The sequence below is a fragment of the Gymnodraco acuticeps genome, unplaced genomic scaffold, assembly GCF_902827175.1.
Source record: "Gymnodraco acuticeps unplaced genomic scaffold, fGymAcu1.1, whole genome shotgun sequence".
Taxonomy (NCBI): domain Eukaryota; kingdom Metazoa; phylum Chordata; class Actinopteri; order Perciformes; family Bathydraconidae; genus Gymnodraco; species Gymnodraco acuticeps.
In genome coordinates this window covers 3,678,708-3,750,796 of record NW_022990590.1, presented here as the reverse complement: position 1 = coordinate 3,750,796, position 72,089 = coordinate 3,678,708, and the positions used below count along the sequence as shown (strand labels likewise).

Genomic DNA, 72,089 nt, shown 5'->3' with positions numbered 1-72,089 from the left:
GTAAACCCTTGGTGGTTTCACGTGAGTCTAATTCAAAATATAACATTCAACCAAATCCCTTAAAAAAAAATCAGTAATTTTCCAACACACATTTTTATCTGAATCTTTCTCCTTCTTTTGTGTGTGTGTGCTAATAAGCCAGGAGCCCTGCACTTCATAAACAGGTCTTAGGGCTCCAGAGTGTGTGTGGGAGGAGGTGTTAACACACCCTCCCTAATGCAGGGGAAGGGTGTCAAGCTGTATCTGGCTCTGTATTGGACGGACACAGAGGAGGGAAGAAAGAAAGTGTGAGAGAGGAAGCGGTGTGCTGCGTCCCGTGGCCGACAAAGCGACGGATCAGGGACAGGAAGTGAGATACGGAGAGAAACCGAGGCTCACAGCTGAAAAACAAATTAATAAGAGTTTTTTTTATATAAGCTTTGCAATGAGTTGCAGAGGCTTTTCTGTGTTTGTGTGTGTCTATGCATGTGTTGTCATTGTTTAGAAAATGTCTTATTCTCACTGCCAGGGACCACAGTCTGTTTGTGGGAGATTTTACATTTGTAATCTAAAAGCATCACAATGTTTGTATGTTTTTAAGATTACGCGTCTTTGTATCTGCACACATGAGCTGCATTTAGATGCCTTGCAGTGTACTTATGCGTGTATACAGTAGGCTATAGTGTGTGTGTGTGTGTGTGTGTGTGTGTGTGTGTGTGTGTGTGTGTGTGTGTGTGTTGCATTGGCGCGGAGGAATGCTGGCTTGCCTGCAGGACTTGGCGACCTTCTCGGCGGTCACATTAAATGAGAAGAGAAACCCCCCCTGCTTCCTGCCTGTAATAAATGGATCCCCAGCAACCATTAAGGCATATTTTAACACCAAATAACTCCCGAAACCACACTAGAACAGACACAGCCGACCCCCACCCTCTCACCATCTCTCACTCACTCTATGTCTTCTACCCTGCTTCTTTCATTTCTCCATCTACCCTTTTTGCTTTTATAAAAAGCTAAATGTTAAACGATCTTTTTGGTGCCGTACTTCACAGTCATACTTTGTAGCCTGTTAGAGTGTTTAATGAGAGTTATAACTCTTCACAGTGAATCAGTAGCATTGAGTCTCTAAAACTGGCTTTTTCTTTCCCTTCTTTAAGTGTTTTTGCTCTGTGGACCATTAAGCCTGTGTTTCATTGGGGATACTATACAGATTGAACTTTTAGCAGCCTCACACAGATCTCACGCAGTACTGAATTCTGGTAAAAAAAAAACTGGTAGTAATCTCTGTAGTGCTCTTTGGACAACCTACTTCAGTTAAAAAACTAAATAATATAGTAGCGGACATGACAGGGAGTAATAAGGAAGAAATTCAGCAAATTCAATGTGTATTAATGCCAAAAATGAGATATAATACATTTATCCATCACAAGTGTATATTCTGCCATTGTTCTCTTGGGGTTTAGTACTAAATATTCCGTGGCCCCGCATTTTCGGGACCCCCTTGAAAACGAGATGGTGCATCTCAAGGGGTTTATCCCAATGAATACAAATTTCTATATTGGTCTGTGGCCCATAAGTTCAGGAATCACTACTGGAATAGGACTGAGTAAAAATAGCTATGAGTGCAGGTCAGACTCTGCCGCTATAAGAACACACTGTTCAAGCCGCAGGAGAAAGTGTCATTGTCCTTAAAAGACTCGAAACTAAAAGTTGCCTAAATGCTATTCCCACATATTGCATATAGTAGGCTACGGTCAAAGACCAAAAAAAAGGGAGGAAAAGGGGCATTCAAAATAATTGGAAGATCATTCACATTAAGGTCTGGGAATACAACCCTAGTCCTAAACCTAGTCCATTCAAGTTTAATGGTTAGGTTTATGATACAAACATACATTAATCAAATAATCCTAAACTATCTACTACTCTGTCGGACACCGTAATCTTCTCTGGTCCCCTCCCCAATCTGATCAATGATGACATGTATAGCCGCATGTCATCATTTCAGTGCTGGTTGTCTTGGTGGTGCCCAGCAAACAATGTGGGCTTCGTAAATAATTGGACAGCCTTCTGGGGAAAACCTGGTCTGATTAAGAGAGATGGCATTCATCCTATACTTTGGAAGGTGCAAATCTAATTTCGGCAAACATTTCAGGGCTTTGTGGACGTAATCCATGACAAACTGGAGTTGAGACCAGGAGGCGGAGTCGCAGTTTTACAAGCTTCTCTGCGCTCTCTCCTAGGCAGTCATCCATAGGAATCCCGAACCCAATAAAATACCCAATATTAGCGGTGTGTGTGTCTGCCCAAGGACAAGTTAAGGTAAAACCTAATAGAGGTGTCATACATAATAACCTAATAAAAGTAGGCTACATGTATCAACTACTACAGTGCAACAAAACAGGAAGATTAAATGTGGTCTCTTAAACATAAGATCTCTAGCATCTAAAGCAATATTGGTAAATGATTTAATATCAGATTATAATATTGATATATGCTGTCTCACTGAAACTTGGTTGAGACATGAAGAATATGTCAGCATAAATGAGGCCACTCCACCCAGCCATATCAATACTCATATAATATTGCCCGAGGCACAGGCCGAGGAGGTGGAGTTGCAGTAATCTTTGACTCAAGTTTACTTATCAATACTAAACCAAAATTAAATTATACCTCCTTTGAAAGTCTCGTTTTTAGTCTTACGCATCCGACCTGGAAAACTTTGCAGCCAATCTTATCTGTTACAGTGTACCGTGCACCAGGTCCTTATTCAGAATTCTTATCAGAATTCTCTGAGTTTTTTATCAACTTTGGTACTTAAAACAGATAAAGTAATTATCGTAGGTGACTTTAATATTCATGTTGACGATGATAAAAATAGCCTTACTGTTGCATTTAACTCTATATTAGATTCTGTTGGTTTTCGTCAGAGTGTAAATAAACCAACCCACTGCTATAATCACACTCTCGACCTTGTTCTGACTTATGGTATTGAAATTGAGTAACTATTAGTCGAACCGCATAATCCTGCTATATCCGACCATTTCTTAGTAACTTTTGAAGTACTGTTACGAGACTACAAAGCATTAGTCAAAAGCTCCTGCAGCAGAAACCTATCTGTTAGTGCTATAGCCAAATTTAAGGAAGAGATTCCACCAATACTTAACTCGATAGCATGTCTGCATGTAAGGGAGGAAACTTATACAAAATGTACACCACCCCAAATTGATCATGTTGTTGATAGTGCTACAGATGCGCTGCAAATAAAATTAGACTCTGTTGCTCCTTTGAAAAAGAAGAAAATAAAACAACATAGATTAGCTCCATGGCATAATGCCGAAACCCGCAAAATAAAGCAAAAGTCGAGACAACTTGAAAGGATATGGCGTTCCACTAAACTTGAAGAATCTCGTTTAATTTGGCATATTACTCTCAATGAATATAAGAAAGCACTGCGTAAAGCGAGAGCAGCCTACTACTCTTCATTAATAGATGAGAATAAGAATAATGCAAGATTTCTTTTCAGCACTGTAGCATGCAGGCTGACAGAGAGCCATAGCTCGATTGAGCCTTCTATTCCCATAGCACTCAGTAGTAATGATTGTATGTGCTTTTTTAACGATAAAATTGTTACTCTTAGAAACAAAATTAATGACCTCTTGCCTTTGACCAGTATAGTGTTATCAACAGCTCCCGGAAACGTAAGTTCTAATATTACACTAGATAGTAAACTAGAATGCTTTTCAGCCATAAGCCTTGAACAATTAAATTAAATGATTCTCTCTTCTAAACCACCAACGTGTATCTTAGACACAATTCCAACTAAGCTGTTGAAGGAAGTTTTTCCATTAATTAGCACTTCTTTATTAAATATTATGAATATGTCTTTATTATCAGGCTATGTTCTACAATCATTCAAAGTAGCAGTGATAAAACCGCTTCTTAAAAAGCACAACCTCGATCCAGAGGTTTTAGCCTATTTATACCTATTTCTAATCTTCCGTTCCTCTCAAAAATTCTTGAGAAAACAGTCGCAAAACAGTTGTGTGATTACTTAAAAAACAATGACTTATTTGAAGATTTTCAGTCTGGCTTTAGAACACATCATAGCACAGAGACAGCTCTGGTTAAAGTCACAAATGACATTCTAATAGCCTCAGACAAGGGACTTGTCTCTATTCTTGTTTTGCTCGATCTCAGTGCTGCATTTGATACTATCGACCACGATATCTTATTGCAAAGACAAGAGCACTTAGTTGGCATACAGGGAACTGCTTTACGCTGGTTTAGGTCCTATCTATCTGAACGCTCTTAGTTTGTACGTGTCAACGATGAATCTTCCACGCAAACCAAAGTTAGCCATGGAGTGCCACAGGGCTCAGTGCTCGGACCTATTTTGTTCACATTATATATGCTTCCATTAGGCAATATTATAAAGAATCATTCTGTATATTTTCATTGTTATGCGGATGATATTCAACTATATTTATCAATCAAGCCTGATGAAATTAATCATCTAAATACAATTCAAGACTGCCTCAAGGACTTAAAAACGTGGATGACCTTAAACTTTTTGATGTTAAAAAAAAAGTTCCTGTACTTGGCCCGAAGAATCTACGAAACAAATTATCTAAGGATATACTAACTATGAATGGCATTCATTTGGCCTCCAGTGAGACTGTAAGGAATCTTGGTGTTATATTCGATCAGGATTTATCCTTTAACGCCCACATAAAATCAATTTCAAGGACCGCCTACTTCCATCTACGTAACATTGCAAAAATCAGGCATATCTTGCCTCAAAACGATGCAGAGAAACTAGTCCATGCATTTGTTACTTCAAGGCTGGATTATTGTAACTCCTTATTATCAGGGTGTACCAAGAAGTCAGTCAAGTCGCTTCAGCTGATTCAAAAATGCTGCAGCTCGTGTACTAACCAGAGTTAGGAAAAGGGACCACATTACTCCTGTTCTGGCTGCCTTACACTGGCTTCCTATAGAACACAGGATAGAATTTAAGATTCTTCTTTTCGCCTACAAAGCCCTTAATGAGCAGGCGCCATCTTACCTTAAAGAACACATTATACCCTACTGTCCTACTAGGGCATTGTGCTCCAAGAATGCAGGGTTGTTGGTTGTTCCTAGAGTCTCTAAAAGTACAATGGGAGCCAGAGCCTTTTCTTATCAAGCTCCACATTTGTGGAATCAGCTTCCAGTTTGTGTTCGGGCGGCAGACACCCTATCAGTTTTTAAGATTGCGCTTAAGACCTTCCTTTTTGATAAAGCTTATAGTTAGGGCTGATTAGATACAGCCCCTGGTTTTTGCTGATATAGGCTTAGTTTGTCGGGGGACATCTTACTTCTTCCTTCTCTCTGTCTATAGCTGTGTACTCTCATGTTCCGATTAACCCAGCTTCCCCAAATTTCTTTCTTTTTGGTGTCTATATACGCCGGTATCCGGAGTCATGGATGATCCTGTTGCTGCGGTCCTGTGTCCTGGATCGCGAGCCCTGGATCTTGAGTCGTGGCTGTGGTCCTGGATCATAAGTCCTGGATGGATATCCTCGTGGATTCATCTTCCTATTATACACACATGCATTTCCAAACATTTGGACTACCTATGTTGCAAATGTATTATCTTTTCAATTTACACATGGCATCTATTGCACGTCTGTCCGTCCTGGGAGAGGGATCCCTCCTCTGTTGCTCTCCCTGAGGTTTCTCCCATTTTTCCCTTTAAACTGTGGGTTTTCTCCGGAAGTTTTTCCTTGTACGATGTGAGGGTCTAAGGACAGAGGGTGTCGTATTGTCATACTGATATTCTGTACAAACTGTGAAGTCCACTGAGACAAATGTAACATTTGTGATAGTGGGCTATATAAATAAACATTGATTGATTGATTGATTGATTGATACTCATGGATGAGTGTCTTTGCATTAAACAGATTTTTTAAAAGTGCAGTCAATAAGGAGCCAGCGGGATTAATAGGAAAATGTTTGAAAATGTTATCTTAACTTTGACATGATTCAAATTTATATTGAATAATTAATAATACAATGTTGTATTAGGATGATTCACGGGAGGGCTACTTCACATAAGCTATGCTTCAGCCCTCCCGCTTGTACTAATTTTGTTCATCTTTGTGTGTATGAATTATACTTTTTTGTTTTTGGATGATTAGTAGAATACAAAAATAAATATATATATATATATATATATATATTCTACAATATATAATTTAGAGGGGGTAAAAAGCATGTATCCTTTTGAAAAATGTATATTATCAACCATCTTGATTGTAGAGAAAAATGGTCCATTATGAAAACCTATTTTAAAACGTATGACCTGTTATAATACATTATAAAACGGACAAGTCAAATCAAGCAACCTTATTGGTTCTTAGCCGTGATATAAGGAGCGTATATCACGGGTAGAATTTTAGTTACTTTTCACAAGTCCTCCCTTCCACAAGTTTCCCTTCCCGTCTGAGAAAAGCTACAACCGTTACAGCTGTTACATTACGTCTGTTACGAAACTAACAAACTAACAAAGCTTAAGATGGAAACATTTAAGGTTAACTTCGACCTCCGGGGAGGCCTTACTATGGAGGAGTAGATTGAGCAGTGCCTCTCTCAAGCTATTAAAGCACCTAAACGACGACATGCAGAGCTAAGTGAAGAGCAGGTAGACCAACTGGAAAAGTACCACCATTCAAAAGCTTTCTGATGCGGGTCTTGAAACAAAGCAGAGAAATTATTACCGTTAGTGGCCACAGATGCGAAAGCTCTCTCCAGAGCTACTGGAAGCCGAATCTCGGGGACCGGAGAAAGTGGAGCAATATTCTCGCCACGCCAAGCAACAGCCTAGTACAACCTCAACCAGTGGCGGCTGGTGGAAAATATTTTTGGTGGGGCTTTTGATATAGTGAGTAAAAAAAATTGTTTTGGGAGAAATGTCCCCTTAAATTAGGACTTCCGGTGATGTAATGGCGCGTTTCCAGTGCAGCGCGGAGCTCGTTTTAATGCTGCGTTCAGACCGGACGCGATGCGAATATTCGCTTCGCTCTAAACGCTCCTATCGCATCGCTCGAGTTTCACCGCGGCTGCCAGCTGTGTTTACTCGCATCATTCAAACAAGACGCGCTGGCTCGGGAGCTACAACTACAACAAAATGAACATATTTTACCGTGATTAAATTGTAATACACGTTTCTAAATGATGCCGACGTAACAACATACTGATACCGGTTAGTAAAAACCATGAATTAATGCTTTGACAAGTCTGCAGACAGACGGCAGGAGAACAACCTTTTAGAATGCTTGTTTTCTGAATGGAGCTTGGCTAAGCTAACGTTATATATGTTTCGACCGTCCACACTCACAACAACGGCCTATACAGACATAAATAAACCAGCGACTGTATTCTCCATGACACAGACAGTCTGTGGTTTGTACTTGTTTAACTTTTGTCTAGTTTCTGAACAGATCGTATCTGTCCCCGGCTGTTTGAAGAGCAAGCATGGGAAACAAAAGATAGCATTTACCTGTTTGCATCGTTTGCATCCAGCTAGCCTCGTTGATACGTTTTGTCTTTTTCACGAGCTTGCTGTGATATATACAAATCGGGTCCAAGGTCTTTAAAGGGATAGTGGAAATCCGCGAATTTTGGGTTTAACTTATGTATTTTTATTAAAAATAAGCATAATAAACAATTTTTTTTAATTTCATGCGCTTAGTTTCATTTTATTTTCAATTTTACTGCGCCCTCTCAATGAAACGAAATACTTCGGGAATCGTCGGGAATCTTCGGGTGATGACGAGAGCATAGGAAGACGGGCACAAACAATGGCGGACATTCAATAGCATTTGCATGTGAATAGCCGACCTTTATTATGGTGAATAGATGTGTTTTGTATGGCTGTAGTGCGACAGCAAATGCAGAGAATGGCGTATCGACGCATGCGTTTCCAAGAAACCCAGCCATTCGTCGTCAGTGGGTGAAATTTGTTCAGATAACACGGGCAAACTTCACGGAGCCGAAGCTGACGAGTAATTCGGCAGTCGTGTGCTCCCGTCATTTTACTGACGATTGTTTCGAGATTCCTCGGTCTCTAGCTCAAATTGAAAGTGGAATACATAAGAAGTGAGTATTTTATTATGTTTTCTTGTTGATTTAATGCATCATTAGCCTGTACCATTTTGTACAACGCCATTTATCCGGTACACAGTGTTGAATGTGTACACTACAGTCATCATATAGACATGATAGACTAACAGTACTGTGAGTACAGCCTACACTTGACAGGCAGCCTGGCTAGCCTAGGATTAGGACCCTACTAGTCAAAAGACCGATTGGCTCTAGCTGTATATCATGCTAGTATACCATTCATTTCAATTTATTCATGTAATTAATCAATTACAAATCAAAAAAGGTAAGACGTAATTATTGTAATATTTTTGGAACCGGATGTTGTTTACTTTCTCTTTTCTGGCTGATAGCTCCAGGAATTCGAGGTCTTACAGTGATGACATTACATGTGTGGAATCTGTGGAGTCTCAGCTTTAAATCGTATATCTTGTTTGTGCAGTTAAGATAGTAATAAGGGCATTTCTACCGTGTGTTGTGTGTAAAAAAGCGTTAGCATTAGTTAGCATTGTTTCGCTCAATGCTAATTCAAAGGCTTGGTATTACTCTTGTGTTTTTTCTAGCTAACAATTGTTCTTATTGTCAGTTAGCGGAGTTTCTTACCTTTAAAAGGGTATGAAACATTAATAGTTTCATAAATGTTAAGAAGCCCTGAGACATGTGAGAGAAAAAAAACTGTGAACAAATAAGGACGTAATGGTCCATCGTCTGGCTCAATATTGTCACCATCGTCGCTTACTGAACCGGATTCAGATTCAGTTCCTAAAACGACATTTTCGTAGGAAAGCCGAGAGGATGTTTCTGACTCGCTATCATCACTGGATACCTCGTACAATCCTTCTTCTTTGTCTGGTATATTTGCCCTTCCACGTTCATTCTGCATAGACGCCATGGTTTGTTATCGTATCGTCTTCCTAAGTTTTCGTCACTTCCGGTTTGGCTGAGTCGAACATTTCGTTTCTAAAAAACTTCGGGGAAGCTGCAATAAAGTGCTTCTAACATGCGTAAGGCAATTATTATATTTTTTTAATCAGGTGTGATTGTTTTGGTACGTAATTATGCTTGTATATAAGTTAAAACGAAACTATTTGAGGTTCCATTTCCACTATCCCTTTAAGTATCAATTTATCTCCCAAACTTCTCCTTTGGAAAGGATTGGAGAGGAGCTCTTGCACGGAATTGGGTGTGGACCGAGGTCCGGCGACTCCACCTGCACACCATTCTAAATACTGCGTCACCTTGGTCACTCACGAGTCTAAAAAACAACTCACGTCACGTAAGCAACGTGGGCGCCAACGTGGGCGCCAACGTGAGTGCCCTCGTGACCAAAATATTTGACGCCGCTGATTGGCTGAAATTATGTTTCGGCGGCACAGTTTACTATTGAGACTTTTGCAACGTGCTGGTTGCTGCTGTTTGGCTCGGGGGCTCCGCCCGGTAATGATCAACTAATGCCATGGGCAAGGCCAGGCAGGAAACATGTGACTTATCAGTAACTTTAGAGATCGTAACAACATTTTAAACGAGATTTTATTGTAGATTATACATTTTATTGATACCAATTGTATGATATTTACCTTAAAAATAAAAATATAAAATATATTTTTTTTTTAAATATATATTTTTTTAATATATTTTTTTAATTTAATATTTATTTTTTAATGTGGGAAGAAGTGGGGCGGCGCCCCTATGGGCCAGCCGCCACTGACCTCAACCTATACAAGTATACCACGTAAGCCATTCTACTGATGCTGGACAGTTTCTCCGTGGGTGCACAATAAACGGCAACATACAAATTAATTTAAATAAATAGCCAAATAATCAATCAACGCTGTCTGTCTATGTTCGCTATATGTTAGTGTTGTATGTTTTGTGCAGAAGGCAACGGAGGGACTATTTTATTTTGAACATCATTATTTACTAAAAACTATTTAAATTAGTGTGTATGTTTCTACCATATTGCCACACTTTGTAAATGTTTTATAAAAGCAATAGCTCACTTCAGGCCGTGATATATGGTCATTATATCACAGCTAAGGGGGTTGTTGAACCACGCCCATTAGCTGTGATATAATGAGCATATATCGTGATATGCCTGTCGTGAGCTATTGCTTAAGTATATCCAACCCAATACGTTTGCACTGTGGACCAACCTATATATACAGTCTATGGGACCAACACTATAAATTGACGGGGAAGGGGGTAGCAATAAAGATAACACCATTAAACAGTTACACAACATAACAGAAATAATAGCAGCGTCCCTAGCAACCACCTTGGTAACAATGAACACATTGTATGTACACAATTTCCTGAAGTACTCTTCGTAATAACTCGCAAACTAAAGATCATGTGCATCCACTGCACACATAATCTGAAATAAAAACTCATATTTCTCGCATCAAATGACATCAAAACGCATTTTAATGGCCAAACTAACCTCAAAATAGGCATTTTCGACCGAGAATAATACGAAGGTCGGCCATGTTTTTTTTTTTATGCGGCGAGAAATTTGAAGATCACGTGACAGGCGCCAGCCATTGGAAATGAATGGTGAAAAAAAACGTAGGGATCCTACAATTTCAGAGGCGTTTTTGTAGAAATACTACGTCCCAAGTTGTGGACCAACGTAGTTGTGGACCAACGTAGTTGGTTGGTATATCACAATACTTGTGTATCAGGGTTACTCTCAGTGGCGACTGGTCATTAGGGGCAGGTGCTCAGGGGCTCAGCCCCACCTAGTGTCAGCAGAAAGTATTACAAATAATGATTACAAAAAATGCAAAAAAATATATATTTTAAGATCATGTTTAATCATCTGATTCGTATGTACATTTCTGTTTTAGTCTGTGTTCTTCTAATTAGTGTCTACAGTGTGTGCCTATTGAGCTGTTTAGAGCCATGTGGGACAAAACCCGATCATGCCCCTCCCTCTCACTGTCTAAATGAATGGTGACTGTAAAAACTACACTGCGCATGCTCAGAGTATTGTCCTATTGAATGTGTGTGGCAAAAAAATAATGACCATAGGGGCACTGAGCTGCCATCCCCACCATATGTCATCTCACATAATTCAGAGCTGATTGGCTGTAAGTACGTGTGCCGCGAAAAGTGTGGTGTGTGAAGAGGAGACGAGAGAGGTGCAGTGACGCATCCTAAAACCCAGAAGTAAGCTGCGCATGGGTTCCCTCTACAAAAAAGCAATGAGATTTCTCCATAGGATTTTAGAAAATAGCTCGAAATAAGATCTGTGGGAAATGTACCTGTTAGATAAATGCATGTTTTGTTCAGCCGGATAATATCCACATGGCTACCCTACTTTTATAATTTTATAATCATAAATCTATCGATTAGATTTATGATTCAACTTTTGAAACTACAAGAAGATAAGGAGGACTTTTACAAAAAAGTAATAGAGATTTTTGTCCAGAAGGATAGGCAAATGGACTTCATCTTCAAGTAAATTTTATCAATTCAATTTATTGAAAATGGGACCTTACTAAGAGAGAACAATTCAATGTGTAAATGATACAATTACATTGTTTGGGTATCCTTTTGTTGAACTGTCTGTTTAAAATTAATCAAAGCAACAGACTAAAATAGCTTTTGAAAATAATATTATATTTTGATTTAGGTCAAAATATAATATTTGTAAACCTGAAGAGTCAGTGCCTCACCAGTCATGAACCTCACTGCAGAAGTGTTTTGTGCCCCACCACTTTTGTACATATAAAAACGCCACTGTTCTCTCTAGTGTCCACTGTAAAGGTCTCAGAGCTGTCCCTGTCTGCCCTCCAGTGGACAGAACACACAGATGCAAGGACACTGCTCTCTGAACAACCGCTCTACTAGAGGAAATCATTTATTAGAAGATACATATATACAAGTGGTTATTGTCTGTCTATTTCTACCCTCTTTGCTCTCTTGTGTTGGAAAAAATAAACAAATACTTTTTTTTTTCTGAGGCAAGAGATTCAGAAAAGTTATCAGTTGCCCATCAAATAGGCTTTTTTAAGTGATCAGTCACAAATTACTTTCTATAAATGAATACAAAAAACGCAGTAAGCACCTATTGAACAAATAATACACTTTTTATATTTGTATTAAATATTGTTGTTGTTTTTTAATCTAGTTTGTGTTATTATTTTGTATTTATTTGCCTGAATAATTGATGCCCACAATTTATGTATGTATGACGGTATGTTTTTTCGATTTTGAAAACCGACAAATATTTTGAAATTATAGATGGTTTAACTACGAAATAGCACAAAGTCATAATTTTAGGTCAAGGCAGAAATATAATCTCATGATCTTTTGTCTCAACAGAGCAGGACACACTTTGCAAACAGTCAAGTGTTACCCTCTGGCTTTAAAGGCCCTCCTCTCACCACCTGCGTACAGAACCCACAGCTGAGTAAAACAAATGTGTAAAGTGTTAACGCTCGCTGTCTGAGGCTGGTTGTTGTCAAAAGGGATTTGGGGAAATGTAGGAAATACTTAACAGAATTGAACAATTGCAGCTTGAGGGAAAGTGAGTCACTCCATCACAACCTAACTCCTGCGGTGGACAAGTATTGCTAATATAACACTTTTCAAACAAAAAAGAAACTCAGAGTGCTTTACATAAGCATTAACTGACAAAACAATTAGTAAAAAGGAAAGAAGATGGCTCAAAATTAACTTTGGAAATGCAATAAATTCTAAAAATGTTGCTGAAAGTTTCTAGCCTTAATTTAAAAAAGATGGTGTGCAAACTTGGGATTTTCTAGAAACGTATCTAGATCAATGCCGTTGTTCAGTGACATAAAATGATATGGTTTAGTTGTTATGTTAGGAGTGTTGTCTGCAAAATTATGGTAGGATATGTATTTTCAAGATGTAAGCAATTGGGAGCAAAGTGATGCAAGGAGATACATTAGGGAAAACGGCAGAGAATAACAAATAACTCTCTAAAAGGAGAGACAAAGAAAGTGTGCAGTTTGTATGCTTTTAATTGACTGATATAAATAAATAAAAATGTCCAATGATTGGACCCTCCTGTGATGATGTCACTGTCTGTCATCTTCATCCGTGGCCTCCTTGACGTGTCATCGCGTGTCAGTGACGCCCGCCACCAGCTCACCGTGTCATCATCAGTCAGGGCAGCGTAGCTTAGCGTGTCATCAGTCAGCGCCTGCATGTTGCTGTGGTTTAAACCCTCTTGTGTTCTGCGGTCTGCGCTTCAGTGATGCTGATTGGAAATGTCTCTCCATGGTTTCTAAACAGACAAACACTCCAAGACTTTAAGCCGCGTCTCTCCCACATCACATGTACTGTGAGAAAAGAATCACCAAACCATAGCTGCCCGCAGAAACATTTCAATGAGATCAGGTTGCTTTATGCAGTAATGGTGCTGAATTACCTCTCTAAACAGTTAGGGGAAGTGTTGGGAGCCAAGAATAACTGAAATAAAGAAAAGGACAAAAACATGTAATAACACTCGTAGCATGCTTTCATTAAAGGCTGTCTTGAAATCTTATCTTGTGTCTAGACACTAGGAGATATTTAAATGTTGACGAATCAGATAAACTTGTCTGCAGCATCCCTTTCCCAACAAAGCAAATGTAAAAAGCTGTTGAGATAGCAAAGATCGAGAAAAGTAGATCCGAATAAATAATACGTCTTTAGCCACGCAACTTGCAAATGAATGTTTTTTACACATTTGTTCATTTAAATGTTGAGTTTTAGTTTCTAAGTCTGGTACATCTCAACACTTAAGTTCTTGACAAAAAGTTGTCTTTTTCTGGCTGTAAAGTCCTGCCTGAAAGGTCAATGTGTGTGCAGAGTATTACAAAAACACACACACACACAATTCAAATCTATAAAGAATTTCTTTCCCAGAGCTTTACTCCATCACACTCCGCTAATCCCACACAATCCTGAAATGGGAGTTTGTGTCACGGGTGGTTTAGAGGTTTTCCACTGTCAACAAAACACTAGCAAATGAGAGAGACACACAGAGACAAAAAAGAGAGAGAAAATACATGAAGAATGGGATGAAAAAGAGCCCACCCCTTTCGAGCTGAGAGGCTGAAAACGTTGTTGTAACACCAAAAAAGTGCACTCCCACTGCTGCTAATGTGGACCGTGTGTGAGCCTGAGAGTGCAGATGTGCATCCGAGTGTGTGTGTGTGTGTGTGTGTGTGTGTGTGTGTGTGTGTGTGTGTGTGTGTGTGTGTGTGTGTGTGTGTGTGTGTGTGTGTGTGTGTGTGTGTGTGTGTGTGTGTGTGTGTGTGTCGGAGCAGCCTGCTGCAGCACTCCCAAATTGAAATGTGAAAGAAACATGTTGGAAGGTGATGACAAGAGTGAAGTGAACCAGTCGTTTCCTGAAGGCTCAGGCCAGATGTGTCGCACACAGAGCCTCAGAAATCTGCAGCACATTTTTGTTTAATAACCAGGATATTTAACCAGGGGGGGGGGTTGAGGGTGTGTGGTTTGTGTGTGCCTACCTGTGTGTGTTAGATGTTTGTGTTTGCAAGGGGATTGCATATTAGTGTGTATGTGTGTGTGTGTGTATTTTAGTGGCTGGATGGGATGTGTTTTTTATTACTTTAATTTGACTTTTTCAGACTGCAGCGCTGCAGAAAGTGAAGGAAGGAAGGAAGGAGAGGAAGAGCGACACTGCAGAGAGAAAGAAGCCTGACGGACCGATGGCCACACCTCCAATCACCACTCAGGACACACACACACACACACACACACACACACACACACACACACACACACAGTCTATTCCTTACTGTACAGCTACTGACCACAATGCCCGCCACTTCCTCCAGGAGCAAGCCCTGGCGCCTAGAATAACAAAGAAAATATTCAGTTCCATACAGTCTGATGTCTTAATATTTCCAAACCCTCTGTTCTCATATATGCATGATTAATGGATTATGACTTAGAAATACAATCAGATCCTTTTCCACTGATCCTTCTGCTAGTTAAATAAAGCTATTGGAGGAGGAACTGCAGGAGGAAATAGTGCAGGGGTGTTGACATTTCTGCTAAAGCTAGTAAACTTAGGGTACAGTATATTTACCAGGCAGACAGTAATTCAAGTCTTAAAAGCAAAATGACCATCGTGGAGACCTCGGCCAAAGCCAATGGGGATTTCTTATGGATGATCACAATTCCTGATATCGGAAGTCGTTTTTCTGACTTTGGTAGTGTTTATGAGCTTTAAGACGTTATGTAGAAACAACATGTTCCTATAAAATAATGTGTTGTATTCAATTGCCTAGAGAGCATTAAACTAAATCTTGATAGCTGTTTCCTGAGTTGTAGAGTTCATTTAAAGGAACAGTTTTTGGTAAATTTGTTATTCCTTTTTAAGATGTTACATTAGAAAGGCTGGTTCTGTCTAACTAAAAAAGGCAGGTTTAAAGTTTGGGATTAACTATGTGTTTAATTGTTTCAAGGTTGTTCAACATATATGTTAAATCATTGCAGGAGTATTAGCAGTTACAATTGATTGTCAAACAACATATTTGAGCAGCAAAAAAGTAGCCCAATTAGTTGGTTTGGGCGTATTGTTCGAGGTACTAGTGAAACAATGAAATACAATCCAGGAAGTCCAGTTTAAGTAATATATAAATGCGGTATTTGGCTTATCAGAAGCCAAAACAATGGTTTGTGGTATCCCAAGACAGGAGTCAAAATTGCATTTTTAAAAATCTATTATTGAGGCTATGAGGTATATTGTAGAAAAGCATTACAAAGAAATCTACCAGGAATGGGCGCTTGCATGTATTTGACTGGCCAATGAGTTGATTTCCCGTCAGCAAAGTTCAGTCTGGTTCAACATTTTTGCTGACATTTCTCAGAAAGGAAGAAACAAAATAATAAATCTCCCAAATTGTTCATCTACTGTTCTAAAGTATCCAAAATATGGTATTCATTACTGAAAAAAGTTAAACATTATCAAGACTGTCAACATTTTTCAGCCTAAAATGGCCTAAATCTGCTGTTAAAGGACAAAAGCACACTGATCCTTTTCGGGTGTTGACATCGGCCCAATGCTAGTTTACAGGCGGCTAACTGGAGCTAAATTCTCAGGCCAAATTGGAATTCCACAGTCCCAAATCCTTACCAATCTAGCAGCCATTTATGGGACACAACAAGCCTACATTTTGCCCTTTGGTGCCAAAACACAGCCACAGTTGCAGTTAGTCAACCACAACAGAACCAACACAACTCGTGTTAGCTTCTAAATGTGGATGTAATATGTTCTAACCCATAGATGGTGTGAATGGACACATTGTGTGTTGGAGAAGAAGAGGTGCAGTTTGTTTGGGCAGGAGGAAGCTGCTATTTACACAAAAAAAGGTGTCGGACCAGCACACATTTAATTGCTTTGGCTTGTGCGTGTCTGTGAGAGTGTGTAATGAGAGTGTTTAGCTGTGTAAGCCTGCGTGTGTGAACATAATCGCCCATGATATACAGCGCTATGGCCGTTTCTTAATAGCAGTGTTTTAAGAACGGCCATTAATGCAGCTTGTAAAATATTCCCAACACCACGCCAAACACTCCCTTCAACCTCACCTCCCTCTTTCTGTCTCACTCGCTAGGTCTCTCCACCCTCTCTCTTTCCCTCACCTCATTTGTGGGAGAATTTATTTAACTCGTTAAAAACTATTCTCTGAATATTCCCAGCTGATTGACCATGCTTCCGTTTTTTATTTCCCCCCCTTCTCTCCGGCTTTCATTTTTTCCTCTCTTCTCTTAAACTAACCTGTATAATGTTGTCAGAACTGCTTGGGAATGAAGTGCTAAGTGTTGCTTTTTATGGGGAGGAAACAGACTGGAACAGACACACACAACCACTCAGAAAACCCCAGAGTGAATATGTTATGACTTACAACCTGTTCACTGATGAGATAGCCCTGAAGCTTGAAGCTAAGAGATCATTAGCGTTTGTGAGTGTGTTGCATTTTGTTATGTGTGAGCATGTATGTGTGTTTTTTTAAGGGGTTGACAATATCATTACAGCACCTTGGTGAAAATCTGTTCTCAATTGTTTGTGGTGATTTCTGCTGTTTTAATTTGGACAGTAAAGGCGCTGCCAGCTCTACCCGCCATGATGCCGTGACCACTTAGCAATGTTAACTCCATTCCCACGCACACTAACCCTGCCTTCACACACAGATCGGCACATCATTTGTTTTCCAAAATCATGATGTGTCATGAGCGAAGAGTCTTTGTTTAAAGGGTGTGAATAATGTGAGCACAATTACTCTGTAAACTGTATTTCAAAGCAAAACCCAATGCCCTGCTTGTTCTGTTTTAGCTTTACAGCTTTTACAAAAAGGAAAGTAAACTAGTACAAAAAGCACATACGGCGACAATAAAACAACAAAATGGAAGCACAGTAGAACTGGCCATAAAAAAAAAAAATGCAGACAAATAGGGAAACATTTATTAAAAACATTTAATTCCCTAAAAATGTGCTGCAGCACCTCTTTTCACCCTCCGTCTGAAACCAGAGCCCAGTCTGCTCTGATTGGTTTGCTGGCCGTCTCTGTTGTGATTGGTCAACCACTTAGAGATGTCCCGCCCCTTAGCCTATCACATACACTGTTTTGGAGCGCTAGCCAATAGAAGCACAAGTGTTATATAGTGATGTCATAATGTTACGGAAGTAAACAAAGTCCAATCGAGGCATTTCAGGCAGGGGGGAGGGAAGGAAGCCTTTGCAGACCATTTACAAGCACAAAAACCTATATAACACACTACAGAAAAGGGAAAACTAAAAGTCTCAAATCTTGCAAATCTAATTCACTTTTAATTTTAAATAAATCGACTACTATAGGAGCAATTTGTTGCAGGATCTGGAGTTGAATGCATATGTGTTGGCAAAAAAGCTGACCAAGGCCATTGAGTGCTTTAAAATAATGAATACAATCTATACAATAGAGTACAATTCACCATAAGACAATGTAAACAGTATAAAATAGGGGTTTACCTCAGGAAGGCAAAGAGAAAGATGCAGTAATTGGTTCTACAGAAGATGGAAACAAGAATAACTTTATCCAAGCCAGATCATGTAATGAAGATCACGTAAATATACTGCTTTACAAACACAGAGATCAAAATAAGATTTCAGTATTTTAGCCTGAAAATGAGCTTAAACAGTGGTTCTTTTAGATGTGTGTATTCATGTTTTTGGTCATTGTATTCATATGTTCAAGTGACCCTTATTCTGTGCTTAAATTTGATCAGAACTCTATTTGCTCCCCTCCCTTAGTGGTTCACAGCTACAAGCACCTCTGACTCAGCCTGAGGATGAGATAAGCTAAAATACGATTGGATGAAACTAAAACAATAGAAACAAAAAGAAAAACATGAATACCGCAAAGCAAATATCGTAATTAAAAATAAATCTACTTCTTATTAAATGTATTAAAGCTAAAGCTTATTGTCACCAATAAACTGCACCCAGCGCACTGATGTTTGCCAGCCCAGGATTAAGCATGTAGGACGTTTATTTTCCTTTAGCTTAACTTTTAAATTGATTTCCATGGTCTAAAAAAAGCCGCTCATACATCATGTTGGAACATTAGTGGGGTGTAATGGTAGTAAGGGTGCTGCTAGTGCTGGTGGAGCAGTGAGGGGTCCCGGGATTCAAACGGAAACCAGATGGATGCTTGGATGATTCCGAGTTCCAGCACTTTAAACAACAGGAAATGGAATTACGGGCGATTATCCACGCTGCTTCCAGTTTGTAATCCCAGTTTACGTGTCTGTGATATCTTTGTTTTGAATTTCTCAGGAAACGCGCATGTGTTTCTGAATGTGTCTGTGTGAATGTGATTAGGGGTGTTGGCCGTTAAACAGAGCTAATAAAGCCTGTTCCCTTTCATTAGCCCGTGTTAAAATTGCCAGGCAAAATTAGTTTGTTTGTGTGCGTTTAGGTGTAGCTGAGTTCGACTGTGTCTGAGTGTTTGTGTGAGTGTGTATAATACACACTCACACAAACACTCAGACACAGTACACATAACAACATAACACATGCTTAATGAATACACAGTGTATTCATTAAGCATGTGTTATGTTGTTAATAGTACACCTCGTTGGCCAGGCAAAATGAGATCGTAAAACTTGTGTACTCTGACTTAACAAAGACTGGTCTTGTGTGTGTGTGTGTGTGTGTGTGTGTGTGTGTGTGTGTGTGTGTGTCTGCTTGAGTATTGCTTCACCTTCACACAGCTGCGCTGCAGCATCTGAGATGCTAGCATGATGCATTGGCAGCTCTTGAAGGAACGCTCCCTTTGTTCTGCTCTTTGACTCAAGCACCATTTTTCATAGTTAAAATGGTTAGAAATGTTTGTCTTTGTTGAATTGCAAATAAGTCTGACGGATCAACAAATCCTGATACAACGATTCCTATGAAATCTTACCAAATGTCTTTTTGCTTATTGTGTGCGTTTTCCTACCAATTTTCGAGAAATAGTAATAGCCTACGTTTTTAACATAAATACATGTCTGCATTGTTTTTTGACCGATCAATCCACCCTGACCTTCTCAAGCTGACTTTGTCACCCTAAACACTTCGTCACATTACTTCCTTGCTTCTCACGCCCTGGCTCACAATTCGGTATCATTACTTTCATACACATTTATCAGGTGGTTTATTTACGAATTATGGATCATAACTTATCATATGTAAAGGAACAAACAGTGACAGGTCAAGATAATAATGCGGTTGCATTAATATTGATCCCTTGTTGGCCACTTGGGGGCAGTGTAAGTGGCTAACACAACTAATACTTACATTATCACCTATCAAGTTGATATGGCAAATGCTTCAGCAATCAAATACCTGTTTACATATCCATAGACATGGAGTGATATATAAATGTATTGGCCATATCAGTCAATAACATATTTACTTTTAGCTCAGTTTAGGAGCTTATCTTCTGAAAGCAGAAAAAAATGCTAAGAGACCAGCTAGTCCCTAACATGAGTCTGTCTGTGATTTTGATCTGGGCAGGTAGAGTACAGAAGGATTTATGAGGTTTTTCAACAAAAACAGCTGCCTGCTGTGTCTGGAAATAAGAGTGAACCAAAAGATTGAAGTTGGTCAAATTAAAAGATTGTAGATCGCTAAAACTGTCTTTAGATCTGAAGACTGCAGAGCCGGGTAAACATCTGTGGATTCAGCACTAGGAAGGACCCCCTTTCACAATTGACATATTAATATGGCATATTGTGAATATAAAAACTGTGATGAGAGCAGCTTAAATTTAAACATGGTAGCAGGCATGCGGAGGGCGGGACTAGTTTTTCTCCGATCCTGCCTATCACCAGGAGCACAGATGATGATGTGTTCACACAGCTGCAATCTCAGATGTGGCCGTTTTAGCAGCTCCTAACTCCACACCTCGCAACGGGTTACACTTTATTACAACACACACACACACACAAATGTTCACGCAGCACCCCTCACAGTCATGCCTGGCAACTTTGTCGTTTCTCACAGCTCTGTTCCCTGGAATCATAAAAAAAAACGAGGCCAGAAGAATCTAATCTGGACATGCTACAATAATTCGCTGCCCTTTAAACAGAGAGGGAGGTGAGAAAAAAGAAAGTCTTGAATATTTTAGTTTAACCAACTCTAATCGGTGTGCTTTTTAGGAGCTAATTATGCAGGCTAATTAAGACACAGAAAGTTACAAAACAGGAAAAAAAGAAGGAGCTTTTCAATTATATTCTATCAATTCCCACCTAAATTCAAATCTAATACAGTTTGATTGTTTCAAAATGGCTGAAAATAACTCACTGGTTGATATCTCAGTTAATCTAATTTCTTCCGCTACATGTGCAATTTTCTTTCACCTAAAAAAGGTATAAAAGGTTTTATGTATTAAACGATTATCGCTGGAGAATTGCTCAAATTAGGTTGGATATTGGCTATCCTTATAGTACTTCATCAAAACAGCCTCTTCAGATGTGTGCTGCATAATAAGGATGCTTGTGTGCTAAGTATAAAAGCTGCAATCATGAGTCAAACTTTTACCATCTGTTAATGAAGACGGATGCAGCTTGCCTTTAATTTAGTGCAACTTTTATGTCTGCTTTTAATGAGTCGTACACCATGTGCGCCGATGTCATATGCTAGCTTGGGTCTTTCCCGTGAGCCTGCCTGCCCGTTTTCCAGTGCTAATGTGCTAATCTGCTGTTTAGTCCAACCAGATGGGCTTCTCCCCCTACACTGGGGGAAGATGGGGGAGAGGAGAGCAGAGGAAGTTACCTGCAGAGATCTCCCCTCATTAAAATCCCTCTGCTGAAATTACCCAACCCGCCCCTCCCTTGGCGTGTCTTTCATTCTTACCTCCCCCTTTCCCAGGAAAACCGAGCAAACTTTTATTAGGTATTGACAGACTCAGACACCCCAAATCTCCTTCACTTTTCTCTCTCTGTATCTCACAATCTCCTCTTTGCTCTTTTACCATTACTCGCTTGAATCCAACTAGAGCTAACGTCTGATAGTTAGCCCGAATAGAGTCGTCATATTTTGGCATCCACATCATAGGCTAACACATTCCTTGCCGTAGATGATAAAAAGAGAGCTAGAGATGAAAGCGAGCGAGATCTGAGAGCTGGGTTGATATATAGGTGTAGAAAACGATATGTAAAAAAAAGAAAAAAAAGATGGAAAACACATTTGAAACCCAAATAAGGGGGATCACACATAGGCTACTCTCCATTATTCACACACATGCATACATACAAGAACGTGTATCAAGTTCAGACCATCATGCATGACTGCATTCAACAAGGGAAGAGAGGTGTACGCCTCTTACACACCAAACTGACACCAAAGAACACCAAAGAACACTTCCCGACGGAACGTGGGCTCACTTCGCCTCACGTCTCCTGCGTCTTGGTCATGTTCCGCACTGGAACACACCGCAAAGACTTCAGCCGACGGCCAATTTGCACGTACGAACTGCGCATGCGTGAGTGGCAATAACTCTCCTTACCAGCAGGCGGCTGTAGTGTGTATTCGTCATTCAAAAGAGGCAATAACCGGAAGACACACTGCGTGATACACCGAGAGAAGAAGAACAGACTGCGTGATATAAACAAACAACAAATAGCGTGTGCGTTCCATTTTCACTCTACAGCGAGAAGCTCACGGGGCTTTCCCGAACCTGTGTAGAGAGCTGGAGTTCAATGAAATCTCAGATTTGCCTTCTTAATAGTTTGTTTGGGTCCCTCACTTCTGTTTTGCTTCTCATTCACTGATTCGCTAAGCTGAACAGCCAATCAGAGTGAATTCTTTGGCCGACGGCCTCCCGATTCAACATGTCGAATCGGCAGCGGAGGGTGTCGGCACGGCCGAAAAGACACGACGGTGCAGTACACACCAATCTGAGTAGGGCGACACAACGCTCATCGACGGCCCGACATCTATCGACATCTATCGACGCTGAAAATTGGCTCGGTGTGTAAGGTCCTTAAGTTCAACGGGGAGGGGGGAGAAGGATGGAGAAGAAGGGGAGGTGGGGTGTTAAAACATCCTTGGTGTGTAAAAAAGAGAGGACCTTTTAAAAGCGTGATTAAAATGATGATGCTTTATTACTATTCTCTTTAAGTGTGCTGTTGACACAAAATGGACAAAAAAAGTGGAGTAAAAGAAAGAGAGGAGAAAGGCAGCACTGATTCTGAACAGTCTGTTTAACAGCGGAAACTCCACTTAGAGAAAACCCCACAATCTTGTTGTGAAATCCCCTCACATCATGAGAGAAAAGGACAGAGTGAGAAAAAAGCTCCCGAAAACCTTCATATCAAATGTTGAACACATAGAGAAACGTGACCTAGGTTTATGGTGGCCATCTCCGACACACATCGGCTCCATCTATCATCACGAGACAATGATCTCTTTTCCTGGACTGTCTACACGCTCAAAACCAAACAGCGGCACTAAAAACGGTCCTTGTCATAGCCTAGCAGGAATACATTTGCTGTGTCCACAGAGTTGTTTCTCTCTTTCCCATTTCAGCCCCTTTTTCCCTTTCTTTATTGCTCACTGGATTTGGTCCTCTCATCGCCTTATAGCATTTAGAAGGGTTCAGCTGCTGCCATCAGCCAAACGACTTTTGGATCAACAGATCAAATCAGATCTGTTTTTATAAGGAGCAAGTGAATGTACTCCCTCATCCATCTTCTCCTGCCTGCAGATATCTCCTGTTCCTCCTCCATCTTCTATGCTTCTTGCTCAAAATACTGTCTCATAAAGTAAAAGGTGTCAAAATAAGAAAGCATAGTGCCAGTCATTATAGACCAACATTGTCATCAAGATAGCACAAAACCAACACGATAAATAGAAAGAAATCCAAAATACTTTAGTTTTCAATGTTGTCCAGTTTCGATGATGGTGAAAACACACTTCACATCAGCAAGATGTTCACTAAAGTCCTTCTCTGCTGACATGCTGCTGGCTCTAATGGCTGGCATAACATTGTCATATAGATCTTATAGACTTCCCAAATGGCAGCTGGTCCTTTTCCAATGTAAATCTGTCAGTTTTTTGTTTCATTAACACTGAGAGATTGGGCATTTGGCCTTAGCAGATGTCTGTGTATACTTTGGCTAATATTTCAAGGGTGGAATATATTAGGAAATTATATTATTAGCAAAACACTTTACTTTCTACAGACTTTTCTTCAACAACTACACACAACTTTTACCACTTCATGTTCTGCATGAAATGATGAGAATCGATACTGGAAACCAAGTCATCCAGATTGCTACTCTCACTCATCAGCAGCAGTTGTGTTGCAGACAGGGGAAAACATTGTGACTTGTTGCTACGTTTTTAAGTAAAGTGCTTCATAAAGTCAAGGTTTCCACAACATTTTAAAATCAGGACTCGTATATAAAAAGTTTTATGTCGCTTAGCCAAGGCTGATGAAAACATATTAAAACTCAGCAGAAAATAAGCATGACCCATTTAAGATTGTAAACTGCAGTTAAAAATCCAAGCAATAAATCACAGGTCTGACTATGGCCCAGCTTTAAAGGAAAATGTATTACATCAACACAAAGCATTTATTTGCCTCGATATTTGTCTGTCTATCTGTGCACTGGTTTCTTCAGACAGGCTTGTGTGGAACATTATATTGACCCAAAAACATGTGGACAGCCACAGAAAACATGTCCTCAACAGTCCTCTTGATTTATGAAATAATTACAGTATCGTGTTTCCTCACTGTAGAGACATAAGCAGCACACTGGCATACATGAATAATGCTGACCCATGGGAAAAGAGGGGACAGATAGAGGGGGGCTACTGAAAGAGAAGGAGGGAGATGGGAGAGAAATAAAAAAGACAGAAGATGGTAATAGAGGTAATAATAAATACTCATTAGGATGTTAGTCACTAATACAAGGGATATTTTAAGGCTGCAACACTTAATTTTTCCCAGGCTAGTGAACATACATCCCTGTGCAGCCCAAGAGACTGCCTGTTGTAATTACCTGGCCCGCTCAGAGCCCATTATGAAAGGGAAGCAAACTGTCACATACACCATTAACTGTTCCTACAACCCCCAGTATTACACGGGTGTTTCTATCAAACCTATAAATGCTGTTTACATAACCATAGAGTCAAAGGACACGGACACTGATACTCCCTGACAGTAAAGCCTGCTGCTAATCTGCTTGTCTAACCAAAGGACTTTTTCTTGGCTCCGAAGCGCTAGGAACCTCTGAAACTGCGCTTTCATAGCACCACACAGTTAGGACAGATTTAGCCAAAAACATCTGATTCTGAACCCTAATGCTGTGGCTTTATGTAATGTTTAATTTGTAAAAGATGCAATGTGTGTGAATGCATGTGCACTCATTACACGAGCACTGCTTAGCTTCCTTATTCCGTCGAACACAAAGGTCTTTTGCACTTCTTTTCGATCCATGCAGCGGAAAATGAATACAGCTAGGCTTCATCACTGAAAAATTGATTTGTGAACAATATGCATATGGCACCGAGCAAGATAGACTGGCGTATTCCAACATCATTTAGATCCAGATGAAATTAGCCAGAATAGGATTGTATTGTAGATATCACCAGATGTAATATAGTGACACACAGCACAAATCATTTCATATTTATGAAATGTAGGATTAAAGTTACATTATTTATTATCATTTTTATTTCACGCTAACTTTTAAATGAATTGGGGTGCTAGGCTGTCGTAAAACAAGCTTGTGTTTGATGCTTTAAACCTAACAACTTAAAGGTCACCTATTGTGCAAAATCTACTTGTTCATGTCTTTTAAACATAACTGTGTGTCCCCTTTGTGTAAAGACATTCTGAAAGTTTCAGGTAAAAAGATTCGCTCACTTTTTGTCCTGATCCATTAAATAAAAACCTGTCTGAAAATGAGCTGATCAGATTTTGGCCACTTTATGATGTCATAACGATTTTTTGGCTTGTGTGACCATTAGCCAATAACCAACCAAGGTAACCCCCCCCCCACCTTATCACCTGACTCTCCTCCTAGAGCACCATTGTGTTCTTTGTAACCAGATATCTCTCAGAGGGGCGTGAGGAGTGGCTCCTTATTTTCATCTAAAGTAACAGACAGAGAATCAGTACTTTTGAAACAGGGCTTTATGGGATGTTACAATGCACGATCTGTTTGGTATTCGGAGCCAAACACTTCAGAGACATGTTTTGTATATATCTGAGACCTATAATATATTGGTGAAAAACAGCATAATAGGGGACCTTTAAAATCACATTGCTTAGAGCAGCGGTTCCCAACCTGTGGGCATTATGATTTGTGTGGAAACATTTCATTATATATATATTATTTCTTTTTATTTTAACCTCTTTTGCTTTGTCTTTCTTGATCCTCCTTAGCAATGGTCATTACAGTCCTTGACAGCGGTCTGTTCTACTGGATTAACAACGTGTCACATGTTCTGAATTGACCAATCAGAATCGAGTATTCAACTAAACTGTGTAATGCAAATGTCTGTTACTGATAGCCAGATCCTTTTCTAAAATAAAATAAATAAAAAGTACTTTATTTAGCCCCCCGTATTGTTTATGGTTGAATGTGGGCCGTGAAATTAATTTAGACTCTTAAGTGGGCCCTGAGTTGAAAAAGGTTGGGAACTGCTGGCTTAGAGAGTATTTAGATAACTGAATGCTGAACAATTTTCTCATAGACTTCTATAAATTTGACTTTTTTTTCTCAAAGCCCACAAGGTCAATCCCTTCTGGCCATTAGAAAGAATGTCAGTTTAAAGCAATTCCACATTGGCGTTACTTCTCAGACAAAGTGGTTGCCGCTTGGTTGCTAACTTTTACTGCCTGCTGGTCCGAGCATGTAGCTACTGTGGGTTGAAAAATGGGGTAGAAGACAATGGAGTTTCTTGGCTGAAAAACCAAAACGATATGTATAAAAACACTACTTAGGACTGAGAGAAGCTGCAGAGGTCTGTAACATGTGGGTACACCATTACTCTCTTAAAATAGTCATTTGATCCAGACGGAGGTCAAAGGTCAATAGCCTATCAGGTGCAGGTGCTGCTGGAGCAGGGAGGGGCTAAGAGAATATAAAGAGGTGTTCTCAGACTGCAGGATGATATCTTTATAAACTAGCCGCTCTGCTTTCACGTGGTAAAAAAACTTCTTCCAACACAGCTAGACAACATTCAAACGAACAAACATTGGTGTGTTGTCGTAATGTCAGCAGGTGTGGTCAGCTCCGTCCAGCTGCACAATCCTCTGAAGGGGTGTGAGCATGATCCTCACAGCCTCATTAACAAATCATAAAATCCTCACATGGGCATACATTTGGGTGTGAGACAGTCCATGTGAAAGATGAAAGAGTGAAGTTACACACTCATACACCGTAACACCCCAACTGTGTGAAAATGCGTTTTCTGGAGTAATTAAAAGGGTTTTTGAGTGAAGGCCTGCCAGTGTCACAGCTGGTGTGCGGGCAAAGTATAGCCAACATCTCTTCATCTTAAACTACATGAATGATGCACAGATGGCCCAATAAAAACAGAAAAGTAATGGAGGGGTGGATCGATAAATGATGAAAGGATGGATGGGCAGAAGAAAGGCCAAAAAGCCTCATGAACAATTCTTATTCTCTGCTCAATTGTATAATACTGTATTAGTACGGAATAGAGAAGAAATGTCATAATAATATTCCACATAAACATCCGTCATAACCATAATCCTAGTAAATTCTTCGGCTTTAATACAATTCCTCTGTCTGTACATGTTGACCATTTATTTGCCTCCTTTCTCCCTCCATCTGTTAGAAGCAGTCAACATCTTCGGAGTTTATTTGGAGCCACAATGACACGTGGCAGTTTTGCGAGGGATGAAAAATATCCCCCAGCCCTTAATATATGGGGAAACCCTATAGTTGTGAATACAGAAACTGTATAAAACGCATATATATGCACACCAACATGGCGTGTACGACTGGGCTATAATATGTTTGGACAGAGCAGGATGCCAGGCAGTGCCTGTTAAAGGCTCTAATGTGGCGGTGGTTTCATGGTGGTTGGCACAGATCAGCAGGAAGAGGGCAAAGAGAAGGGATATAAAAAAAGAGGGAGTGATGGGAGAAAGAGAGGGGGCTGCAAGCTAAAGAAAGAGGGCTATAGTTACAGAGGCGCACCACATGCATCAAACAGTGGTGGATATATGCATTTCTCTCTCCGTGTCCTCACTTCATCCCTCCTTCTCTCTTTCTGGCCCATTCACAGTATGGTCCTCGGGTGATCAGAGTGGACCCTGCCCTCTCTCACTCCACTCTTTTCATCCTGTCTTTTCCTCTTGCCATGGAGGGAGAGAAGGGGGGAATCAAAACAGTCATTCTTCCCCTAAACTCATCTTTTATTAATCAGACCTCAGCGGCGTATCTGGGGGGAAGAGTGACGCATGCTGCTTTGCGAGTTTAAAATGTAGCCTGTAGTGAACACGAAAGAGCACACGGACACACACACACACACACACACACACACACACACACACACACACACACACACACACACACACACACAACTGACCGCCGACAAATGCCTCGGGGTGTTTCATATTTCCTCCGCTGCATAACAGGCCATCGCGCAAAAACACCAGAGGGCTCAGTTTGTGCCTGAGTATGTGTCAAAGAGAGAGAAGGAGAAAAAGGAATTAGCGAGACAGATGACTCGGCTGCAACACACGACCTCCTCTGTCATTCATAAACCTCTCTTCTTTTTTCCCCTTACTATCTCACTTACACACTTGCGCACACGCACACACACACCGGCTCACAGGCGGAGCAGAGCGGATATTCTGGGTGGTGTTATTCCAGGTGTGGAGTCGTTGAGGTCTCCATGCTGTGACCCTGTTATCCTGGGAAGAGGGAGAGTATTAGAGGCATGCCGGGAGAGGAAGAGACTCTATATCAAAAACACATTTCACCCTGAGGCTGTATCACTGCCGCTTGTATGGCTACAAATAAAGACATGTGCACATATGTATACACGTGCAAACACATTTGTGCAAACATGTGCATGCAATGTGTATGTACGAAACATACTGAGGGACTTTATCCTGCAATAATAGGAAATTGTTGACCATGGGATGTGAAGAAATAGTTTCAAACTTTATGAAAAAGGGGAATGACATATGCCATTCACGTATATGTAAATGTCGCTGGCAATAAACGTGATGATGGTTCTGATTCTGGTGAAAAACAATGGTGAAGACAAAGGGTTTTTGTTTTAATAAGACAGCGTTCTAATTGTTTTAGGGGTGTAAACAAGAAGAATAAAGCTGGCATTGGTGTTTTTAATCACTTGTCAATACTGAATTCATCTTATTGTGTGTATATAAATACGTGTGTATGGCATTCGATTAAATGATTACTCATGTGATCCTCTGAAAAGTCACTGTTACAGTAAAAGCTGCTGGATGATTGAAATCATTGATAACAGACAGCAAAGCTAAGTGTAATTCCGTCTTGCAATGTATAGGCGCTAATCAAACTTCACTGATGTCTGCATTATGGTGCACACAATGTGTATTGCAGTACTAAGTGTGCCAATTTAGGGGGGGAAAGGCCTGTTCTGGATGTGAGCGTTTTTGAGAATGTGTAACTTTGATCAATGTTCATGATGCTTCATAAAAGATTTGATGTCATGTTAGTTTGTTCTAGATTTCCACAGTTAAGACATTGTTACCAGTGGCGGATTTAGGATTGTAGGAGATCCGGGGCTTAGCCCAGGAGTTGTTGGTTTGGTATTTTTTTTTGAAATATTGAAGTTGAAAGCATCAATCTGGTGCACTTTGAGGGCAACATTAACCCTACCTTAATAACACCTTAAAGTGGACAAAAGGCACTGGAGAACACTCATTAACACCCTTTAATGAAGCAAACTAATGCCTTAACTCACTCAAATAGTCGTTTACTTATTAAGGTGAAACGAATGTGCGTAGAGTTAAAGGATGCGGATAGTCTCACCTTGATTCTGGCGCATTGCTTATCGTTTTATAGATCTATTCTCATCCACCATCTTTGTTTGTGACGTAAAGAGTGTAAGAGTCACGTTTCTGAATCGGACACTCTGAGTGGATGCAGTCACAGTCAATCGGAGTCTGATTCAGAGGGTTGCCAGTCAGTTCCGTTGTTATGTGTACTGAAACGAGAGCCGGTATAATTCCACACGCGAAAACAAAATAAAAATTGGAATACGTTATTTTAGTGTCTTAAAAGTAGACTGAGTTATGAAGGGTTAACGTTACATCTTAGGATCATTTTTAGTCATGTTCTGTATACATACTAACATATAAGGGTATACTTAGTGTGGTTACTCCATGTTTACTAGCTATAACATTAACCTTACATCACTCTTTTTCACTTCTTACTCAGTCAGCCAGAGTGCAGATATCACCATTAGATTAACAAACCTGAAACATTATCCATTTCTTCACTGTTGGTGATGACATTGTTGTCAGCTGCTGATACTGCTGCTGCTGCAGCTTGTGGCGCCTGCTTCGATGAAAATAACTTGCTAATATCCATAACTGTATAGGCTATTAGCTTAAAACTCGTCAGGCACTAGGAAGGATCACTTCTTCTTCAGGGCAGGCTACGCAGTCCGCAGGCTAATGTCCCACAGTGGCTGCCTCTCTGGTGGACTCCGGTACTGCACATTACTCCCGAGACGTTTTTAAAAAATAATATATATATATATTTTTTTTTTAAGTGAAACATCCGGGGCTTTTCAGAAAACATCTGGGGCTTGAGACCAAGTAGCCACCCCCTAGCGCCGCCACTGATTGTTACCACCAATTAGATCCTCGGAAAGGCTTAAAAATACTAACCCGCCCTGGGGAAGAAACATTATTTTTGGAACCAAGGTACTAAAATGTTGAATATACAAATGTATGTTCTGTGCTTGCTTTAACACAGACATTTCTTAAATATAGCAATAAACAGCATTCCGTAAGTTTGGCTAAATGCTAGTTAGCTCTGGGCTTGGTGCTGAACGCAGGCAGGAAGGCTTAGCGGACGCCTTCACCGCCAATTCTCAATTTTAAAGACGCCGTTCTTTGATTAAAGAACGCCTAAACGGTTCCAGTCGAGGCAGAAAAGAGAAAGGAATAAAACTCCAACATCTAAGAGATGAAAATAACCGTTGTTCTCCAGTTTTAAGAGGCACGTGTGTTGGGGTCGGCCTGCGACGTCAGTTACGAGCTGCAGATGTTTGTATGGCTTTTTATGATTGTTGTTATTTTCAAATTGCAGCGTTTCCGTGATGAGCTTTGCACTCTTTAGTGTGTGTGTGGTGTGTGTGTGTGTGTGTGTGTGTGTGTGTGTGTGTGTGTGTGTGTGTGTGTGTGTGTGTGTGTGTGTGTGTGTGTGTGTGTGTGTGTGTGTGTGTGTGTGTGTGTGTGTGTGTGTGTGTGTGTGTGTGTGTGTGTGTGTGACTGAGAGGGGAACATCCAATGAAAAAAGTCTGGAGTACTTAATTAACCATAATTTTAATCTGAGTGCTTTTTAGCAGCTCATTATGCAGCCTAATCACAGGACACTATGGTGATTACACATTATGATAGACTACCCACATATGCACACTTGCACATATACACACACACACACACACACCCCCCCCCCCACACACACACACACACACACACACACACACACACACACACACACACACACACACACACACACACACACACACACACACACAAAAGCCCTCCACACTAGAATGCCTTGGCCGTGAACAATGGGAGTATCAAAATCTTTGATGACCTAATGCACACGCGCAAACACACACGCATGGCCCAGATCGAAGCTTTGTAGTTTCGCGGGTTATGAGAGAAAATAATTGTTTTCACCTCTTCATCCCAGGAATAAAGTCATAAAAACAACACCTGCTCACTTGTTCTCATTCACCCTTACACCCCCTCCACTCTGCCTGTCTTCAAGGCACTGAGGTAATGAGATTAATTGTTTTGTTGCATACAACTTTATTTTCCTCAAAAAGGGATTGAGCTGCTATTGAGTTAGCTGGCAGCAAGAGCAGTATTGACACAATAGGCCTGTTTTGCACTGTGTTCAATGCCAGAAATAAATAGTGTACTTCCGCAAATAACGACTCAGCTTTGCAATTAATAGACCTGAGATGGGCCGGGAAAATATGTATAACTTGGTCTCCTGCTGACAGGGTAAATATGAGTGGAGCCAGTCCTGCAGAGCCGTTTTGACCTGAAGTCAATTACATAAAGCTACATTCTACAGATTATCGTCAAGGACAACTTGTGTTATTACCTTCACTTTTTATACAGTCGTTCACACATTTTGAAAGTATGGCATTCTTGCATAGTGTTTTCTAGAGTTATAGCACCCCACCACACTTTGGCAGCAAATGCTTAAGACATAAGTTTGCCTGAAATCCCCAAAATGTGCATACTTTGGGCAAATCACCAACATAATCAGTTTTATGTTTTTATGGCAATAGTGATTCCTGGTACGGCTAAAGGAAAATGGGTTTTCATAGACATTTTATTTACCAGAATATCAAACTAATCTCTTTTTAAAATCATAACAATAGGGGTGTAACGGTTCACAGAAGTCACGGTTCGGTTCGTACCTCGGTTTGGAGGTCACGGTTCGGTACGGTTCGGTACAACAAGAAAAAGCAAAAAAAAGTCCCAAATGCATAATTCCAGGTTTGTTGTTATTTATGATTGAACAGTAGCAAGTTTCAGTTTAAAAATAAATAACTCTTTTTTGAATAATGAACTGTATTAAACAGTTAAAAACAAACCATACACAGTACACTCAGATGGCCACATTATCTATAATGGCTGATGTCAAACAAAAAGGTTTCATCAAGCTGTAAAACTAAAAAGAATGTCTTGAAAATATGACATCATAAATAATAAGAAAGTGTTTCAAGGGCGCAAAGTCGTTGAAAAACATATGCCAAAAGCTTCCGTTATTTATGTTGGTCTCTCGGCTTTCATGTCTATTGTCTTCTTAAAAACAGCGGGGATAAGCTGTTGAACTGCTGTTGTCTTTTGCCGGGCTCCGGTGATTGGCAAATCTGGGTGATGCCTTCTGATATTATTTAGCATGTTTGGCGTGTGTTACCATTAGCATACCGCACCACTGTCTAACAACGCCGACACACCGTCCTCGTCCGATCCACCACTGGTACACTCCATCGTTATTGTAGTCCACAGGGAACCCGAAATGTTCACACACAGCTGATTTAAAAGAAGCAGGTGGGTTCTAGCTCCTGTGTGTTATCTGAAATCGCCATACTAACTTGTCTTCTTCTTGTATTTTGTTCGTTTTGTTGTTGTGTTTCTTCTTGTTCTTCATTTGTTGTTTAAGGGCGGCTGGCAAACAGCTTTTAGGCGCAATACCGCCCCCTGGATTATATATAGTGTAGTGGTAACTGCCCTGAATGACACTTTTTTCCCACTCATAAAAAAAAGGCGTATTCGTCGTGTGACTGCGTGTGCCGAACCGTGACGTCCGAACCGTGACGGTACGGGACGAATACGGATACCGTTACACCCCTACATAACAACAAAGCAACCAGATACCTATTCTCTGTTCTAGTTTTCTCACTTTTTTACTAGCCAATCTCCACAAGACCGTTTTTTAGTAGCCTACCATCAAATGTGGAACTGTTAAACCAGCAGGTATGATGAGCCAACAAATAACCATGTCAGTTGGATCTCACGATAAGCCTTATCTCATTATAACCCTCCATCTCCAATAAAAAACAGAAATCATAACACCTATCGATGTCAATCAATACCAGAGTCAATTCTGAATTGGAGAGAGGAACACTAATGTTTGATATAGATATTTAGTGTTTCTCCTAAAACGACAAAACAGCACCAATATGCTACGTGTTTCTAAAGGGTAAATGCCCAGAAAATTGTTTATGTAAATACCTTAAAATGTGATGGATATTACACATAAGGCTGCAAACAGACACATTGCAAAACTCATTTTCTTTGCTTCCAATCATCGTTCTACTTTAGACTTTCGCCTTCTCTCCCGTACACAAGTCCAAATCACAGAGATGTTTCTTTCCAATGAAAATCTGATCTTTTTATTATACCCTGACTTTTGGCATAGTAGATTGTATTTATGGACAGTGAAAGAATCCTCTTAAATGTATTTCAGTTTGATGTCGTCAAAATAATGATGTGATAGGCTGTGCAGTAACAGACTTGGCGCAGATCAACAATGCATTTTTCATCAGTGAATACGAGGATGAATCCAACGCCAGTGCAGCAGCTTCAGGCTGTTGCACAGACATTTAGTCATCTGTGTCTCTCTTTTTCTATCTATCTGTGTGTGTGTGTGTGTGTGTGTGTGTGTGTGTGTGTGTGTGTGGGTGTGTGTGTGGTGTGTGTGTGTGTGTGTGTGTGTGTGTGTGTGTGTGTGTGTGTGTGTGTGTGTGTGTGTGTGTGTGTGTGTGTGTGTGTGTGGTGTGTGTGAAAGAGAGAGAAAGGCATTTGCAGACAGAGCAGGAGTTCAACTTGAATAACATCCGAGGCGCACATAGGCCTGAATAAACGGCGTCACGACCAGAACTGGCTCGTAAAAAATTCAATAAATGTCATAGATCCATCAATTCCTATCAAGCACGTCAGTAAATACCACGTTTTCAATGCAAGGTTAACTTTATGAAAGAGCGCAGGGGTCGTTTCACTTGGATGACGAGGGACTCTGGGCCAGCATAAGCAGGATGTGCTCACAGGGGCCCTGGCGGCCGATTGCTTTGCAGTGTTGGCACAACTGCAGAAAGACATGGAGTTCAGGTTATGACTTCCCCAATGGAGCCATACAGGGGGATCCGGCAGTTTTTGCCTTGGATTTGGCCCCCCAGGGTGGGGCGCTTGGGTGACCTGGGGACCCCTGGATGTGGCAGATGGCTGAGTCTACATGTTTCTCTTTTGAAATCACTCTGACCGTCAGATGTTTGACTACAGATCCAAAACACTTACTTTTGCCATTTCCTCATGACAGATCAAAATGACACGTTACAAAAATAAGAAAGTTATCACTTCTGAAACCTTTATAAAGCACTTCATTTTTATTCTCTCTCTCTCTGTTTCTCCCAGTTGCTCATGCCACTTCCGCCATAAAAATCCTGGCAGTGATCCACGTGCCCATTAGCACGCGCTAAATAACTGTTAACAATGTATTACCCAGACTCCGCTAAAGCACTTCTCCCCAGCCCGCATCCCTTCAAAGCTCACAGGTAATTATGTCAAAGGATTTTAATAAACAGCCTATTCCGTTCGCAGTAGGTTATGCTGTACCTTACACGTTACGAAATGTATTTAAAACAACACTTTGATAACTGGGTTTTAACGTACACCCAAAGCACACCGCACTGACAAACAAATGCAAGAAATATCCCGCTAGCATAACTTTTGTTCAAGCCTATAATGTTTGTAAGTAATTATTTGAATCAATAAATATGACAAGACAAGCATGTGTTAAAAAATACATTCGTTATGAATTAATATAATTGCCTTTCTTAATCATGCATAATTATTCAATATCGCTCAAAAGGGCGGTTTAGGACAATAGTAAATAATACATCAAAGCAACAGCCCGAGCCAATAACAAAGGTGCAACAGCACACGCGCTCAGTTCGTTGACAGAGGAGGCACTCGACCTGAGATGTACACTTCTTTGACAAAAAATAGACACAGATAATTAACTGCAGCTTAGTTTACAGCCTTCTTATAAAAAGTGTATCTTGTCAATTTCAGGTGCTGACAAATCGAGACGACAACATAACTGCACAGTAGATCTACACACACGGAGTTATAATACACACCGCGTGAGGAATACAAGTGAAAAAAAGGAAATGGCTACAATATGGCCCAACCTAATTTTTTTGTCTAATGTGTAAAACGAAGCAACATTCATCAGAAATGATTGCACCCGAATGGCTCGGATACAACAGAAAGGGTCTGGCATAGAGGGTTTCCCACCATTTATTTCTTTTAGAGGCAATTTATTTACACAGAAACACGGCGAATCGTCGCCAAGGCCGCAAATAAGGAAAATAATCTTGTATCTTTTAAGAAGCCCGGATACAAAATCCAAATGCCTCGATATGTTTGCTAGTCATCTTGGCTATGGATAGGCCTAAGTTATTTTGATTTTAGATCAGCTCATCTCCAAGATATCAAAAAATGCTTCATGTTTTTTGTATCGCTCCATTCCTGGACGGACTCACTTTAGCCCACTCTTTTTAAAAATCAATGGAATTATAATAAAGGAGCCTATGAATGATCGTACACCAACGGCACGTTGCAAAACTATGCAAGAACCAGTGCACCTGCTAACGAAAAAAAAGAACAGAAAAGGAAAGAGACGAAACAAACAATGTTATAAAATATTACAAAAGTGTGTGTATAACTAAACATTGTTGCAACAAAAATGTGTTTGTTGGTGAGGACTGGTTAAAAGTAACAGTATATATTATAAAAATGGAAGATTGAATGGTCGGCCTAATAAGACACAGAGTCCTTAACGAACCATTTATCCAAACGGGCCACGAAAGCTTTATGTTGATAACATTTACAATTACTGTTGGATCTCCTTAAATGTCAATAAAAAGCTACATTGTGAAATTGTAATGATCTTTGTTGGTTTTAAGGCCTAGTATATTTGTTTTGTATTATACTTTCTAATATGGCAACATTTATCAAATAAGACTTTATTTATAATTCCATTATTTTTCCCTTTTAGAAAAAAAATAATGAAATTGTATTTTTATATGACAAATGTTTCTAATTATTCTGTGAACGATGATCAATACATTCATTGCCCGTTTTAAAACCGTAATATTGAATGAAAGGCCAGTAAAAAGTCTGGCTTACACGTCAACTTTTGACATTTTTCATTACATTGAAAGAAATAAGCTATCTTCATAAATATTATTGAAGTAGGGTATAACTCTTTTGTTTGTATGTGCTAATAGACATAATGTAACTACGAAAATATAAACGTTGTAAAATAGATACTTTTGATTATTTTTGATCGTACGTTAAAGAGCAAACATGTTCAATCTAAACGTTTAGGGGTATTTATGGCAGATAAGTCATGCGGCTTTGTTCAATCGAAACTATAAGCATTTTCAAACGGAGGATAACCGATTTAATTCTCACGGAGTCATTAAGAAATATAGCATTCTTGAATGCTCACGGGAAGTGAAACGCAAGGCTTTTGATCTGATAACCACACGGATATGAGCACGGAGCTTGCCCTTGACGTCCAATCATTTACTCCGAATGTATGCCAATAAACTATGGCGACGTGTTTATTTTACCAACGAGCCACGAGAGGCCTCGAGCTTTTCAGTGATTTTAGCGAAGGAAACATTGAAGAAATAGGGAAAACATAATTAAATACGGATGCCACTAATGGCATTTAACGTAATCAAATGAAATTATTCTGTCAAGACCTTGGCAAGTGGCTAAAATAGTAATGCTAAGAAATAAACGAGTAGCCTATGTTGAATACAGCACTGACTGCTATACGTTGAAATGCGAAATGTTGCATAATAAACTGTGATTTGTGGGCGGTGTAGTGTGTAAATTAGAATATGTGGTTTTTAACAGGGTCATCAAGAAATCCATTTGAACCCGCATGCGCGTACAAAGGCACGCACGGCCTCAATGCCCTGTTTATTTATAGCCAGGTTCACCCCCTCCATATGTTATAGCCTCTTCACTCACCCGCACAAAAACGCATTCCCCGCGTGACCACACACTCGTGTACGCGACCATGAAAGTTGATGATTATTTCCAAACGTGCAGGAAGAGAATCCAACTAATCTCTCAAATCACTTCAGCTGGTTGTGTCTTCTATCCCTTCTGAACATATTGTGACTTTGGCCTATAATTGAAATACGTTGAAATATTTTACATATATTTTCAAACCAATATGATTAACAGCAAGCAGTGTAAGCCTATAATGAAAAATAATTGTCGTTCATTCAACACGGCCTTTACGTGTTTGTGATTAACAATGGCTATTGTGGCTACAGTTTTATTCCACAGAATCACAGCTTCTCAGGCGATTATATTTTTTTCAGTTGAACATGTGAAACAAACTCTGGAATTAGTCTGCACATTAAAGTCATGGATGTAATTATAGCCTTCAAATATTTCACAATCCACTCAGCCCATACCAAGCTTGTTATATTTTCGTGTATTTTAATATAAAGCTTGTTGGTAATTTCTTAAAGGAGAGCTTTTGTTATGTGATGAGTGTGTGCTCAATGACATGACATTTTGGATGGTAAACTGAACATATCATAGACGAATTAAAAAAATAACAATATGTTTTTCGTTTTTTGAAAATGCATCAAAGAAGAAAAAAAAATACACAATTTGGATTGGTAGTCTTTTTGTCTATATGGCCCATTGACCATAATTTAATAGTAGCTTAATCAAATTAGTTTAGCCTCTGGTGGTTTTAATGATAATCTAAGACATTTCAAATGCATCTATAGAAATACATGATTATTTCTAGGATGTGGGCCACAAGTCATGTCCACCGTGCAAAGCATCTCGGGCCGGTGTGTGAAAATGCGCGCAATGCCCCAGAGAGAAGCTCCTCTCGCTCCCTGCCTGAAGACATGATTCATTCACCAGCTCTACTTTTACCACATAAGGCGGCACGAGCGGCCCCCACAGCGGGCGGGACCAGGAAAAAGTTCCGGGGGGCTGTGATGACTAGTGATTGGTTGCTCTGCCTTGTGATTGACAGGTCGCTTTCTCCGGCTCTCCTCTAAGCTCCGGTTGTTGACACTCTCCAAAAGTCCGCACGGCTCTCACGGATAACCGAGACATTATTACAGCTCGTGCAGGCCCCCTCTGTTTCCTCTGCTGTCTGGCTCGAGGACAGACAACACGGAAAGCACCGGACTGTCATCGTGGATTGCATTTTTAAGCGACTGTGTGTGCTGAACTTTTCTTGCTCCCTGCAAGCTCGTGACGCCTGATTCCTCCTTTCGTTCCTCTGTCTCGAGACGGAGAGAAATGGCAGAGAAGCGGCGCTCCCCGTGCGCGCTCAGCGTCAAGGCGCACGCCTTCTCCGTAGAGTCGCTGATCGGAGCAGAAAAGAGACGCAGGACGACCGGAGAGGATTCCGTGTCCCCCGGCTACGAGGACGGAACCGATGTCTCTGATATAACCGGGAGCCCGGGGCAGCGAGCCGACAGAGCGTGCACCAGCGACCGGGGCAGCGAGGCGGAATGTGCATGTGACGGATCCCGTAAGTAAATACCAACAAAGAAACCCGGTAATCTTAAAAAATAGAAGATCATGAGAGAAATAATTCATAACAATTATGGATAGGACCTTGAATTGGCAACATTGCCATAAAGTGGACCAAGTCCTATACACGGTACACATCTAAAAATAATGACTATGTTGCATTTCTTCAATTGCAGATTATAATTGTGTTTAAGGCCCTTTACTGCTATGCAGCCTTTTTAAAGTCATGCGCATTTGATAGCCTACCCCCTATTTTTTATATTATTAAGAAAACACTCAAACTTACACTTGAGTACAAGCTGTTGTTTCTCCAGGCTCACAACTGCTGTCTTATGCCTATTGCAAAGCAACATTTCATTAGCCTATAACGAAACATATGGAGATTATGAATCAAAACACTGATCGGCCTTGGTCAGAGCTCCACAGTGGACATGTGATATCATACAGTGGCCCCGGTCCAGTAAATATGAGTGGTGTGAGTGTGACTAATGTGAGACGCTTTATGAGTTGTGTTGCAATCATAAACACGCCAATTAGCAGCGTATAAAGGCAGGGAAAGGATGCTAAGAGCTCTGCACAAAGCATAAACCGACTGGCCCTGACACATTAGGATTTAAATCCTCTGCAAAATGTAAAATGCACTTGGCTGGAGTTTTGTGTTTGTGTTAGTTTGGCTTGGTAGGCACATGCATGATGTCCATAAATGTCCACCAACTGCGAGGCCTGTGTGGAATAGTAGCCTACAAATAACTACAGCAGTGAAACACATAAACACTACTCCTCTAAACATGTCCTCAATATTCAAACAGATTTAAACTCAAGTAGCCTACTCAATCATAAACAAACAATACAGTTCTTACTGAGACTTACATTGGAGTTCAGTTGTGAATGTAGTAAATATGCCTACAATAATAAACTATGTATTTAGCAGTATGGTGTATTTAGTTTGAAGACAGATATAGATAACAGTCTTCCTTACGAGCTTTCGGTGAGTGAGTTATATGGACATAATCATTAGGCAACTAATAAGCATGTTTATCTTCATAAAATAACGTGTAGTGTAGTCAAATGTGGGACGTTTCGTAGGCTGATGAACTTTTTTTTCATCCTTACTACAAAAATGTAATGGGACAATTGAAATGATGTAATATAATAATGGACTTAATACTAATTAGCCTAATACTCGCGCTTTATTTTAAATGCATAGCGTGCTACGGTTTAAAGTATTGATTAATATATCTAATGGAGTTCTTCATGCTGTTTTTGTGCTTCTAGTATTGTATTCAGGGTCCAGTCTTATGACTCGCAGAACAAAATATCCTTGTCAGAGAATAAAGCCTGGCCTGGATGGGAATGTTACCGTTAAAACGTGCTACTCTCTCCTTCTTCCTGCAGCAGAGAGCGAGGACGCGCTGCTGGAGAGCCCGCAGCCTGCAGCTCTGTGCACGGGGCCGTTGACCGGCAGCGGAGAGGAGACACGCGTGGACCTGCAGGGAGCAGACCTGTGGAAACGCTTCCACGAGATAGGCACGGAAATGATCATTACCAAGGCTGGACGGTAAGAGGGATCATGAGATAATGTTCTGGATAAAGTCGGAAAGAGAAACATTACGCTCAGTGATTTCTGAAGAAACGATATGGCTATAGTACATGCCTATTTATTGGGGAAATAAGTCATAATAGCCTAATAATAATAAACTTGCCGAAAAATATAAAAAATGTAAAAGATAAAATAATGACATAGGAGTCTTAATAATTGGAAAGCAGCTATTTATACAAGGAAGGATATTCTTAAAAGAGCTGTTCCGGCAGGATTGATAATCCACTCAAAGATCGAACAGCCCTAACACAAATAAAAAATAAACAGCCTTTTCTATTCCAGGCCTAGTATTGTTTTTCAACTATTTTTTGTGTGCATTATTAGACTTTAATTATGTGGCAATAATGCCCGTGTGTTGTAAATCCATGTATCCTGTCGCTGATCTGAAATCTCCAATGCAGATGATTTATTTGGTTTTCCTGTCAGGCGGATGTTCCCCGCTATGCGTGTGAAGATTACGGGTTTGGACCCTCACCAGCAGTATTACATTGCCATGGATATAATCCCCGTGGACAACAAGCGATATAGGTAAGACAAGTAAATCAAGCGCGCACACACATAAACACTCGCTAATGCAAGCCAATGATAAAACGTCAATGAAATAGAGTAATCCTTTTATAACTATTATATGACATTTCATTTATTTCAAAAATAAAATAAAGACGAGTGATAGGGATATCGAAGTGATAATATGAAGTAGGCTAACATAAAATAATAGGGGTAGCCTACAGATGTGGCCACACCTTAACAGTATTTTTTGTTAGCTATAGGCTTTAATTTAGACTCCATACACTGTTCCAGGCTAAGAAAACACCCACATCTTTCAATTGTGCAGTCCTGTCTCCACAAATGGCACTTGGCACCGCACTGTTGTCACGGCGGTTTTGTCGTCCCTTTTGGAAAAAGCCTTTTGGATGCTTCACCTCTCCACCCTGGAAGGTCAAACCAACAAATGCCGTTATAATGCAGAAGAGAACAGCGTGTTATTGCAACGGCTTTGCATGCTATACACTGTGGGTCTATCATTTAAAACGTCCAAAGTCCGTTTATATGCGAACACGGCTCAGTGGAGTGATGAATGACACGGGACATGTTATTCGGTCAGTCTGCAGGGCAGGCTACACTGGATTACAGAAATGTGGTGCTCATATGCACGCACAGAGCTGCAGGCAACAACGAGGAGAGGAGAGTGTGCAGCTTTTTATTTCAAACGCTTAACAGCAGGTGATGAACACCTTCAGCCAGATGAGGAAATAATTAGTTCGGTTTGTAGCTGAAGGCTATGAGTCTCACAGCCTACGAGATTTACACCGATCCAAGGCCCTTTTAATTGCAGATACCCAAAATAGTATAACGCAGCTGCCTGCTTTAAATTCACAGTGGAGATTTGACTTGGCAGGCGATTTTTATATAAATGCTGCACACAAGAAACATGTGTTTGATCCGTTGTGTTTTATATAAGAATGTTTATGCCTTTTTCAGGATATCGCACACATATGAAAAATGCAGGCGAGTCGAATGATAAATAACTTTCACGGAGTTATGTCCACCTTCATACTGAAAACTCAGATCTCCATATCACTGTCCTTTTTGCTGATTGTTTTTCGTTGCGCATGTGAAACGGGCTGCATTGAAGGGTGATAGAAGCAGTGTTGAAAGTGTGCCGGTCCTACCCGGTCCTTAGTACCGGTAAGAGATTTCCAGGCGGAGGACCAGGAATAATTGAGAGCTCCACCCGTGGAATTTATACTACGAAGGGAAGATATTTTGGTTTGGATTACTGGTCTGGGGGAAGCTCGCGAGTGTGTGTGTGTGTGTGTGTGTGTGTGTGTGTGTGTGTGTGTGTGTGTGTGTTTGTGTATTTTTGCGTTTGTGCGTATTGTGTTTGTTTCCCGGGGAAAACACTCACGAGAAACACCGGCTGTTGTTATGCCTGCAGTGACGTTAAATTACTCCGTTCTCCGCTTGTAATTATGCCGTTACAAGCTTCAAAGTTGTATTTATCACCTGAATTTGCCGAAACAAGTTTAATATTCTGAAAGCCAAGACTTTGTTTAATTGAAATCAGATGAAAACAAACTGTAACGGACCCTTCCGTGTTATCTATGATTACTATACTCTTTCATAATTTCAGCCGGAGGGAGGGAGGGGGGCGGCGCTGCGGAAGAGCAGATTGCTAGGGAGAGGTGCCTGTCATCTTCCCTTTACAAGCTTCAAAAATGTATTTATCGTGTGATTTTGGAAATATATGTTTCATATTCTGAAAGCCAAGACTTTGTTTATTTAAAATCAAACAAAACACCCTAACCCCGAAAAAATAGTTTTTTTACGTAAATCCACGTTTATTTTGAAATGAGCCGTTGCGACTTCCGACTGATTTCGGTAGAGCGGGTCACATATTGTCAAGTGTTTCTAATTTCTACCCCATAAAGGCATTACAAATGTGAAGTTTGTGTTCAGGGATGCATGAAGCTGGGGGCGGGAGGAGAACAATATGAACCAATGAAGGTCGGGGTAGCATTATAGTACCTGCAAGAAATTCAAACCACTTTCACCCCTGAAGTGAGGACAGCGTGTTCATTTACCGGCCTGTGTGTTTGTTTTGTGAAGGTACGTGTACCACAGCTCTAAGTGGATGGTAGCGGGGAATGCGGACTCTCCTGTGCCGCCCAGAGTGTACATCCACCCTGACTCCCCGGCCTCAGGAGAGACGTGGATGCGTCAGGTGGTCAGCTTCGACAAACTCAAGCTGACCAACAACGAGCTGGACGACCAGGGACATGTAAGTGCAACTGTATGTGAAACTTTTTTACTACATTTCTTTGACAATAATGTGTATTCAAGTGGCCTCTTAATTCTATTTGATCTCATATTTTGATATTTAAATAGCAATATGTGTTGTTGTTGTGATACCATTTTCAGGTATCTTTCAAACCCTTAAATATGTCATAAAAATGACAACATTTAAAATCATGCTACTGAAATTGTATTCTGCATTTTGTAATAATAAAACAAATATTTTTTTTAATAATATCCTAATTCTAACCTTTTAAAAAAAATACAATTTCCCTTTTAAGGTTGAGTGTCTCTTATATGGCACATTGTGGATGTTTCTTTGTGTGTGCAGGTGCATAATGTACAGTATTTTATTCCATTACTGAGTTTTGAATTGTTCAAGCATTTTTCTATCGCTTTTTTATGTCTTTTTCATTTCATGTCTTAAGTATATTGTAAATGTACTGTTGGAGGAGCCTGGGACTTAATATTTTCATTGCCAACAACTATACTGTTGTGTGCATGTGACAAAAAAACGTTTGAATCAATCTTAAATGCAATGCATGTGGTTTGTTAGTCAAAAAACTTGTTTTATAGCAGTAATTTGAAATTCCTGTTAATTTAATCCTGTGACATTATTTCCCCCTTCCCATTCAGATCATTCTGCACTCAATGCACAAGTACCAGCCGCGGGTCCATGTCATCCGTAAGGAGTGTGGAGAGGAGCTATCCCCAGTGAAAGCCATCCCTGCTGGGGAAGGCACCCGCACCTTCGCCTTCCCCGAGACTGTCTTCACCACCGTCACGGCATATCAGAATCAACAGGTAGCACAGCTGACCTCCACACAAGACACATTCCTCTAAAAACCAAACCTGCAAAAGCCAACATGACCAAGAAGCCTATGTTTCCAGCTTACAAGTGCACACTGACAGCTATATATGTTTGTAGTTGTGTAGCCCACATTGCATGATGGCTGAAGGTAGAACACGGTGATAAAAGTCCTTTTAGAGATGGGTCACAGAGCTGGGCCTTAAACACGACCCACATACATTACCTACCACACACACACACACACACACACACACACACACACACACACACACACACACACACACACACACACACACACACACACACACACACACACACACACACACACACACAGTGGGTTTAATAAATATAGAATTGCTCTGTTTGTCATGGACTTTGTTATAATGTCAGTCTTACTTTGCTTTTCAGATTACAAGGCTGAAAATTGACAGAAACCCATTTGCTAAAGGCTTCAGAGACTCTGGCAGAAATCGGTGAGTTAAATTCCACCACAGAGATTTTCACATTATCTAGTGCATTAGGGGTAGTGTGGGGGGCACGACTGCATTATATTCTGGCCTGGTTGTGGTTTTTGTCACGGACATTTCATTCTGATTTTACGGGGAGCAAAGCTTTGTATTTATTTTATTTTTTTCCTCATGGACAATGTGCAACAACTTCCATTTAATCCGTTCTAAATGGCAGAAAAAACAGACTATAATTAACAGACGTGACACATGGTAACAGTAATGCATTTCTTTTTAAATGTGCTGACTTTAAAAGCAAATTAATCCTCACAACTGCACATACTTTGAGAGGGAAAAATCTAACCTCGGCTGCAAACATAAATGGAGCGTCAGATTCCAGTTGGCCTCGAGAACATAAACATCAACAGCAAAATAATAAAATCAAGAGTGTCCTGAAGAAAATCTGTATAAACACATTTCTAAACATATATAAACACGGCATTAAAACAACACAGCAGTAAAACTCCAACAGTCTCCAAACAGCCACTCCCTGGAGGCCTCACAGAAATCATTAGAGAGGAGGGGAGAGAAAGGGGGAGAGCTGCAGAGTGAGGAGGAGAAGGACCGGTGAGACAGAAACTTTGAGAGGGAAGAAGGTAGAGAACAGCAAACTGGATAACCCTGACAGCTGACCCTATAAAAGTTAAACTCAGAAAGGCCGATAGAAAACCCTCCCTTTAAATATTACAGGAAGAGTTAAGCAGTTTGCTAAATAAACTTCTGCTCTGATAGGCTGCTTCGGAGCACACACAACCGCCCAGGGCAGCTTGTCTAAATTATCACCGTGGCTACAACCCCGCGGGGGGGGAGGACTTTTATCCTCACGCTAACGAGGGGTAACAGAGCACTCGCATTACCCCGCCACAGCCACCGTCTGCCCCACCTAGAAGAGGAGGGAGTCGCAGATTTGGGGGGGAAGGGGAGTCCCACCTCATAAATCCTTGCTGCGGCTTCCTGCTCCTTCGTCCTGATTCACCCGTAAAAGCCGTGTGAAAGCAATTACCTCCGAGCACCCGGCTGGCAGCAGCCAATCGCAACGTGGCGTTTATGCCCCTTATTACCTTAGGTCTCCATGGAGATGGCATGAGAGGCCCCACAGGCGACTAAGATGGCCGCCAGGTGGTTGGCGTAATGTGAGGCAGACTAGTATTTCCTGATGATTTATCAGTGGTGTGTGTGTGTGTGTTAACGTGTGCTTGTATGTGTGTTCTAAAGGATGGGGCTGGAGGCGCTGGTTGAGTCGTATGCATTCTGGCGTCCGTCTCTGCGAACGCTCACATTTGAGGACATCCCTGGCATTACCAAGCAAGGTACAGTTAACTAAATGAGGTTTCTGGATACTTGGAATAAGTAATCCAGCCTCAACGGCACAGTGTTTGTGTCCCACCCAAACCAAAAAAGTGTTCCACAATTGCTTCTGGCAGAAAAACACATTTTTCGCCTTGCAAACATGTAATGTAGACAGAATCATTGGTCATTTTCTGGAATATCACAATCCAATATTTGTGATAGTGATTAAAGTACCTCAACTCAAGATATCGTCAAGTACCAATTTAAGGTCTGTGCAATATTTTAAAGCGGTAAGCTTTTTTTTCTAAAACTCAAAGGAGTTATTCAAAGTAAGGTACTTCAAATCAGGGATTTAACCATTCCGGTTCATTGGATTGGTACATCCATTGTTGAATTTGAACCAACAACACTACCTTTTAACTTAATTTAGAATTGAATTAATAAATGTTTCTCTCCCTATTTCTCTAGTTATCCCAGGACTTCATGGTGGTATCGGACCATCTTCTCACCTGCTCTCCACGTCCCCCTGCTCCTCACCCTTCCAGGTTTGCCCTCTCAGCCCGCCTGACTACGCCTGCAACCGCCCCATCCACCCTCTCCACCGTTATAGCAACCCCTCGGAGGCCTTCCATGCTCCCAGAGGACCATCTGCGTATGAAGGCGAAGGATTTTGTTCTCTGCCTCACCATGCTTCTCAACTTGGCTATCTATCCAACCCCGCACCGCAGGGTTACGCTGGGCTTCGCCTCCACTCGCCGCCTTACAGCCTGTACGGTTACACATTCCCTCCATCACCACGCCTCGCAGCCAGCCCTGACAAAATGGCTTCCGCTGCCAATCATCAGAGTCCCTTCCTTGGCTCGTCACCCAGTGGGACTCTAACGGACAGTATGGGTGTGCATAGTGCAGGACAACAGGGCTTCTTGTTTGACTCCCGGACTTTAGGATTGGCAGGTAGCCAGCCGGGAGGAGGGGCCTCACAGGTCACTGCCCACATGAGCTGAATTTGACTCAGGACATCTGGGGTTGTCATGAAAATACAACATGACTCCCTGGAAGTGGTGGAAGTTGTTTTTGGTTCGGGAACGTTCTACGAATAAATCATCTGTGTGCTGAAAAAGCATCAGGCTGAATTGTGGACAAAAGATGAGTGGCAGACCGAGCCATTGCCTATGTGAGTTTACAGAGCTCGTTAAAACTCCTTAAACTGAAGGGAATATATTATTACCGAGTTTGTATCTTTCAAGTAAGTTCTCTTGGACATGCGTGTGCAGCTGCGGTAGTCAAGGAAAAAACTTAATGCGGCTTTGGATAAGGAGTCCAAACAATGTAGGCCAGTGACTGAACTGGAGCTGAATATGGATTGGGCAGAAACTGGGCTGGCCCTGGCACTCAAAGCAAGCACTTCACACCTGGCAGGATGCCCTGAAGCAGAAACTATTATACTCACACAATAATACATTGCCTCACTGAACTTGCCTACCTTTGATGGAGTTACTGAACACTACTTTTAACTTGTTTCTATGGGTTACATTGACTCAATTAAGTTCCAACAGTTCTTAAGTCATAGCATGCCTGGTGGTGTTCTCATCAAGTATTTGGAGTGACAATCATGTAGTCCATGTAACACTACGGGCGGGGCCTTTTCACCACTCAGACTTTAACAATTGAATTACACGTAACACCAGGAGACATTAACGTAATGACATCATGGCCTTGAGAACTGTTGGAGATATCCCAATGACAGTTATGGACTGACAAGGTTGAAGCATGGGAGGATAATGTGACACGGTCGTAACTGCATATGATGACTCTGTACATAGCGAGAGAAAGGAGAAGAGATGTGTATATAAAGGGCTGTGTGACCCTTCTCACTTAAAAAAAACCCAATGCACCTGCTTCTGCTCTTTAGACTGGGTCAGGTACGCAACAGCCAACACTGAACTTGACTGAAGAGCTTTTCTTTGAAAAAACACGATATATCAGCACGCCCTTTGGCCGAGAACATTAACATGTTCTGTGACCTTTTTGAGCCGAATAAAATATATCTATTCATGTCACAATGTTTATATGTAATCAATATCTTACTAATTTAACTGATTGCATATTGTTTATTAAGATACTTCTAAACAGAAGTGTGTGCGAGCGTTTTCTTTCCACATTTAAACAAAAATTGAAGCCATTACAGAGCTTACAATATAATTTCCCTGGTGAAAAGAATGGAGGAACGTATGCTTACTTGTTCTCACTCATGGAGGGGCTTGTGGTATTGTGAATGTGTGTGATGAAGCTGACAGTGACTGGGGTCGTTCCAGAGGATTTGGATTCCAGAGAAAAGAAAAATACCAAAGGACAGAGGGGGAAAGAATAACACACACACACACACACACACACACACACACACCATGTATACATCACTTCAGGGGACATTACATTGACTTACATGCATTTCCTGGAGACTTATCCTAACCTTAACCATAACCAACACATGCCTAACCCTAACCCTTACCCTAACCCTAAACCTAACCAAGTCTTCATCCTAAAATTAATGATTCCCCTTATGGGGACCTCCAATATCTCCCCATAAGGGAGGCGAGTCCCCACACGTGACTGTGTAAACAGATTTAGGTCCCCACAAGTATAGTAATGCTAGGCCACACACACACACAAACAATTAACAGCAACCCATCGCCTTCACTATGGCCATGCAAACTAATACCTACAGCTCAGCTGAATTGACTGGTCACACGAGGCAGGGCGTGTGGTGAATGTGGATGTTAGTGTGATGGTGTGGACATATGTGAGTGCGTACATTTGTGTCTGAGGAACAGGTGGTTGAGCTGACAGCGAGGGCTTGACCTCCCCCCCAACAACCACCCACCCCCATTCCTTCAAAGTAGTACTACTCTGCTAAAAGCTTACGCCAAGATATTTCTGAAAGCTGTTTGCTGTGACTAAAGTTGTCATTTTAACCTATTGTTTAAGACCTGAACAAGCATCCAAGACAACATGGAGAGAGTGTGTTAGCCTACAAATACCAATATCTGAATACAAACGCCTTCTTGTGCGGTAAAACATAACGCTCTTCTGAAAGGACCCCCAACAGGAATGATTCTGTGGATTTATATCCAATATTTTGATTTATTTTTGCTGTTTTACACTGATTTACTCAACCGATATTTTCACCTTTTAAGTATTCATCCTAAAAGTTGCTGACTCTCCTGATGTCACCCGTTTCCTCCTCACCTCCTCTGTCCCCCCCTCAGTTGTCTCCTGTCACTCTGAAGGTGAGAGGGGCTGACGAGAGGAGCACATGTGAGGGGGGAGAGAGGACGGCAGGGGGGAGGAGAGCTTATTTTAGAATCCGGGAATGATTGGCTTGTTGTTTCTGAGTGACAGGGGATGGGCCCCCTGCCTAGTGCATTCGTACCACACACATACACACCGAAAACACTTACAGAAATATGCACATTTATACAACGTTTTTAGCCAATTTTCTTTCATAGTGTACATTTCTTAAAAGAAAACGTGGCATTACAAGATGCTTTGATATAAGGCGGATAGATACAATTAGTCTTAATATCTCAGGCACACACACTCGTATATTCATACAGACACACTTCTGCATGGTGTCAGTGGTCTAGTGATTCTCGGCTGAGGTGGGGACATTAACACTTGTGTTCGACCAGGTGCCGACGTGACAGATCTGTCACGCAATCTGCCTAGAGGAGGAGGGCAGAGGAGAGAGGGAGGGAGGGAGGGAGGGAGGGGGAGGCAGAAAAGACCAGAAGCAGTGTTTGTGTGTTTAAGATTTGTATGAAGTTAAAGCAAGCCTGTCCACGTCTTTTGTTATTCCAACCTGCCAGCCTCGACTGCTTCTTTCCCACTGACAGCGATAGTAGTTTAGACAATCGCAATATAGCAGCTCTGAGTTTTAAATAATTTACTGTTTATCAGAGAACAGGTTCAAGACTTATTCTGAGCCCGCTAGGAAGCCAGGCCCCTTGCCTCCTTTGCAACTGGTGGCCGCAATGTCCACTCAGGCAAAGCAAGCCGACTCCCATTAAAATGTCATAGCACTTGTATCACACAAATGTATCTTCTCTGTTATGGCCACAAGACACATTTTATAAATCCCAGCTATGGATATATACAAATTACTGGATACTGCATTTGAGGCAGGCCTGTTGGTTCAAGTTGCTCAGTGGCATTATGCAGAGAGAAATGCTATAAAATGGTCCGTGTCTTCTGCATTGCCTACGTATCCATGGGCCTATAGAGCAACCGATTAGCATTTCCTTAAACCCCGCCTCCCCACTGCTCAATCTCTGCCTCATTCACATCAACAAAGATAGGAAAATAGCTCTACAAATAAATGTACAACATTTTTAACGAAAAAAAAAGAGCTTTCACAGTTCTCATTCATAACACTCCGTTCGATGTCTCACTATGGGATGCGCCTCATCGCGAAGCAAACAGAAGCATCAATCTCATTACGCCAATCCTGATTGGCTGGTGATCTTGACGTCAGCGTCAGGGAATTCACCCCCTATAAGTAGCTTGCGCCACAACGCATGCGTCATTCAAACACCTCTTTTCGCTTCAGAGCTTATCTCTATAGTAGCCGGACAAGCTTAACGGTCCACAGACTGAACCCAAATATAACCATTTCGGTCGACGGGCGCTCGCCGGCTACTCCTTCTGCTTCGCAAGAAGACGGTAATACTAACGCCAGTTAGTATTAAAATCGACCTCGGCGTTTCTTTCCCCGGAAAGTAAGGTATGGTTTTGATTTTTCTCAAGCTAGCTACGCACCTGTTGCTAGCTAGCTTCCCCTTACTACCGACACCACGTTAGCGAGGACGCTTTTCTTTTTCTCTCTCACGGAGGAGAAAAGGATTAGAAGTATATTGACACACCAGTCAATATTCTTTAAGAACAAAGGACCCACACCGTCCCTTTTTCTCCGGATTAAGGACGGATTGGTAACACTTTTTCTCTCAACGACGTACCTGTTACGAGCGGGTCCTCTCCACGCCACGAGGCGAACAAGATGGACGCCTCTCCCCCTCACACCAGAGGAGTCAGGGACTCGGAGGCTCGGTCATGCGGCTGCGGGTTGAAGATAGCAGGCACAGACTCACACCAGGTCTGCTCGTCCTGCCTCGGGCTGGAACACGCCCAGGAGGCTATCGACAACCCCGGCTCGTGCGGGCATTGTGCCCGTTTCACCCGAAAGAGCCTCCACCGACGGCTAGCACACCAAGCTAGCTTGTTGGAACAGGACTCCCTCATGTCCACTGATTCGCCGTTTGGCAATCAAGACACGGGGGCGTCCGCCGCAGAGACTGAGCCCCTCACTGTGTCGGTCTGGGGCTCACTAACAGCGGCAGCTGCGGAACCGGGATCCCACGCCGTGTCAGGCCGGGACCCGGTGGCGGCAAGAGACGCGGGAACGGAGCCCCACGCCTCACCAGGCGGGAGCTCCCGGCGAGACCTCACCATGGTCTCGCCCGCGGAGGATGTGCTGGAATTAGACTACATGGAGGACGAAGAGGACACCTCTGAGTTCCTCCTGTCTGATTCGGATGAGCAAGAAGAAGATATCTTCATGTCATCGGCTCAAACGGCAAAGCCGGGAGCGATGGCTGCTCTCCCGGGCGATAGCACACCAGCTTCGCCCTGTCTAAGCATGGACCTGCAGGCCGCGTGTCAGCGCGCTGCGTCCAGGCTAGACATCCCGTGGCCCGAAATGGCCAAGGAGACCGCCAGGTCCCGTTACGAGGGGAAACATTCTCCCCAAGCAACGAGGACAAGGAGGCAACTCTTCCCGGAGATATTGGATGAGGTGTCGGTCTCGTGGAGGGACCGACCCTTTAGCAACAAGGCCCCAATCCAGGGTGCCTGCTCCCTAGACTGCGACGGTATGGAGAGGCTCGGCCTGCTCCGCATACCGCCGATGGAACTGCTGGTGGCAGCCCACCTCCTACCGAGGATGGGCCCGTCACCAAGCAGGAACCCCACGCTGCCAGCAAAGGTGGACCGTTTCCAGTCGACCATGACTGAACGGTCCTACAGAGCCGCAGCGTTGTCCGCCAGGGCTCTGAACGTTTCCTCACTGCTAACCGCATACCAAGCGGAGCTCTGTGAGGATATGTCGAGTAATCCTGGACCAGCCATTCTGGACGAGTTGGCCGCGGTCACAGACATTTGTCTCTGTGTCCAACGCTGCGCCGTCCAGGCCACGGGCAAAACAATGGGGATCATGGTGGTGCAGGAAAGAGCTAGATGGCTTAACCTCACCAACCTCCCAGACCGGGAAAAGGAGGATGTGCTTGACATGCCCATCGTTCCCGAGGGGATTTTCGGCTCCGCTCTTGCCTCCATGCAGAGGAGATGCGAGTCGAAAAAAGAAGGAGGACAAGGCCCTCCACCTCTGCCTCCCTCGAAGGGCCCAGCCGCTGCAGCCCTTCGTCCAAGCTGCCCCGAACCCTGCTCGGTTCAAAATACCGAAAACGCAGAGGTCGCAGTCCGCCCCGAGTCCCCAGCCCAGGCAGGGGACGAGGGCGAGCTGGCCTAGAAAATCTCCGGTACCGGCTGCAGCCCAGGTGCAGCCAACCAACAATTTCGGCCAGCAGTCGAGGAAGAAGAAGCGAGCGGCGTGACAGCCCCTCCTTCTCCCCTCTGTGACAGAGCTGGACGTCTACGGTTCCCCAGCTCTAAATGTGTTCCCACCGCCTCGAGAGATGCCTCAACACCATCCTCAAGTCCGCATAAACACATGTCACACACTTATTGATTTTTCTGTCATAAAACATTTTCCGCTGACGCATCCAGGCTTCGAGCCAAGGGCGCAGCTCTAAAAAAATGAAAAGAAAAACAATAAACAGTCCGTCAACTGTTCCCCTTCTGAGAGCAGCTACGGCCTCTCTCAAAGGGCGGACAATTGACGGGTCTGTGAAGGCACCGGCTGGGGTTGTGAAGGCACCACCGTCACGCGCATGCGCAGTGCCGGCTGGAGCCGTAAGGGCACCACTGCCACACGCATGTGCTGTGTCGGTGGGGATTGTCGAAATGGGGCACCACAGTGCTCAGACACTGGAGGGCCCCATAACACAAAAAATAGAGACTCAGAGGGGAAGAGACGTGACATCTCAGCTGGCACTAAGGAGCATACAGCGGGAGATGCTCACGACATCTGCTTGGGTTTCTCAAGACAGTTACACGGAGCTACAGACTCCAAGTCACCGTCACCCCCCCTTGCTTCTCGGGCATTCTGCATTCGCAGGCCCGAGGAGAGTCAGCCCATATTCTGGAGAGAGATTATCTCACTCCTAGAAAAGAGGGCTATATCTATTGTACCCGCCGAGCAGAGTCAGGGCGGCTTCTATTCCAAGTACTTCCTCGTTCCCAAACGGGGAGGGAACGGAATTCGGCCAATACTTGATTTGAGGGCTCTGAACAAATATCTAAAAAGATATAAGTTCAGAATGCTCACTCACACATCTCTGCTGCGGCTCGTGCGATAAGATGACTGGTTTACATCAGTCGACCTGAAAGATGCGTATTTTCACATCCCAGTATATTACCCACACAGGAAATATCTGAGATTCGCATTTCAGGGGATCTGTTATGAATCCAGAGTACTCCCCTTCGGTCTGTCTCTCAGTCCAAGGGTGTTTGTACGATGTACGGAAGCCGCGATAGCCCCGTTAAGACAACAGGGTATTCGCCTGGCGACCTACCTGGACGACTGGCTGCTTCTCGCACAGTCGGAGCAGGAGGCTGTTACGCAGACAAATGTCCTCGTAAAGCACAGGCTCAACCTGGGTTTCATAATAAACACAGAGAAGAGCATGTTGTGCCCCGCGCAGACTATACTCTTACTGGGTTTACGTCTGAACTTGGTGCCCTTTTCAGCTCGCTTGTCAGCGGAAAGTGTGAAAGCTTTCAGAGCTTGTCTCGCTCTTTTCCAGCTGCGCAAACATGTTCTCTTCAGATCATGCCTGCGATTGCTGGGGCTCATGGCGTGAGCCATCCTGGTCGTACGACTGGGACGCTTACACATGAGGGAGTTTCAGCGCTGGGTGGCTGCCCTAAAACTAAACCCCGCGCGTCATGGCGCGCGGAGAGTGATGGTTACTGTGAAATGCATAATGGCACTGCGCCACTGGCTGCACCCGACTTTTCTAGTACGAGGTGTGCCTATGGGTGCTGTCCTTTCATGGAAAGTGGTCACCACGGACGCATGTCTGACAGGTTGGGGAGGTATTTATGAAGGTCGCCCGGTGAGGGGTCTCTGGAGCAGAGACCTCCAGCGGGCGCACATAAATTACCTGGAGCTTTTAGCGGTGTTTCTCACCCTAAAACGCTTTCTGCCTTTCCTCAGGGGACATCACGTCCTCGTGAGGACAGACAATACGACCACAATATCGTATATTAACCGCCAAGGGGGTTTGCGTTCTCTCCAGTTACACACACTGGCGCGCAAACTGATCCTATGGAGCGGTAGATGTCTCCTCTCTCTGAGAGCGACGCACGTACCGGGAGTGATGAACCTCGGGGCAGATCTACTGTCCAGAGGTATACCACTTTATGCAGACTGGACTCTACATCCAAGGATTGTGAGCCAGCTGTGGGTGCGTTACGGCAGAGCCGCTGTGGATCTGTTCGCATCGAAAGACAACGCTCAGTGTCAGCTGTTCTTTTCGATGCGCGATCTAAATGCACCGTTAGGTGTGGATGCACTCGCGCACGATTGGCCCCCGGGCCTTCTGTACGCGTTCCCACCCCTGGCTCTGATACCCCCAACTCTGGCCAGAGTGAGAGAGCAACGCCACACACTTATCCTGATAGCTCCGCACTGGCCAGCTATGTACTGGCTAGCGGAGATATATCAGCTGCTGTGCGGGCAGCCATGGCAGCTCCCACTACGCAGGGACATACTGTCCCAAGCGGGGGGGGGGGGGGGGGGGCGATCTTTCTCCCACACCCAGAGCGCTTGGCTCTATGGGCCTGGCCCGTGAGTGGTACAATCTGAATACAGTGTGACATGAAGCTGACCCTGGCAGCTGCCAAGCGAGCCAGTGGCACTCATGCGCTATCTGTACAGTCTTCATGCACTCAGTTCGCCCCAGGGCAAACAGAGTGTGGTTGAAGCCCAACCCTGCCTTTATCTTAAGGCGGTTGGTTCAGGTACCACATTTGACATTGAGGCATCTTCCCCGCCACTGTATTCCTCCGGGGAACAGCGGCCGGATTTGCCGTGTCCAGCCCGTGCTTTACGCAAGTACAGGGACAGATCAAGGGTGCTTTGTCATAATGACCAACCCCTTGTGTCCTGGGCTAACCCTTATAAGGGCAAGTCTGTTACTAAGCAACGGCTCTCCCACTGGTTTGTGGAAGCAATTGCTTTGGGGCCCATACGAGTCAGAGTTCGCAGGCACCCTCGGGTCCGCGAGCTCTTTCGACTCAGGGTCTGGCTGCATCCTGGACTCTGTCCAGGATGTCTCCCATCCAAGACATTGGTGCAGCGGCGAGCTGGTCCTCGCCGCTCACTTTTGTCCGCCTCTTAACAGGCTGGACGTTCTGCTCCCAGTGTGACTCAAGCAGTGCTGGGCACCTGGTTGAGTCAGAGCTCTACCTGTTAAGTTCTGGTTGGTTTGGTGATTTTCGAGATAAGCTCGTCTGACAATACGGGAGCTACAATTTCCCATAGTGAGACATCGAACGGAGTGTTATGAATGAGAACTATAGGTTACTTACGTAACCCCAGTTCTCAGAGTAACATGAAGTGAGATGTCTCACCAGACGGCCCTCCTTGCTATGGTGAAGCGAGAAGAGGTGCTTATTTTGAATGACGCATGCGTTGTGGCGCAAGCTACTTATAGGGGGTGAATTCCCTGATGCTGACGTCAAGATCACCAGCCAATCAGGATTGGCGTAATGAGATTGATGCTTCTGTTTGCTCTGCGATGAGGCGCATCCCATAGTGAGACATCTCACTTCATGTTACTCTGAGAACTGGGGTTACGTAAGTAACCTATAGTTTTTTGTACAGGAAATATGATTTACCCCGCCAAAAAAAAGAAGAGACTAAATCCTTTGGAGTAAATATTCTGGGGCCCAATGGTTATTTCACAATTAGCCCACAATGAAAATCAGCTTCTCATGCCACTTCCCTTCTGAGACATTAAAAGGTGAATAAACATTGTTGAGTTATTTTTTTAGCCTTTAGCTCCCACAAATACTAAAAGCTCAACCTAATAAGATTTGACCAGGAATTTGTGATGGTTAAGATTGACTCAATTCAATACCATTTTAAAAACAAGCATATAAACGCTACTGAATTCTATTACTATTGGATAGACAGACAAGCAACAACATTTCCTGCTACACTATCACCCTTCCATCTCTTTGATAGTTCTTTGAAGCAAAGCATACTTGAAAATAATGAGTAAATACACCTTACCTATAGCTTCCACTAGATGTGGAATTGAATGTGTCATCACAACAAATTCAGTCATTCAAATCACGATGTTCAAAGTATCATCTGTACTTGTAATATATATTATTACCCAAGCAGACAACTTTGATTTACTGTTAACATTAACTGTACATAAATACACAGTTTGCAGTAAGCATCTCATCATGACACTGAATATCCCCAAAGCTCCGAGGCATCAAATCAAAGCTGAGAGACGTGATCAGTCTTTATTTCAGAGTGTGTTTGCATGTGTGGGTATGAATTCATGCCAGCTCTGGCTTACTAATATAGACATACACTATAAAAGTGAGGCATGAGTGACGGAGAGTGAGAAAAAAACAAATGTATAAAGTTTATGTTGCGGCTTAACAAGCCAAACATTTAATTCAATGAGGTAAGACTCCAAAGTACAATGTTTCTACAAAGCACTATGAGTGCCTGAACTCACTCACTCACTCTCACACAAGTCTTCCATTTTCCACGTGTTGCTTAGTGTTGAAAACTCCAAGCAACTACAAGTGCTTCTGACCTTTCCCGTCACATTGTTTACTGTGTTTACATTGTTGGTAAGTCTCAACTAACCAACACCAGCTCAAGTGCAGTGCAGCCCTCTTTAAAATGACCTTAAGATAGGAGACTTCGAGTCAAATGGGATATAGATAGTTTTCAGCAAAACTATTTTGCAGCTAAATGCATTAAATAAGAGTGGATTACATTAAACATTTACCATATATTTCCTCTCCACCCGCTGCCTTTCTGCCCTCAGGGAATTGGCTAACCTGGAGAACTCAACACAGAAGTTAGCATTTGCATAGAGGCCGGTTCTGTGGTTTTAGCGTCCTGTGTGATTGAAACAGACATTAACATACGGGCCGCCGGGGTGACCACGTGGTTGAGCGTGCTCAGAGGGGATTTGTGGGCTGCCGTACGTGACCATGCATACGAACCGGGGCGTCCACAGGTGAGATCATGTTGGGCAGCGACTACAAAGTTGCACAGAATTTGGAGGTTTGGCGTAGAAACGGGTTAGGCCAAAAAAAGAGGTCTGTTTGTTTCTGATGAGCAGCATATTAGAATTACAAATGGCGGTGAACGAACAGCCTCAAGTTTCTTGAAGAGAAAATAACTCTCAAACAGGAATGTTGTAATGACCTTAAAATATGTGTCAACACTATGAGTCAGTATGATTTCAGTGAAAGATGTCCGTTGAGAATTGAGTATCGTCGCAGTGTTTCTCAATTTAAGGAGCACATGATTTATGGAGGGGGGAGAGGAGAGGAGTGTGTGTTGAAGCAAAGAGGATCTCCTGCCCCTGCTGCTCTTCCAGGAAGTGCACCTGTGCTCTTGGGGGGGGGGGGGGGGGGGGATTTAGCTGGTGACAGGAGGAGGGTGGGTGTGCTGATGATGTTGCAGGCTCAGCTCAGCTACTCCTGCGTGACCTGTTAATGGCCGTGCGGGTATTTGATGACAGTTGCAAGAATCTGAGGCTCCGGGTGTCTTTTACAGGCGTTAATCTTTGTCATCAAATATCCCCCCTCGAAGCTGAGGGGCACGATTCTCAGTACCCCCCCCATTAGACACAAAATGAACTCTGATCTATGATGTTGGTGTAAATAAATAATTATGACAATATGTTCCTGTAATCTCTCTATGTTATTAAAAGGTCCTATGCACGTCCTCCAACAAATCTCTTGTAAATGCTACAAAAAGGCACAGAAACTCACACACTCATCTGAATACACTTAGTAGTTGGTGTATTACACTGCATTCTTATGTGAGACATGCAGAACGTCAGATAGACTGAGTGTCGAGCCAAAATGAAAGGACAGGCTCTGCAATGTCTTGTAAATGTCTACCAGTTTTTAACCATGTGATCTGTGGCTTCGTCCCTTATGAGTTCTCCGGCCAGCACATGCGGCACAGCTATTCACAGCTGCCTTAAGCGTACTGTTCTAAGGCTGAGGAACTCAGATTTACACTTGACCTGACTCAAGCACCTGCTAAACAGTGGCACCCAGGAAAAGATGGGAAACGCCCAAACTAAAATGAAAAGACAGTATGTTAACCGTTTACAGTTCTAATTAGGGAATAGCCACAAAATGAAGTCAAGACATCTGTAAATGAGACCTAAGTCATAGTGACATTGGTAATAATGAAAACAATATGAACTCCAGCCCTGTAATATAAGCTTGTTCTGAAGCATGCTACGTAGTTCAGATCATTTGACTTAAAAAGGGAGTTTTTTGTAAAAACGATGTTATGTCTTTATATATTGTATAAGACCCCGGCCACACGAGGACGAAAACGGCTAAACGCATAGGATTAACGCAAACGCAATCGCAAACAAGCTTCCGTCCACACGCAATAGTTATCCGGATAGTGTCTGCCCACACGAGACCGCTCCGTTTAGCTCCAACCGCTGGAGAAGCTGCAGTACATATGCAGGAGCCTGTACGTGGCGCTGTAACTTCCTCCACAAAAGCAGCGAAGAAGCATGGTTGTCATGGTTGCCCTTCTGTTTATTCTCCGCGGTGGGGGCCGAGGGAACCGGGCAGAGTTTTTCGCCAGTCAACGTGTATTAAAGTTTAAATCTTCCGACAAAATTATAAAAGTGCCGGTCAAAGGTCTTCTTTGTTATTTATTGAGCTTTAAAACAAATGAATAATGACTCTATATAATATAATAATAAAATACACGGAGCCTCTCTTTTTCCACCCTCTCTTTGGACAGCGCCAGTGTCTGTTTCATGTAGCAGCTGATCCAGTAATGAGTGACCCGGCCGACAGTAAAAATAAACATATTTATAACTAGTTTAGGTAGTTTGAGAGGTGTCTCCGTCCTGTCAGATTAGACTTCACTCGCGTTTATGTCCATATCGAGAGAAAGATAAATAATCTGAATTCAGTATGCAGTTTACTTTGACGCGGGGGTGAGCAGCAGAGGTGGGGAGGGGCGAGGCTATTGCGCAATCATTATCAGAAAATGATCGCTGAAGCTGCAGTACATATCCACAAAAGCAGCGAGTAAGATCCCCCCCGGATGTGTAAGTCTGCTGTAGATGTTGCACAAAGAACTGTAGCATGGTCAGTAGCGTCCGGAGCACGATAGCAACTCTGCGATCCGCCATTGTTGTTGTTGGTGGCGAAACACATCAGCAATGGCGCGGGGTACGCGGAGGCAGAGTCCTGCATCGGGTCGGGTACCCGACGGGTGACCCGCAAAAAAGGTGATTCGCGGGTGGTATTTTTTTCAAACGCTTTTTTCCGGGTTCGGTTCTGGGTAAAACAAAGATGATGCGGGTCGGGTCGCGGGTATTGCATAATAAATATATTAAAATAATAATAAATTAGTTTAATGTTTAAAATCCTCAGACCTCTCCCCCGCGGGACCGCGCATAATCATAACCTCTGCAGCGCATCAATCTGCTGCTGTGCGCGCCACATTCGAAATGGCTGAGGTGAAGCTCTCTAGCGGAGAATACAGCATTTTCAATAACACTTCCTCAAGAGCGAAATCCAACGTCTGGGAGGCTTTTTGTGTCATCCTAGATCGAGGAAATAACCAACATCCCACGCTTTCTGAGACAAATATGAAACTGCGTGTGTTAATAATTGCACGTTTTCACTGCTCATAGGCTATGCGGGTTCGGGTCGGGTAGCGGATCTTGTGCCGACGGGTCGAGTCGGGTTGCGGAACTAATTGGCAATATGTGCGGGTAGCGGGGCGGGTTCGGTATTGCACGTCGCGGGTGCGGGGCGGGAGCGGGTCTTGACAATCAGACCCGTGCAGGACTCTGCGCGGAGGTGAGCAGCAGAGGTGGGGAGAGGCGGGGCTATTGCGCAATCATTATCAGAAAATGATCGTATAGGGCGTACACATTGATTGATTGATTGAAAAGTTTATTAACAGCTTGTATATTGGGTACAGTACAGTACAGCTCAAAACATACAATTGTTAAGGGGATGCAGACCAGAGAAAGACTTTCGTCTTGTTTACATCAGAGTCCCCCATTTCCAATTCATCATGTCATTTAAGACATATAGGAAATATTTGACATACAGATGGCTTATTTACAATTTACATACAGGTGGTTTTTTTACATACAGATTGCTTATTTACAATTTTCATTTTAGATTTCGTTCTAATACATCCTAACCGGACATTTAAGACATACCAAGTCTACAGATATACAGTTAGTAACAGAGTCTAAAATGCGAGTATATACATATATGGGGGGGGGGGGGGGGGGGGGGGGGGGGGGGGGGGAAGCTGTCCATTGAACGACAGGTTGAGATTTGTACCATTACCGGGGCCAGTTTTGCAATGCTCTCCCCCGAAGGTGCTCTTTAAGAGAGGTTTTGAAGGTAAGTATAGTTTTACTTTCCTTTACAGTTGTGGGAAGAGCGTTCCACCTTGATGTGGCATAATTGCGAAATGTGTATTCCCCCTTTTTTGTGCCAAATCTGGGTTTCACATGATTTGTGGAGCTCCCTCTGGTGTTATGATCATGGTATTCCTTGACCTTTGGGAAGAATTTTGACATGTACATGGGTACCATAGAGGTGTAGTGGATCTTGTAGACCAGGCCCATTGCAAGTAGCTGTACTCTGTCGTCTACTCTAAGCCATCCTAGGTTGTCAAAGTGGGCAGAGGTGAGGTGGGTTCTAGATGAAAGGTCAAGCAGTAGTCTGACCAGTTTATTTTGCGATGTTTGAAGTTTTATTTTTAGCGCCTTGGAGGTGCTATGGTACCATGACGTGCAAGCATAGTCATAGTACCCTTGAATGAGTGCTATCTAGTTCTTTGATTGACTTTTTTTATTACATTGGATGCCATTTTGTCACAGGAGAGGTTTGCCTCAAGAATAGATCCTAGGTATGTAATTTCCTTCTTACTTGTGACAATAATGTCACCCACTGCAACTGAGAAGTCGTCGGATTTGCTGAGATTATATTTCGAACCGAAGAGAATGGACTCTGTTTTACCCAGGTGTAATGATAATTTATTATCGGCGAGCCAGGTGCAGATTCTGCCGAGCTCGGAGCTGAGGGTTTTTTCAACCTGGAACCTGTTCCTGTCAGAGACCAGCAGGGCTGAGTCGTCCGCGAACAGGAACAAGTTGCAGTCACATGCTGATGACATGTCATTTACATAAATTAGGAACAGTAACGGACCTAATATGCTTCCTTGTGGAACACCACAGCTCACTGGGAGGGGGGGGACAGAGTACCGTTTACCTCCACCATCTGTTCTCTCCCCTCCAGGTAGGATTGCATCCAGCTCACCGATAGTTTATCAAAACCAATTGCTTTTAGCTTGTCAATCAGAATGGGGTGATTGACAGTGTCGAAAGCCTTTTGTAGGTCCAGCATCACCATGCCGCAGTACTTGCCCTCGTCCACCTCTTGTTTGATGTGGTCGCTCAAATAAAGAAGGCATGTGTCAGTGGAGTGGGATGTTCTAAAGCCAGATTGAAATTCATAGATTAGTTTCTTTTCCGCGAGGTACTTTTCGACCTGTTCATATACTATTTTTTCCATGACTTTCGAGATGGAGGTAAGTATAGAAACAGGGCGGTAGTTGCCTGGGTCCAATTTGCTGCCCTTTTTGTGCAGGGGGGTTACTCTTGCAATTTTGAAGTCTTTGGGTACTTTTCCCTGTTTTATGGAGAGGTTAATTATGTGAGCTATGACTGGTGAGATGGCGGTTGCTGTGTCTCTGAGGAATTTGGAGGGGATATTGTCGTGGCCAGTGGCCTTGTTAGGTTGGAAGGCGCTCAGTTTAATGAGTACCTCTGCTGTTGTTACCCGTGCTAGACTGAAATCATCTTTGCGTACTCCTAGGTTTTTGTAGTAGGTCATGATGTGATCTACTCCAAAAAGCCCTGAGTGGGAGGGTAATTTATTTACAAGAGTTGTGGCTATGTTTGTGAAAAAAATGTTCAAGTACTTGGCCACATCCAGTTTGTCTGTGATGAGCCTGTTATCTGTCTTTATGTTTAAGTTAGAAAATCTCGTTTTGAGTTTTTTACTGCAGCCAAGCTGGTTATTGAGTAATTTCCAAAGTTCACGGGGTTTATTTTTGTTTTCCTCAGTTTTGACATTGATGAAATTCTTTTTGGCAGTTTTGATCATGGAGCTTACGTCATTTCTTAGTCTGTTTCTTTCAATTTTTAGTTCAGTCACGTGGGCCTGGAGTTCACTGCTCGTGCTTTTGGAAAGCATTGACTGACTTTTATGAAACTCAGAGCATTTTTTGTCTCTGGTTTTCATGGCGGTCAGTATGCCGGAGTGCATCCACGGCTCAGCGCGATTTTTTACCCTGGTTGTTCTTAGGGGGGCCAAATCATTGAGTATTGCAGAGAATTTGTTTTTGAAACCAAGCCATGTTTCTTCAACTTGTGTACCACTGAGCTCATCTGACCAGTCCAGGCTCTCCAGTTCTAGGTTAAAGGCCTCGCTAGAGTAGTTTTTGAGGTCTCTAGATATGACTGTTTTGTGACAGCCGGCCCTTTGTTTTAGCTTTTTGCGGGTACAGAATATCATATAATGATCACTTAACCCGCATGCTATAACCCCTTTACCGGAGCTGTTTGACCCCCCAGAGCGTTGCGTATGCCGTTCTATCCACCTTGGGACCCGTTATCGTTTCCTCAGTCGTTTAGTGCCGTATGCGGTCGTCCTCGTGTGGCCGAATGGTCTATATGACACTAAACAGTAACGCAAACGGCCGTTTTTGTCCTCGTGTGGCCGGGGCATAAGTCTGTTTATAGCAACACGGATTGGTCCATTTTGACCAATCCACGGAGGGGTCGTCGTTACGTCACTTGGTTCCCGGAAGAAAACAATTGAAAAAGAAAATCTCCAACGAGGCGTTCTCGGGCAGCATAGACAGGTATTTTCTGTGTTACAGTTTTACTCGCTATAGGGTGTACTTTGAGGGTTTGTGACTTTGCAGACCGTTTACATGCAGAAAAATCTGGTAACACTTTATTTTGATAGTCCATAGTTAACACTCTATAAGTCATCAGTTGACATTTAGTAGCATGTCAACAGGTTATTAACCAATATTCAACCTTACTATCTGTAGATTGTGTCAACATCTTCAAAATTGACAATCAACTACTCAAAATCAATCTGTCAGTTGAAAGTCAACAGGGTCATGTCGACTATCTGTTGATAATCTGTTGAGAGTCAAGATGTCAACTAAAGATTACATTAAGCATTAGTTGATGATCAACAGATAAGCAACTTTAGAGTTTAGTTGATCCATCTGTTGATCGTCAACTAATCTAGAGTTGACTATCAGTACACTTTTAGTAGGCATTCTCCACTAAGCGTTTGTAGGCATGTGTTACTATCCAATTAAAGTGAAAAACAGTTGAGAACAGTAGAAAGTCTATAACCTATCAACAGAACACATACATTCATCCACTAATTATATGCAACAGACATGGGAATAAAGCGAAATGTTTTGCACAACTGATCACGAACACTGGATAACTGAAGTCAATGCAGGCTATAAAGCACAGTAAAACAAACACTATAGGAGAAAGAAAGCTTTTTTATTTTAAGAATATACTACAAATATAGTAAAAACACTGAACAGTTGTGAAATGGTCAAAAATAAAGTTTGAAACACATTATCTACCAGCTGGTAGTCAATACCAGGCAAACGGAAATAAATCACTGCACTGCAGATTGGAACAGTTTAATAACTATAAATAAAATAAACAACGAAACTTGACCAACAGAAGAACATTACATTATTGATCTACCCTGAGGCCAACCGTTAAAGGTATAATATGTAGGAATTTCCTAAAAAACAATGTGTATATATATATATACATTGTTTTTTAGGAAAATGTTGTATATATATACATATATATGTGTGTATATATATATGTATATAAAACATTATTGACTCAGTCATGGAACCTTTGGACAGAAACGTGCCTTACCCTGCATTCATGTAGACTGGCCTGCGCTCTCACTTATCAAGATAAAAGTTAAAATAATCATCTGTTCTTATTTATTCTAGGACCCATGTGTCACTTTATATAAATCTCTGAGCATGAGGTGGGGTTAAAAATAAGTAGTTGGACATGTTATGAACTATATCAATATCATGACCATGTGGTTCAATTTCTTGCAAACCAGCCTTTTTTTATGGCTTAAACCCCTTGTAATGCATGTGAATAGCACCTCTGTTACCGTCTGTTAACAGCTAATGTAAACTGTCTCGTTATGATTTCAAGACGGATGTGATTTTTGTTGTTGAGGAAAACACATGGTGTGTCCTGATTTGTACTCAATTTAGTGTTTCATTTGTATATACAGGGAACAGCAGAGGTCTAAGTGCAACAGGCTCGTGATGCACGGCATACGTTGCCCAAGACCCAAATGCAGTTGGAATAACCATCAAGTAATAACCATGTGTCTCCATTTATGTTAATGTGTTGTGCTTTTAAACAAACTTTAAATAATAACATTTTAAATGTATTAACATATTCTTGAAATAAAAAAGCTTTCTTTCTCTGATATGCTGCCTATAGTGTTTGTTTTACTGTGCTTTATAGCCTGCATTGACTTCAGTTATCCAGTGTTCGTGATCAGTTGTGCAAAACATTTCGCTTTATTCCCATGTCTGTTGCATATAATTAGTGGATGAATGTATGTGTTCTGTTGATAGGTTATAGACTTTCTACTGTTCTCAACTGTTTTTCACTTTAATTGGATAGTAACACATGCCTACAAACGCTTAGTGGAGAATGCCTACTAAAAGTGTACTGATAGTCAACTCTAGATTAGTTGACGATCAACAGATAGTCAACTAAACTCTAAAGTTGCTTATCTGTTGATCATCAACTAATGCTTAATGTAATCTTTAGTTGACATCTTGACTCAACAGATTATCAACAGATAGTCGACATGACCCTGTTGACAGATTGATTTTGAGTAGTTGATTGTCAATTTTGAAGATGTTGACACAATCTACATTACATTACATTACATTACATGTTACTTGTTAGACGCTTTTATCCAAAGCGACTTACATACTCAATACTGTGGGCAATCTCCACAGGAGCAATTTGGGGTGAAGTGTCTTGCCCAGGGACACAACGACATGCTGACTGCAGTGGGGTTTGAACCTGTGACCCCCTGATCCAAACACCAAGGCTCTATCCACTGCGCCACACCCCTCCCTTACTATCTACAGATAGTAAGGTTGAATATCGGTTAATAACCTGTTGCAAAAAACATGTTGACAGTCAACAGACACTTTTTGTAAAATCTATAGATCAACACTTGAGATGTACCTTATATTCTACTGGCAGTTAGTGAAATGCATGTTAATTGTCTGTTGAAACAGTGTTGTTGAATGTCAACTGATGACTTATAGAGTGTTAACTATGGACTATCAAAATAAAGTGTTACCAAAAATCTTCATAACACACAAGGGGACGGGTAATAACCGGAAAAGCATGACATGGGACCTTTAATACAACATCCTGGTCTGTCACATGATGCCATTTGGCCCAAAAAGCATTTTATTTTCAAAATTACAAGAACTGCTTACTACAAAGATCCTTGTAGCTTATAGGAACTTTTTTGCTTCATTCGGCACTTATGGCGCATTTCCACACACATTACATTATCAAAACAAATGTTGACAGTATATTATTAAAGAAAAAATGTGGTTGAAATATTGTCTCCTTTTTTGGAGGTCAATAAAATACTTTACTACTGGTCAGCATTGTGTTGGTGAGTGATCCACAGCAGACGCTGCTGGAGGTGACTGACAGGGTCATGCCTGCGTGTGTGAGGGTGTGTTTGTATGTGTATATCTTCTGTATGTGTATGCTTCCATGTAACAAAAATAGTGCCCCTTCCTGGGCCTCTGCTCTGACATTCTGCTGCTAATAGGGAAGGTGCGTGTGAGTGTCCATATGCATGTAGCCCTGAAGTAGCCTTTTCCTGACCGTGGCCCTGTGCAAGTCTTAGCATGCTCATTTATAGCCAAGCAGCCCATCAATCTTAATAGAGGAGAGGAGTGCAAAGAGCCGATGAAATGCCAGACATGATCACTATTCACTCAATGGGAGTGAGGAGAGAGATAGAGAGGAGCAAGAGGAAAGATGAGAGGAGGGGAGATGTAGGAGGAAGGGTGAGGGAGCGCAGAGGGAGTGAAAGTGAGGAGGGAGGGAAGAAGGATGGGGTGAGAAAGAGAGAGCTCGGAAGTTGTTTATCCCTGTAGGTGATAATAATGATCTGATCCTGTCTCTCCTTTGACCGTGTCTTCGTGTAAGAGGGATGTCTTAAGCACATGAAAACGGCTGAGAAGTCTGAGGTGAGAGCCACAGGACAACGTGGTGTGTATTTAGGTCTCACACACACACACTCTGATACTTTGGCTTCTTATTTCGTATGTTTTCTCATGATGAATGTCCTAGAAGTTTGGAACAATTTGTGTTTGATGAGCACATACTGTATAACCGATGGTGTTGGTCACATGCTGCTCTGTAAACGCGATGTGGCCATACTGAGATGTGGCATGGAATGGTGTGTGGGTGTGTATGTGTGTGAGTGGGGTTAGAAGGTCTGCTGAGAGGTGGGGAATGGCGAGGGGATATTTGGCAGCGTGCTGCGATACATTGCTGACACAGGACACTGCGTCTTCATGCAACTCGAGGTGCAAGAGGGATTCTGGGAGCCAATATTTACAGGGTGACACCGGCCATGTTAACCCATCAACTTCATAATGTGATTAGGTGAAAAATACAAGTAAGGCGGATCATATTAAATATGCATATAATAAATTAATTCATGTATCTTTTGCAGAAGCAATGATGACTGCGTAAAGATCCCTTTGAACCAAAGCTCTAAGAATAATGTGTTCTAACCTCAAACCAAAGCTAATGAGGCTACAGAAGTCCTACTTTGAAAAATAATTTATTTACTTACAAAACTACAGTCTTCAGTACATATTTCTCTTTTCACCAACTTTGTTTATTTGTCCGTTCAAACTGACAAATCAATTTCATTATTTCACCCTTTATTTAGTATTATAAAATGTCTTATAAAAGTAACAAAAAAGAGGATCTGATGTATCTTATTATTGCATGAGATGTCACTATTCAGATGGATAAATCGAGCACACATCAAAGCAGTTCAAATATTTAAAACCCTATTCATGTTCTGTATATTTTGCCTGCCGGTGTGGGAGCCAGGACCACAGAGGGCAGTGCGGTGAGGTGAACCTGGGAAAGCCTGCAACAGCTGTGAGAAACCATCAGATCTGCCATTCCTCACACTTCAACAGCCAACAAGAAAGCGATTTATGACGGGAGAGGGAGAGAACGAGACGGAGGGAAAGAAGGACGGGGGGAAATGGACAGACAGGGGGAGAAGGAGACATAAACAGAGAGAAAGAATGAAATAAACAGAGAGAGGAGTAAAGACAGAGGAGCTGAAAGGAGATGTGATAAAGCAAGCGAAATGAAAGAGAAAAAAGATAAATAAACAGAGAAAAGGGAGAAAGAGTGGGACAGACAGGAGACACGAGAGAGAACAAGATGGCTGACTGGGATAGAGTAAAGGCGAGAGGTGGTGATGTTTGGAGATAGAGAGCAAGATGACATATCCTACCATTTAAATATATAAAGTGCTTAAGATGCATGTGTGTGTCTCGGTTTTCTAATTTTCCACAAAACACACAAAGGGATAGACTGCTTGATCAACACGAAAACTCAAGACTCTGAAACACACATCAGCTGTGAGGTCATTGAACAGGAACAGCTGAGAGAATTGCGGGTCCAAAACGAGGGGCAGGTAGCCTAATGAGATATTATGATATAAGATAATACTTCCACGTGCTATCACTGTGGCAAACTACTGTCCTTACGTATTTGTGTAGTCAATCCCGTAAGTTAGCATTTCTCTGATCCCTTTGGAAACAGTGGACAAACCAACTTCCAGAAGTAAATAGATAATGGTATAAACGCTTAAAACGAACTACGCCATGGTTGCAAGATATCAACGTCACCAAAACTGAGTAGAAGGGGTTACCTGTTTGCCGGAATGACAATTAATGTCCACTTCCACCATATCATTTAGCCAGTTTTTAGCATCTGCCTTTTTTTAGAGACGTTAAGCTGCATTCATATGACAAGCGGTAAAACGGCTCTGTGCTGACTTTGTCATTGCGTTCCAATGGAGAGAGCGGTGTCGCCGTTTATGGCTCGGATTTGTTGCAGAGCACTGTGCTCAAAGTTTAAATTGCATCAACTTTGACCTACCGCTGACCTTTCGACGCAAAACCAATCAGATGACAGCTGTATGTAGCGCTGCAAGCTAGCAGGGCAGGTAACTATAGAAAAGGAACTCATCTGACTTTTTTCACAACAAGGCTCTGCGTCTAACCTCGCAGTAAGCAAAGGGATAATCCTGTATCATGTGAATGCAGTTTTTTGAAAAATACTGAATGATGCTCCAAGCCTTCACCCTTGCAGGTGTGGTTGACCCCGTGTCCTCCAGGTGAGGAACAGACTCCCTACACACTGATCCAACCTGCTGCTCCAACAAATGAAAGATATTTCTTTCTACACCTCCGCACATACACACTTCCTGCTGTCGCGTTCTCGATTTCCGTCTGCTTGTCTTGACTGCGGTGGGTTGGTGGTGTGGAAAGCTTCGTTTATTTGGACTTTTAATACAAGCTGACCCCTGTCCCCTGGTGTGTGTGGGTGTGTGTGTAGGTCCAGAGAGCACTCTCCCATGAAAACTACGCCAACGACCCAGAGACGGTGTCGACAGAGGACCACACCACACGGGGAGATCACACACATTAACCCATGACACATACACACAAATACACTCTAACACATATACACACACACACACATATATATCTCACAGAAAAGTATAGCACATAGGAGAATATATGTGTGTGTATGTGTGTGTGTTTATGTGTGTTTTGGCCTTGAGGAAATCTTCAGCATGTGTTAGATGAATCCCCGGGGCTCTAACTCAACTCTGATTGGCTGACCGTCTTGCTTTGTTTGTTTCCACAGCGACAGAGCTGTCACTGCCTCCTACCACCCAGGTAGAGCTGTCAATCACTCTGACTGCGAACCAACCACACATAGGCCTTGCTGCGACCAATCACAACCCAGACCCTTTTGGCGATTTCAACCAAGTTACTAATCGTCTGATAATCATAGTTAGGAATTAAAATGAAATAATCATCATTAGAATTTAAATTACTTTCAAAACAAATAAATACAACATGCACTGCTTCATGTTGGAAACACCAATGGTTTCAAGGATGAATTATTCTAGAACTAAAAACTAAAAAAGCTGCGGTTTAATCTCAATTTGGCCTATATGCTGGAAAAAAACTGGGCAAATCAAGTTCTTTAAACACAACCTTTCATTTGGTTCAATCTGCGTTTCGTCATACCGTAATCACTGTAATTATACGTCATGCCACTTTTATTTATTACATTATAGTACAGAGGTTAAAACCATCTTTAAAAGCTGACTTCATCTTTTGCCTAAAAATAAAGAATCTCAAATCAAAGGGCGGTTCATTGTGAGAAGTATGGGGACTTTTTCATACAGTAAATATAAAAAAATTGAAAGTATAGTGTAAGGGGTGGAAATCACATCGAAGATAATGTGTTCAATAAGTATTTCTTAAGTAAATAATTGTATTCCAAAAGGCCTAATTAAATAAACATCTATCCTTTGATTATCAGTTTACACCGTCAGCACTGTGCATTTCTCATCTCAAAGCATCTGCTATGATACAGTAAAGACCATCAAGGATAGGACACCAATAACCAATAATAAACAACTGTATGAAGGATAAACTTATGTATTATAGTGTGAAAAAGAGGTGTAGTCATTAACACCAATTATGACCTTATTGCACAGAGATGTGATAGTGCATGATTGCTATTTGGCATGGTTCACTAAAGTACTTGAATGAAGCACAGCTATTGTTAATATTATTAAATAGACCTGTGCTGTGTTTACTTAAAAAAAGGTCAATGCCCAAGTTTTATCTTCAGCCTGTCCTCCTCCAAAAAACGACCAAATAGGTCAATTGTTCAGCAGCTTATTACGACCTATAGTCACGTTTTAAAGTTTAGCACCTCTAGTAGTCGTGTAAGAAACAACAATTTGCGGCATATGCTCCCGTTGATTGCAAACGCTCCAGAGGGTCGTATATTCACTAATAACCCTCTCCGGAAAATCCTAAATTGGAGAATAGCTTGGCCATTAAAATGCTTTTTGATTTGATTTCTAGCGAGAAGTGTATATTGTACTTTTATAATCCACGTCCATTGGATGTGTAGGATCTATAGTTTGATAGATATTACAAAGATGATTTGAGGTCTCGTCAGGAGAACGTTAATATACTACGTCTTTCCCCCTATTCATTTCTATTGACGGCAGTGTAAAGTTGGCGTCAACCCTCAGGCAGCGTCCACACGGCGGCGTGCGTTGAAGCTTGCCGGTGAGCTTGTCTGAAACTCGACCAACAACCAATCACATGAATCTCCCGCCCCGGACACACAAGCATGCGGTTTGATTGGCTAGAGCTTGTACTGGCATATGATTTGATTGGTTGGCGCTTCCGCCGAAGCTTCAAAAGTTGAACATTGCTCAACTTTTGAAGCGAGCAACGCGAGGAAAGCGAAGCAACGCTCCCACAATGCAGTTCGGCAAGGCGTGACATCACCCCGTTCTAAGTGAATGGGCAGAAGCATTGAAGCTTCAACGCATGGAACCAGATCTACCAGCATGCACTCACTGGCTGTGGCACAACAAGTATTTTGCATAGAATAGGAAAGACAACAGCATTCACCAAACTCAAGAACCCTCTCAGCGAGCTCAAAGATCTGGCCCATTTTGGACTCTCTGCCAGCTTGGAAGAGTCTTTGCCAGTCGCAAGAGAATTTGCGCTTCTGCTATATGGAAAAAAGGAAATTGGACTGACGTGCACAAACTTGGATGAACTGAGATTCATAATTGCATCAACAACAGATGCAGCCTTGGAAAATCTGCCGCCAACAGAGGATGCATTTCAACAACATGTGCAAAGAGCAATGTTTCAGACAGCGATATGGTGTCACAGCCCGAACCCAAAGCCTTGTTATGGATTCCTATTGGCAAGGGGTGGATGGTCAGAGATGGGGCCATTCAACCAGTGCTATTTACAAAAAACCCAGCACCTACAGAAGTGAGAGACATTACTCACTTGTATTGCAAAGATGCAAAGTGTGGAGAGAGTGGAAAGTGCCAGTGCCTCTCTGTTGGCCTTCCCTGTACGGGGTTCTGCACCTGCTGTGCAGAATGTCAAAATGTGTCCCCTAACGTTTCTGAGGAACCTGACATTTAACATTATATTCTAGTATCTATATACTTGACCTCTCACCAAATTATTTGATGATTTATATACTGTACTTTGAATTAAGGTTCCAGTTTCAATAAAACCTGTAATATTTACACCTTTAGACTTAGAGGCTTGCAATTTAGAACTGGCAGAGTTCCCGTTAGAATATTTTTTCGCTGGTCAACATGTCCATTAAAGTTTAAATCTTCCGGACAACATTTGAAAAGTGCCGGTCAAA

The 72,089-nt window shown here is 42.1% G+C and overlaps 1 protein-coding gene across 2 annotated transcripts; it reads left to right on the top strand.

The window, feature by feature from the left end:
• Window positions 1-38,511: 38,511 nt before the first annotated feature.
• Window positions 38,512-48,023, top strand: tbx18 (T-box transcription factor 18). Of its 2 annotated transcripts, none has more exons than XM_034228667.1 (8): window positions 38,512-38,958; window positions 40,356-40,518; window positions 40,987-41,088; window positions 43,171-43,342; window positions 43,993-44,160; window positions 44,576-44,640; window positions 45,889-45,983; window positions 46,432-48,023. In XM_034228667.1, exons 1-8 carry the CDS (start codon window positions 38,724-38,726, stop codon window positions 46,965-46,967), a joined length of 1,536 nt encoding a protein of 511 aa, XP_034084558.1. In that variant the 5' UTR covers window positions 38,512-38,723; the 3' UTR covers window positions 46,968-48,023. The 2 variants fall into 2 exon arrangements, with proteins under 2 accessions (XP_034084558.1, XP_034084557.1); XM_034228666.1 differs by having other exon boundaries at window positions 43,171-43,354.
• The last annotated feature ends 24,066 nt before the right edge of the window (window positions 48,024-72,089 follow it).

What these genes read in the sequence shown, in the direction of transcription:
- tbx18 (XM_034228666.1), top strand. Translation starts at nt 38,724, where the DNA reads ATGGCAGAGAAGCGGCGCTCCCCGTGCGCGCTCAGCGTCAAGGCGCAC. An exon ending in ATGTGCATGTGACGGATCCC is followed by an intron (nt 38,959 to 40,355) that starts GTAAGTAAATAC and finishes TTCTTCCTGCAG; the next exon opens with CAGAGAGCGAGGACGCGCTG. An exon ending in GTGGACAACAAGCGATATAG is followed by an intron (nt 41,089 to 43,170) that starts GTAAGACAAGTA and finishes TGTTTTGTGAAG; the next exon opens with GTACGTGTACCACAGCTCTA.